General features: G+C 41.6%; 1 protein-coding gene across 2 annotated transcripts; it reads right to left on the minus strand.

Moving 5' to 3' along the window:
- Positions 1-35,653: 35,653 nt before the first annotated feature.
- LOC110538266 (ubiquitin carboxyl-terminal hydrolase 31) lies at positions 35,654-57,938 on the minus strand. 2 transcript variants are annotated; one of them, XM_021624982.2, is made up of 16 exons: positions 56,581-57,938; positions 56,267-56,398; positions 54,979-55,073; positions 54,782-54,874; positions 52,845-52,980; positions 51,942-52,089; positions 51,600-51,780; positions 51,303-51,414; positions 48,594-48,688; positions 47,607-47,684; positions 42,973-43,102; positions 42,267-42,386; positions 41,757-41,982; positions 41,469-41,627; positions 41,118-41,273; positions 35,654-40,924 (listed from the first exon to the last, which is right to left on the minus strand). In XM_021624982.2, the coding sequence occupies exons 1-16, from the start codon at positions 57,142-57,144 to the stop codon at positions 39,450-39,452; spliced, it is 3,900 nt and encodes a 1,299-aa protein (XP_021480657.2). In that variant the 5' UTR covers positions 57,145-57,938; the 3' UTR covers positions 35,654-39,449. The 2 variants fall into 2 exon arrangements, with proteins under 2 accessions (XP_021480657.2, XP_021480656.2); XM_021624981.2 differs by having other exon boundaries at positions 48,594-48,684; positions 51,299-51,414.
- Between the last annotated feature and the right edge of the window lie 14,151 nt (positions 57,939-72,089).

The raw sequence follows: 72,089 nt of genomic DNA on the forward strand, positions 1-72,089 counted from the left end.
GGGACATGCTGATGCTTAATACTGTCTGTTGCTGCTGTTTCTTGCAATGGTTGCTGTAGATTGTGATGATGATGATGGTGAAAATTGAGTTCAATGTATCCTCATCATCGACATTAGAGTGGAAGTACTGGGCAAAGAAATATTGCCACAATTTACAGGCGTTTTTATCGTACTAGGATGATTGGTTACATTCAGGGTCGCTTTTTCATTTTATCAAAAGAAAGTGCTTTGGGGGAAATATTATCTAACTTAGATTTAACCTACTTAAAATGTATTGAAACAATTTCATACCACTAAACGTTTGGAGCTGGAATGGAGTGCTTTGCTTTCCTGTGAAATCTACGTCACGAGAGACTGACTGAACTCAATCAAGCAGGCACATGACTCCCAGTGACGCATTTATAACCATTACCAACTGTATCCCAAGCACAACGGGACTATAAATAGCATGTTAACTTTCCCATTATTCACTCCTATTGAGACATCCATCAAACAAACAGGCTTTTACACACCAATGTACCATGACCAGCAGACACACTCTACATTCAAACATGTTAAGAGAAATATGATAAACTTTAACAATAGATTGCAGGATGGATTTATGTTAGGATGGATATAAAATACAGTGCCTTGCGAAAGTATTCGCCCCCCTTGAACTTTGCGATTTATTGCCACATTTCAGGCTTCAAACATAAAGATATAAAACTGTATTTTTTTGTGAAGAATCAACAACAAGTGGGACACGATCATGAAGTGGAACGACATTTATTGGATATTTCAAACTTTTTTAACAAATCAAAAACTTGAAAAATTGGGCGTGCAAAATTATAAAATTATAAATAAATGTCGTTCCACTTCATGATTGTGTCCCACTTGTTGTTGATTCTTCACAAAAAAATACAGTTTTATATCTTTATGTTTGAAGCCTGAAATGTGGCAAAAGGTCGCAAAGTTCAAGGGGGCCGAATACTTTCGCAAGGCACTGTATATGTTAGTAGAAAACTATTCCATTTAAAAACAGTTATTAATGCTTTTGTACAAACTATTTGATTCTCTGTGAGAATCTCAACTATTTCCCACAGAAAGGCAAGTGTATTGACTGTTTTTCTATTGGAGCCGTTTGAGAGTTATGCACAATACAGCAATCTGTAAATCATACAGATCTAAATCATATTGCCTGATACGAATGCTCCGAGGTGGTCTTCCAACACATGACTATGAATAATACAGTACAGCTAACCACAACATATTACTCATTCTGTCTTCATCTGAATCTTGTGGCCCAAAGCATCCACTGTCACTCAAGCATGGGATGTGACATTCTTATTCATTTGTTAATGGTCACAGTTACTCTTAGATGTCGTAGTGCTTCCTGTCTCAAAGCATAAGTACTCTGTATGTGCACATTACATGTTCTTACGGAAAAGACGATTTAGACAGATGTGTTCTTGCTCTTGTAAGAGCATGATACTCATTAGTTCCAAGTGTGATGACATTGTGATAGTTGATCATAGAAAAGAGGGAGCACATGGAAGTGAACCCAGATGGAGCGGTCCCATTTCTCCCTGTTGTATTTGTGATACAGACACCTAAATGCATGTTTATTATTCTCCTACCCAGGGCACTGAGACACTGTTACAGCTGTGGCATTGTAAATCTCCCAGCCCCCACCTCCAAAAACGTCATAATTGAAACTCCCTTTGAATTTCATTTGTAGCTTTGGTGTTTCAGAAAAAAAGGTCAAACCCAATTACTGATATTGTCCTGCAGGCAGTGTGCGACTCGTTGAACAATGATGCTTCAGCGCCCCAAATTAAAGGTTGAGACAGAAACAAGGCCAGGAAATGAAACCTTGACACGTGGGCCAATTTCAGTAATGCAAAAAAATCTCAGCTGTTCCTGTGCATGTCACAGAGCCCTCATTTAGGTGGGATCGTTAGGCCATGAGATATGTCACTCTGAGCAAAGAATTATTACCACTTTCCCTCCACTAAGTCTCATGGCAGAGGGGACATACCACAGTTGGGCCAGTCACTTTACACTGCCTATACCTGCATCTTAAGAATGGATAAAATGCTGTATGACTGAATGTGTTTTAAACTGGATGAAGAACGCAGCCTGTGAGGAGTACAGGAGATGAGGAAACAGTGCTGGTGGGAAAACTGTAGTGTTCCTGCCACGTCACTGACACAGTGGGAGTCCTGCACTACATGGTGCGTTTAAGAGTCGGTAATAGTCCAGTACATAACGTGTTTCTCATGGCACTGCCTCAGGTGAAAGAGCCAAGTCAGTGACGTCTTACTAACTCAAACATGTACCCTACTCCTCCACCCTTTCCCCTCTGTCACATTGGGTACAGTGAGGAACACGGCGGGGCTTTGTATAGGTGCTCTATGCAGAGGGGGGAAAAATGCAAATAGTACTATTCTATGATGGTTGTCTTCACAAACAGTGAAAAACAGTAAGGTTTCCCACTTGAAAATCCAGGATTTGACATTCTCTGGAGAAAGCGCCCTTGCCTCCCTTCCTGACCATCTATGTTTCTGTGTGATCCAGCAGTCTATTTGTTTATCTAGTCATGGTGTGGGGGTGGGTGAATAGGAAATGAAGTGAAGATGTAGTATATGCCGCAATATTGTTGTTGAAGACTTGCTGAAAGAGATATCTCAAAAAGGAAACAGTCATGTAACTTGTTGCCGGCTATTACAAAGAACAAACATGCTAGCTTGACGTTCAGAAGGTCATCTCCTGTATCTGAAGAGACGTAAAAACGTCTGCACGTGTCTATGAGACATGTTCAATTACTGGATGTAAGTGGCAAGGTTTTAGAAGGACTCGATACAAACCATTAATTTACAAAGTGTGTTGGTGACTGAAAATTGGTAGATTGACGATGCTGGTAATGGTCGTGTTCTATAACTTTTACGAGGCCAGAGATAGAAGTTGCTCTCAGCACGACAAATGGAACGGAAACATTGTTTGCGCTAGACTAGCTAGTGGCTGCCAAAAACAGTCCCACCCACCCACCCACCCACCCACACACACACACACACACACACACACACACACACACACACACACACACACACACACACACACACACACACACACACACACACACACACACACACACACACACACACACGCACGCACGCAAAACAAGCACACACTAGCTCTGCCCAGTGAGCCAAGAGCCCTTGTTGGCTGGAATCATTTCATTCAAAATGCGCAGGCTGTTTAGGTGTCAGCATAAATCCAGAGAGAAGAGCTAAAGTAAATGCCTTAAACAGAATTACCTCAATAATTACAGCACAGCTCATGTGGACTGCACACATACGGTATATACAGTTGAAGTCGGAAGATTACATACACCTTAGCCAAATACATTTAAACTCAGTTTTTCACAGTTCCTGACATTTAATCCTAGTAAGAATTCCATGTCTTCTATGGGATTGAGGTCAGGGCTTTGTGATGGCCACTCCAATACCTTGACTTTGATGTCCATAAGCCATTTTTCCACAACTTTGGAAGTATGGTTGGGGTCATTGTCCATTGGAAGACCCATTTGCGACCAAGCTTTAACTTCCTGACTGATGTCTTGAGATGTTGCTTCAATATATCCACATAAATTTCCATCCTCATGATGCCATCTATTTTGCGAAGTGCACCAGTCCCTCCTGCAGCAATGCACCCCCACAACATGATGCTGTCACCCCCGTGTTTCACGGTTGGAATGGTGTTCTTCGAGTTGCAAGCCTTCCCCTTTTTCCTCCAAACATAACAATGGTCATTATGGCCAAACAGTTCTATTTTTGTTTCATCAGACCAGAGGACATTTCTCAAAAAAATAAGATCTTTGTCCCCATGTGCAGTTGCAAACCATAGTCTGGCTTTTTTATGGTGGTTTTGAAGCCGTGGCTTCTTCCTTGCTGAGCGGCCTTTCAGGTTATGTCAATATAGGACTCGTTTTACTAAGGATATAGATACTTTTGTGCCTGTTTCCTCCAGAATCTCCACAAGGTCCTTTGCTGTTGTTCTGGGATTGATTTGCACTTATCACACCAAAGTACGTTCATCTCTAGGAGACAGAACGCGTCTCCTTCCTGAGTGGTATGACAGCTGCGTGGTCCCATGGTGTTTGTACTTGCGTACTATTGTTCGTACAGATGGACGTGGTACTTCAGGCGTTTGGAAATTGCTCCCAAGGATGAACCAGACTTGTGGAGGTCTACAATGTTTTTCTGAGGTCTTGGCTGATTCCTTTTGATTTTCCCATGATGTCAAGCAAACATGCACTGAGTGTGAAGGTAGGCCTTGAAATACATCCACAGGTATGTCATTTTATGGAATTTTCCAAGCTATTTAAAGGCACAGTCATCTTAGTGTATGTACATTTCTGACCCACTGGAATTGTGATACAGTGAATTATAAGTGAAATAATCTGTCTGTAAACAATTGTTGAAACATTACATTAAGTGCATGTCCTAACTGACTTGCCAAAACTATAGTTTGTTAACAAGCTTGTTTGTTAACATTTGTGGAGTGGTGAAAAATAAGTTAGAATTAATGACTTAAGTGTATGTAAACCTAATTGTATGTAAACTTCCGACTTCAACTGTATATATTCCATTTCCCTGCTGAAAAAAACAGCATAGACCAGCATATTGTCACACCCTGATCTGTTTCACCTGTCTTTGTGCTCGTCTCCACCCCCCTCCAGGTGTCGCCCATCTTCCCCATTATCGCCAGTGTATATATACCTGTGTTCTCTGTTTGTCTGTTGCCAGTTCGTATTGTTTGTCAAGCCTACCAGTGTTTTTCCCCTTACTCCTGTCTGTTTCTAGTTCGTGTTTTCTAGTTTTCCCAGTTTTGACCATTCTGCCTGACCTGACCCTGAGACTGCCTGCCGTTCTGTACCTTTCAGACTCTGATCTGGATTACTGACCTCTGCCTGCCCTTGACCTGTCGTTTTGGCTGCCCCTTGTTCTGGTAATAAACTCTTGTTACTTCAACACTGTCTGCATCTGGGTCTTCTCTGAAACATGATACATATGCTGGTCCAGCATAGGTGATGTTTTTTCTGGTGACCAGTATTTTCTGTGTTTTTGCTGTTGCCTTTGCTGTGTTTTTGCTGGTGACCAACCTTCACTGTGTTTTGGACACTGGTGACCAGCATCAAGTCATAATGCTGGCTTTGAAAGGGACATTTAATTCCTATTGGAATCCAGCCAGAGTGGGGATACCCAACAATTCTAACTTTTCTTCATCCACAATATGCATTTAGAATGACTGCTAAGGTTAGAAAGATGAATAAATGAGACTACCTAAGCCATCTAAACTGGAACAACCATTTCAGTAACAGGTGCAGTAAGTCCAACTAACAAATTGGATTAGTTTAGAGAAAGATATGTTAATTGGCATACGATTATTTCATCAATCAAGCAATGTACATGCAACAACACAGCAAACAAAAAAGATATTGAAATAAATGTTTTTTTAAATCAACTGCAGTAGAGTATGCTAAGAAATATGATAATGATGGGTGTGGTCAGATCAGCTTGACAAGCTAGACCATGTTGGACCAGCATAGACCAACATCTTCCAGCTTGGTCACCAGAATATCAGCATAAGCTGGTTTGTGTCCAAAACAGTGAATGCTGGTCACCAGTGTCCTAAACTCAGACCCATGCTGGTCAGACCAGCTAGACCAGGGATGGGCAACTTGAGGCCCGCCCTTTTGTAGGCCCGTCGAGACCCCACTCAGTTACTGTTGAGTTAGAATAGTTGAATAGACAAAGTGCAATTTCAACATGTGGTTGTGCATCAGCAGTTTTTCTTGTTATCTCAGTCACTGACAGTCACTCAATTAGCCCATGCCAGCTAAAATGTTTTAGATTGGTAAGTCTAGCATCCAGCTACAGTATCTAAACTTGTAGTAATCATGGTAGAATTACCGACCGGGGAGCCCCCATTGATTTTGTTAGTCACTCTCACTCAGATATATTAAAAACGGCATACATTTCTCTCTGCCCCATGGAAAAATGAGTAGAATTGCATAAAATTAATTACACAATTGCAAAATGTGTATAATTGCAGCAAACTTGCTTTTAAAACTGCTACATGTTCTGTACAACCCACCTGCACTCACCAGCATAGACCAGTGTAAACCAGCCTGAACCAGCTTGAAATGTATGCTGGTCTTGTCACGTTCTGACCTTAGTTCTGTTATTATATCTTTGTTTTAGTATGGTCAGGGCGTGAGTTGGGGTGGGCAGTCTATGTTTGTTTTTCTATGTTGGTTTTTGAGTTCGGCCTAGTATGGTTCTCAATCAGAGGCAGCTGTCAATTGTTATCCCTGATTGAAAATCATACTTAGGCAGCCTGTTTTCCCACTATGGGTTGTGGGTAGTTATTTTCTGTTCTGTGTTTTGTTGCACCGTTCAGCACCCTTCGTTTGCCGTGTATTGTTTTTGTTTAAGTATTCATTCTTTATTAAATTACAATGAATACTTACCACGCTGCACCTTGGTCCTCTCTTTCTCCCGACGACAGCCGTTACAGGTCTTCAGCAGGGTTAGTTTCAGTAAGGGTAGCGTTCACTAATCAGGCAGATGAGATCAATTAATATGATATTATTAATCATGACATCAAACACGAGTCAAAGAGTATTTCAGTTTGAAACTAACTTGTGCATCACAATGCATGGTGCCCATCTAAATAACACTTAAGCTCCCTACCCTAAAAGGCCTCATGAAAATTAGAGCTCTTTTCCATTATTTTAAACAATAGGCCAGTGCATAAAACAGTTATTAAACTTTGATGATACTGCAGAGCGAGGCTCATTCACCAGGGCAGATGAAAAGACTAGAGGCACCTCTAATTCATCTCACAACCTCATGGGTCCCAGCCCCACTCCTTATTCATTATTGAGCGTGATGATCTTCATCATTTCAATAAATAACAGAGGCAACCCATGGTTAATGTCTCATCTGGCTCTCATAAAACACATCAAAGCTGATTTGATTTTCTCTCCCGCAACACAAACCAGTGAGGAGGCCAATTACATTTTATAAGCCACTTTATAGCTACAGACTGTTGCCACTTTGAACAGAGTGTAATCGAAAATACTTAAATATGTCACACTTTTGCTATAGAAAACACTGTTGTCACTCAAGCCAAAAAGGAAACCATAAAGATTACAGGGAAAGCTTCATGGAAATGTTTTTGTTCTGCTGTAATTTATGTATTTATGCTCTATATGCTTTTGAATACAAAAACAACTACCAGCATGTAAATGTAAGTTTCCCCAAGTTCTACATAAGTAGCCTACTAAGTAAGAAGTAAACAACAACACATTAACAGTAACTTGTTACTGAGAGGTCATCTGTGTGGAGTATATTATCCTTCATACATTATTCACATCATCTAAGTATGTGTTTATCTTGGTAAAAAAAAAAAAAGCCTGTCATCAACCATAACTATCTCTGTCTCTGGTTGTTTACATTATTAATGAAATATACGGTTTCGCCTCATGAACCTCTCAAGTCTCTTTGGAGAGAATATCAATATCAAATCGAATCAAATACAGCAGTGAGTAAGCATTTACAGTGAAATGCTTACTTACAAGCCCTTAACCAACAATGCAGTTAAGAAAAATGCGTAGCCATTTGATTAGATGTTATGGCTTGGGGGTAGAAGCTGTTTAGAAGCATCTTGGATCTAGACTTGGCGCTCCGGTACCGCTTGCCGTGCGGTAGCAGAGAGAACAGTCTATGACAAGGATGGCTGGAGTCTTTGACACTTTTAAGGGCATTCCTCTGACACCGCCTGGTATAGAGGTCCTGGATGGCAGGATGTACTGGGCCGTACGCACCGCACTGTAGTGCCTTGCGGTCGGAGGCCGAGTAGTTTCCATACCAGGCAGTGATGCAACCCATCAGGATGCTCTCGATGGTGCAGCTGGGAATAGGTTTATGTCTTACCCTATTCACGACTGTCTTGGTGTGCTTGGACAATGTTTTTTTGTTGGTGATGTGGACGCCAAGGAACTTGAAGCTCTCAACCTGCTCCACTACAGCCCCGTCGAGGAGAATGGGGGCGTGCTCGGTCCTCCATTTCCTGTAGTCCACAATCATCTCCTTTGTCTTGATCACATTGAGGGAGAGGTTGATGTCCTGGCACCACATGGTCAGGTCTCTGACCTCCTTTCTATAGGCTGTCTCGTCGTTGATCAGGCCTACCACTGTTGTGTCATCGGCAAACTTAATGATGGTGTTGGAGTCGTGTCTGGCCGTGCAGTCATCAGTGAACAGGGAGTACAGGAGGAGACTGAGCACACACCCCTGATGGTCATACGTGTTGAGGATTAGCATGGCGGATGTGTTGTTACCTACCCTTAACACCTGTGAGCGGCCCGTCAGGAAGTCCAGGATCCTGTTGCAGAGGGAGGTGTTTAGTCCCAGGGTGCTTGGCTTAGTGATGAGCTTTGAGGGCACTATGGTGCTTCGACTTCGGTGTATCCACTTCAAACACCTACACATACTGTAGGCATATTGGCCTTTACATTGCCACAGTTTGAGTAAATCGGAGAGAAGTGTTAGCTCTCATCCAATTATAGAAGAAACCTTAAAACTTGACAGTTGGCCCCAATATAAGAACCCAGAGGATAAACCAACCTCCATTGCCTTTCCTTATCAAGTTGTTGCCAAAAACAAATGTTCTAATAGGCTATGGGTTAACAGTGGGACAGACGGGTAGGAAGTCTGGATGCTCTCAATGTATAACTTTTAATGTATCATTCATACTGATGCTCAGCCCGGGCCTAGCCTTCCCTAGTCTCTACAAAGCAGACACAGCGAGGGGAACTTAGCTTCTCGTGTTGGTGGGATGCTCTCAGAAATGTATAGCCACTTCAAAGGTGTCGAGAGATAGTCAGCCAAGAACAGCGAAAGAGAGATTGAGAGTGAGTAAGAATGCATAGAACCTTGCTGGCAGAGACGAGGATAAAATAAATATTCATAAGCCATGTCTCTTGCATCTTAATCCTGTATACTCCATCAATATACATCAGGGACATTAACTGTAAAATATTGGACTTTTGTCCTTTTTAACATTTAATCCATTTTGTTCCTTTATGTTTCTCACTCTCTCTCTCTCTCTTAACGGCTGAGTTACAGTTACATTTGAACTTGAGGCATCTGGTTATTCATTGGTAGAAAAGGAGAAGCGATGACAGATGTTTGTTATCTAGCTATACTCTTACTAAAAAGGGTTCTAAAAGGGTTCTTCACCTGTCCCCATAGGAGATCCCGTTTTGGTTCCAGGACGAACCCTTTTGAGTTCCATGTAGAACCCTGTGTGGAAAGGGTTCTACATGAAGCATAAGCTGGAGACATATATTCCTCACTAACTTTAAACATCAGCAATCTGAGCAGCTAACTGATCGCTGCAGCTGCACATAGCCCATCTGTAAATAGCCCACCTCCTCCCCATAATGTTTTTATTTACTTTTCTGCTCTTTTGCTCACCAGTATTTCTATTTGCACATCACCATCTGCTCATCTATCACTCCAGTGTTAATTTGGTAAATTGTAATTACTTCGCTACTATGGCCTACTATGCCTTACCTCCTCACTCCATTTGCACACACTGTATATAGACTTTCTATTTTTTTCTATTGTGTTATTGACTGTACGCTTGTTTATTCCATGTGTAACTCTGTGTTGTTGTTTGGGTTGCACTGCTTTGCTTTATCTTGGCCAGGTCGCAGTTGTAAATGAGAACTTGTTCTCAACTAGCTTACCTGGTTAAATAAAGGTGAAATAAAATATAAAAATAAACCTGGAGCCCAAAAGGGTTCTACCCGGAGACAAACAGGGTTATTCAAAGGGTTCTAACATGGGGACAGTCGAAGAACCCTTAAAGGTTTTAGATAGCACCTTTTCTCAATCAGCACATCTGGAATATTTCATTGCAAATCACTATTGTACCATAAGGAGCAATTGGTGACATGATGTGAGATGGGCATACATGTTGATTGGCCAATAGACTGATAAAGTGGGGCTCGCTTCTCTCTTACTGAACACAGTGAAAGTAAAGCTTTATGAAACAAATCAAATCAAAGTTTATTTGTCAAGTGCGCCGAATACAACAGGTGTAGACCTTACAGTGAAATGCTTACTTACAGGCTCTAACCAATGGTGCCAAAAAAAAGTGTGTGTGTGTGTTGGTAAGTAAAGAAATAAAACAACAGTAGAAAGACATTTGAAAAAAGAGTAGCAAGGCTATATACAAACACCTGTTAGTCAGGCTGATTGAGGTAGTATGTACATGTAGGTATTGTTAAAATGACTATGCATATATGATGAACAGAGAGTAGCAGAAGCGTAAAAAGAGGGATTGGCGGGTGGTGGGACACAATGCAGATAGCCCGGTTAGCCAATGTGTTGGAGCACTGGTTGGTCGGACCAATTTAGGTAGTTTGTACATGAATGTATAGTTAAAGTGACTAAGCATTTAAGATAAACAGAGAGTAGCAGCAGCGTAATAGAAAAGAGGGGTTGGGGGGGCACACAATGCAAATAGTCCGGGTAAACATTGGTTACCTGTTCAGGAGTCTTATGGCTTGGGGGTAAAAACTGTTGAGAAGCCTTTTTGTCCTAGACTTGGCATTCCGGTACCGCTTGCCATGCGGTAGTAGAGAGAACAGTCTATGACTGGGGTGGCTGGGGTCTTTGACAATTTTTAGGGCCTTCCTCTGACACCGCCTTGTGTAGAGATCAGCATGGCAGATGTGTTGCTACCTACCCTCACCACCTGGGGGCGGCCTGTCAGGAAGTCCAGGATCCAGTTGCAGAGGGAGGTGTTTAAGTCCCAGGATCCATAGCTTGGTGATGAGCTTTGAGGGTACTATGGTGTTGAACGCTGAGCTGTAGTCAATGAACAGCATTCTCACATAGGTGTTCCTTTTGTCCAGGTGGGAAAGGGCAGTGTGGAGTGCAATAGAGATTGCATCATCTGTGGATCTGTTTGGGCGGTATGCAAATTGAAGTCGGTCTAGGGTGTCTGGGATAATGGTGTTGATAACACTAGATTTAACTGTGTTTACCACACTGCATGTATTAGCATTCCTTTCTCCTCCTCATGCTGTGGGACATTTAAATGCTTGACTTTCAATCTTTTGTATATGGATTCTGTAGAACGGATTTAAATCAATACATGTCTGCAATTAAACTTAAGCACTAGCTCCAGTCGATTTTGCTCTTCCCGCTCAGGGCCATATTTCATGCCACATTCATCCCATTTGGGTTTAATGTTGGCAACAACAGAAAATACCTTCCGCTTCCATTCTTGGTTGTAAATGCTGTCTGCAACACATTGACTAACAGCAGGCCTTATCACTTTACATCAATACATATTTCATGTCTGAAACATTGTGGGCTTGTAATTCATGTTCCAATATTTATGGGGATTCACAACAATCTGATTACAATTTGCACAAGCGATGTATGATATGCCATAAAAACTGAAAAGCTTACACATACTAAGTGACACAAGCATCTGCTATCCTATGGAAAATCCAACTTGGAACCCCTTCAGTCAGGACTATGGAAACCTGGCAGATAAGAGTCTGTTTGGGTTCTGAAACTCTTATTTCTTTCAACTCGACAACATCCCTCATGGGGAATACATCCTGACCATATTGTGGTTGAACCGTGCTGAACCATGCATTTATCACCAATAACCAGCATCTCATGACGGAGACGTGTCACACATCATCCGCAACAGAGTGATAGTCCTTCTCTAACAAGGTGGTTGGTGTGTTTCATGAGGCTAAACTTATCACAGTGACTAACTCCTCTCTTCAACAGATCTGCCACAATGGGAAGACACAGCCTTCGACACTACCTTTGACAATAGCAAACATAACATAAGTTTTGTGAATAACCATGACAGTCCTCGGGTGTCATGATCATTTAAGCAATGGCATACGAATATACTGTACAAGTGAATTGTCACTGTACACCCTAAATCCCCAAAATCACGCCATTGCGGCTTTGTGATATGTCATTTCCCCTGACCTCATTCCTTGTCCTGTGTGCAAAAATCAGGTTGATGACACAATTTCCCAGTTTGCCTGCCGGGAGCTCTGCTGTCCTTGCACAGCTCCTTTTCCCTTTGAGAGAGGAGAGAGACTATACAGCACAGGTCCAACGTGTGACTGACGCCCTGCTAGTCCCAACACATCTCAGCCTGACCCTGATAGACCCATATAGACTCCATTTCAACAAGCTTCATCTCTATCCGCTGTCCCCTTGCCATAAATCATCATTAATTACACATCAGGCAAATATGTGGAGCTCTAGAGTTACTGGCTCCAGAAACTGGAGCCCGGAGGTGCTCTGTCACAGTTAGCCAAGCAGCTTTTTAGATTGCCACGCAATATCCCCTGACGTTTAGCACAGCAGCAGCCACCGGATTGACAGTCCACCAGCCATACTTCATACTTCATACTAAGTACCAATATACCAATTTGCAACATCAACGCTGACTTTACCCAGCCCACTAATAAGCATCTTCAACTTGGAAGGAGGAAAAAAAACAAGCCACTTCACAACACATTAGAGAGAAGGGTAACTGGACATGAAGAAAGCTGATTCCTGGCATACAGATGGAGGATCTTAATTTGAGCTGGTTTGCCTTGCTCAGCAGGAAAATAATCCTACAGCAATAAGAAATGTGAATTATTTTGTGGATTATAATCCATGGACATTTTCTTACGGGTTGATAAATTTTTCGTAAGTGAAAATCAAGTCTGAAATTTCAAATGGAAATTACAAACTTCAGAAGCCTTTTAAAATTCTAATACAAGTTTTACATTTCCTGCATTGCAGGAATGTTCTCTGGTAACAGGGTGATCAAATAAAAATCCTACATCTGTAGTGTACTGTAGTTGATGGTGAAAAGGCAGCAGATAGGCCCTTTGATTCCTGTTGATGTGCATCTCCTCTCAGCCACTACAGCTCACCTATCTCCCACTGAGAGAGAGAGAGTACTCATGGGTTGCCTGGCTAGCCAGAGGTGTAGTGGACCTTTTCTACTCTTATCTCAATAGATTCACATCAACGAGTGGCTGGGCAAAACAATGGGTGGCAAATTCCATTCCTGCATGAGCCAACTTGTTTTACCAGTGTAATATCTGGATGTTGCGTTGCAGCATAATTAATAAGTTGCAACAAAAAAATACATAGTTAGTCACTTATTACTTGTACGTTGCATATGTGATGTATTAGGGGAACTGACATAGTCAGTTGCATAACTGATCGCATTCAATCAAAATGAGTCTTCCACATTTAACCCAAATCCTCTGAATCAGAGAGGTGCGGGGTGGGCTGCCTTAATCGAAGTCCATGTCATCAGTGCCCAGGGAGCAGTTGTTGGGGGTTAACTGCCTTGCTCAAGGGCAAAACAGCAGATTTTTCCACCTTGCCAGCTCAGGGATTCGAACGAGCAACCTTTTGGTTACTGGCCCAATACTCTTAATCGCTAGGCTACCTGCCAAGGAACAGGAACCTAACATGGAACTAAAGTAATCCATACTGTTCCGGAAGTTGTTCTTAACTGACTTGCCTAGTTAAATAAAGGTAAAATTTTTTTTTTTTTAAATTTAAAAAAGAAAACGTTATTTTAAAAGCATGGGAAGCGGTTAATAACGTTCTAGGCATTTATTCGTGTCCCACAAAAAACATGCAACAAAGTGCCTGTGCAAAGCCCTCACTCTGTCACTCAGAAACCTATTCCATTGTCTGCCTGCCAGCTGTGAATCTTTGCTAGTGTGTGAGCGTGTTTAGGCTATCTGCCCCTCTCACCTTTGAAGCACAGGCTACTGTACTGACGTTAGCACATTCTACTGTACTGACGTTAGCACAGGCTACTGTACTGACGTTAGCACATTCTACTGTACTGACGTTAGCACATTCTACTGTACTGACGTTAGCACATTCTACTGTACTGACGTTAGCACAGGCTACTGTACTGATGTTAGCACAGGCTACTGTACTGACGTTAGCACATTCTACTGTACTGACGTTAGCACAAGCTACTGTACTGGCTTTACAATCGTGATTCAGAAGATAGGGAGAGAGATTTTCAATTAGCTAGAGAAGAATGGATGAACTTTTTCAAATCTAGTTAAGTGTAACGGATGTGAAACGGCTAGCTTAGTTAGCGTGGGCGCTAAATAGCGTTTCAATCAGTGACGTCACTTGCTCTGAGACCTTGAAGTAGTAGTTCCCCTTGCTCTGCAAGGGCCGCGGCTTTTGTGGAGCGATGGGTAACGATGCTTCGAGGGTGACTGTTGATGTGTGCAGAAGGTCCCTAGTTCGCGCCCGGGTATGGGCGAGGGGACGGTCTAAAATTATACTGTTACATTGATGCTGTTGACCCGGATTACTGGTTGCTGCGAAAAAAGGAGGAAGGTCAAAAGGGGGGTGAGTGTAACGGATGTGAAACGGCTAGCTTAGTTAGCGTGGGCGCTAAATAGCGTTTCAATCAGTGACGTCACTTGCTCTGAGACCTTGAAGTAGTAGTTCCCCTTGCTCTGCAAGGGCCGCGGCTTTTGTGGCGCGATGGGTAACGATGCTTCGAGGGTGACTGTTGATGTGTGCAGAAGGTCCCTAGTTCGCGCCCGGGTATGGGCGAGGGGACGGTTTAAATTTGTACTGTTACATAAGGATACCATAGGCCAACTATATGTCAGTTACATCTTGCACCATAGGCTACACTTGTCTGTCAATCATAATGTAATGATGAACTATATGTAAAACACAGTTGATTTCACAGATTTAAAAAAGGAACAGAAATGAATTATATAAACTGTACTATATTTCTTTATTTTTTACCCGTTAGGGTTAGGGTTATTTTGCTGGTTGGGAAACAGTAGAATGGAATGAAAAAAATGAAACAATTGGAAAATAATTTTGGTACCTACCCCTGCTTATTACTTATAAAAACATCCTCCTGTAGCATATCCCTCGTCCTTCCCCTGAATGTCAGAGTGAACCTGTCTAAGAGACAAGAGTATGAGGTGATTAAATTCCTCCCTTCAGTCACACAGCCTCAACACACAGGGGAGATCACAAGTCAAGGTCAACACACACTCCAAAGCCCAGCTCTGCTCTAGGGCGTGTGTGTGTGTGTGTGTGTGTGTGTGTGTGTGTGTGTGTGTGTGTGTGTATGAAGTTTGACATGTGGTGGTGGGAAAAGAAAGGAGAAGGAAGGATAGGTTGGAGAACATCAGCATGTCAGCCTGTAGTCTATTTCAATGACACTCGGTAGGATGAAAAGCAATGAGCTGCTGACTGCTTAATAAACTGGGAGCTTACACTGCAGTATGGTCTTAACTATGATTCATTACTGTCTCTGGGATCCTCTATGAAAATAAAAGAGGAGCCTGAGGAGGCGTCTGCTGGATTCCAGCCCTGCTAAATTGCTGTAAATTGCCTCTGCATTACATGTCAAGACTTTGTGTGGAGTTCACTTTCTGTCTCTCTTTTGTTTTACTACCAATTAAAAATATATGAAACGAAGAACTTTAAAATCGTCCTGGGTAGCTGTAGGATTTTCAAGTTTACATATCGGCGATATAGACAGATTTGTATTAATCGGTTAATTGGATTTTATTAATTAATTTATTTGTTTATTTTCTTCACAGACATAATTAGAAAGGTAGATATCAATGGCTTATCTCAAAGTCACGGTAGGTAAATGTCATTTTACGACACATCTGCTGTTGAAAATGTGCTCTTCCTCTGGAACACTACACATACACATACAAAGGAGTCAATGGAACGTACAGATTGGGCACATTCAACAAATATGATCTAACAAAGTGGATATTTGTCAAATCCTTAATGATTTATGCATTGTCTCTTTTTTCGCTGCATAACATGTGGGAGTTCAGAAGAAGTGACTGCTAAATGCTCACTCCCGTTTGTATTAGCTGGGTAGCATAGCTAGCGTACAAAAATCGGGGGTGGTAGTCCAACTAGTTTTTAACTGTAATGCAGTTGATTGGTAATGATTACATGAACATGTGTTGAGGTTGACATCCATGCAATCATTGTACTCTGATGTATACCTCTACATAGTGTGAAATACACACATAAATCATACCCTAAATCAGGGATGGGCATCTCCAGTTTCCAGGGGCCTGTTTAGAATGCAATTATACTGAGCACAAATATAAACTCAACATATAACAATTTCAAGGATTTGACTGTTACAGTTCATGAGGAAATCAGTCAATTTAAATAAATAAATAAGGCCCTAATCTATGGATTTCATATGACTGGGAATACAGATATGCACCTGCTGGTTACAGATACCTTAAAAAATGGGCCTCACAATGGGTCTCAGAATCTAGTTGTGATAGTTTTGTACATTCAAATTGCCAATCAATAAAATACAATTGTGTTTGTAGTCCATAGGTTATGCTTGCCCATACCACAACCCCACCGCCACCATGGGGCACTCTGTTCACAATGTTGACATCAGCAAACCGCTTGCCCGCATGACATCATACACATGATCTGCGGTTGTGAGGCCGTTTGGACGTACTGCCAAATTCTCTAAAATGACACTGGAGGCGGCTTATGGTAGAGAAATTAACAATCAATTCTCTGCCAACAGCTCTGGTGGACATTCCTGCAGTCAGCATGCCAATAGTGCGCTCCCTCAAAACTTCTATGGCATCTATGGCATTGTGTTCTGTAACAAAACTGCACATTTTAGATAGGCCTTTTATTGTCCCCAGCACAAGGTGCTCCTGTGTAAAGCTGTTTAATCAGCTTCTTGATATGCCACACCTGTCCGGTGGATGGATTATCTTGGCAAAGGAGAAATGCTCACTAACAGGGATATTAACAACATTTGAGATAAATAAACTTTTTGTGCATATGGAAAATCTCTGGGATCTTTTATTTCAGCTCATGAAACATGGGACCAACACTACATGTTGCATTTATATTTTTTGTTCAGTGTAGTTTAATCACCTAGTTATTGGGAAAGAGTGTGATACCACTCTGGCCCCTGAGGACTGGAGTGCCCATCCCTGCCCTAACAACCCATAATATCACACGCCATTTAATTTCTGAGAGCCTTTATGAGCCACATATCCATGGCATCTTCTAGAATGTCTCAAGCATTTCTAATTATCACAAAGAGGAAGTTGCCGCTATATTTGCACTTTAATTGGTAACATTAAAAAGCAAAGGGCGGTGCATATCAACCGAGGAAAGCCAGCTGGGGAGGCAAGCTGGGGAATTGTGAGGAGAATGAAGGAGAAAGCTTGATACATATAGGACATACTACACTACTGCACCATGATTAGGGCATTGGGGCGGGAATAATTAGGGAGGAATTGTTGGGTAACTCCTTGTCTTACAGTAGTGCGTCCCTTCATTACACCCTATTAGATCAGAGGTAAATGCTCACAGAAATGGACCTCGCAATAAAGCTCTCACATTATTCCTCTGAGTATATATGAGATGATCTATTATTCTTTCTGCTGGCTGGCCTGAATATTATTCTCATTTTTGTTAGCTAAAGGAGCAGAACAGAGTCTGGGGGTAGTGATAGGGCTTCCTCTCACTGTTAATTAGTGAGGGAATGTTGGAGGGGAGGAGGGATATTTAACTTGTCATGGACATGCCCCAAGGCCATCATATAGGTGAAGAGAAAACATGACTTCCTTGCTGATCTTGTAGTTATGGTACGAGCAACCAAGGCTAGAAACAATAACATGACCGTGGTAATAGCTACTGCAAATGAACAACACACAATCATATCAAAACAACCCTGAACCTTGTTTTAAAATCTAAGATAAAATACCCTTGCTTTACTTTCTCCTTTTACAGCCTAACCTTGCAAACATAAGCTAATGGCCACAGTCTGACTATAACAGTATACAATTTTTTTAAAAACGGGTAATTCCCGGATGAAAGGCAAACACACCAATTAAAAGTGTTACTTTTTCCTTGAATCAGACTGAGAGCCTCTCAGTGGAGAGGGTCAAAAGATTCAAGTTCCTTGGCATGCACATCACCAAGGACCAAGGACCTGAAGCAACAGCGCCTCTTCACCCTCAGAAGGCTGAAGAAATTCATCATGGCCCATAAGACCCTCACAAACTTCTACAGAAGCACCATCGAGCGCATTCTATCAGGCTACATCACCGACTGGTATGGCAACTGCACCGCCCTCAACCGCATGGCTCTCCAGAGAATGGTTTGTTCAGCCCAACGCATCACCAGGGGCACATTGCCTGGCCTCCAGGACATCTTCAGCACCAGGAGTCATAGGAAGGCCAAGGAGATCGTCAAGGGCCTCAGCCACCAGAGCCATGGCCTGTTCACCTTGCTGCCATCTACCAGGCGGAGACAGTACAGGTGTTTCAAAGCCGGGACCAAGACACTTAAAAACAGCTTCTATCTCCAGATTATCAGACTGTTCAACAGCCATCACTTGCCAGCCAGCTAGTGACACTGTCCGTAACCGGCTAACGCTTGGGACTCCGCCATGCACCTTAGAGACCTCTGCCCCATGTATAGAGAGACATTGCACCCTTGTCACTTTAACAATGTTTACATACTTTTTTTTACCCACTTTTAATGTATATACTTTTTTCTAGTCATGGCTCATCCTGTGTAAATACTGCTGTACACACTTTTTCGATTCATATACTGTACTGTCCAAACTGTCTATACAAGTGGTTCTCAAACCTCTCCTCTGGCACCCCCATCAATTCCATGTATGTGATATATTCAAGCGCTAGTACACATGATTCATGTGGTCTACTAATCATCAAGCCCTTGGCTAGTTGAATCAGGTGAGATAGTTCAGGGTTACAAGAAAATTGTGAAACGTCTGGCGGTCCAAGAGGAGAGGTTTGAGAACCACTGGTCTAAACACACCATTTATATACACCAGGGGTGTCAAACTCATTCCATGGAGGGCCTAGTGTCTGCAGGTTTTAGTTTGTTATTTGCAATTAAGCCCTAGAAAACCAAGTGTGGGGAGTTCCTTATTAATTAGAGATTTTAATTTATCATTCAAGTACAATGGAGGAGCGAAAACCTGCAGACACTGTGCCCTCCGTGGATATCTAAGTCTTGAGACAATTGAGACAGGTATTGTGTATGTGTGCCATTCAAAGAGTGAAGACAAAGACAAAATATTTAAGTGCCTTTGAACAGGGTATGGTAGTAGGTGCCAGATGCATCGGTTTGAGTGTGTCAAGAACTGCAATGCTGCTGGGTTTTTCATGCTCAACAGTTTCCCAGGTGTATCAAGAATCGTCCTCACCCCAAAGGACATCCAGCCAATGGCAGCCAGCAGTCGAAAACATGTAATTGATGAAAGAGGACAAAGGAGGCTGACAAATTGTGCAGAGCAACAGATGGGCTACAGTTAGTCAACTGACAGTCCAGTACAACATTGGTGCCCAAAGACCAATAAAAGAATGCACAACTTCACGTACCTTGAAACGAATGGGGTATGGCAGCCGACGATCTTACAGATTTCCTCTTCATTCAGAAAGAAACTAGATACTGTGGTTGCAGTGGGCTAAGGAACAAAAACACTGGACACTGGAGAATTGGAAAAACATTGCCTGGTCTGATGAATCCCGGTTCCTGACGTTTCATGCTGATGGGAGGACTAGGGTATGGAGAAAACCACATGAGTATATGCATCCATCATGTCACGTGTCAACATTGCAGCCTGGTGGTGGTGGTATGATGGTGTGATGGTGTGTTTTTTTTTTTTTCATGACTCACATTGGGCTCCTTGATAAAAGTGGAGCAATGTCTGAATGCCACAGAATATCTGAACATCATTACCAATCAGGTGCATCCCTTTATGGCAGCAGTGTATCCACCTGCTATTGGATTTTTTCAGCAGTATAATGACCCATGCCACAAGGCTAGGTTTGTCCAGGAATGGTTCAATGAACATGACTGTGAACAAACCTTACTACAGTGGCCTGCCCAGTCACTAGATCTCAATCCAATTGAGCATCTGTGGTATGAGATGGAAAAAGCTATTCGGAGTAGAGATTCACTACTGGCCAACTTGACACAGCTGTGGGAAGCATTGGAGTCAACATGAACAAGTATCCCTGTGGAATGTTTTCAAAACCCTGTAGAGTCCATGTCCCTGATGAATTGAGGCTGTTCTGAGCGCAAAAGGGGGTGCAACTCAATATTAGGAAGGTGTTCCTTCTTGTTTTGTACACTCAGTGTATATATACAGTTGAAGTCAGAAGTTTACATACACCTTAGCCAAATACATTTAAACTCAGTTTCACAATTCCTGACATTTAATCCTAGTAAAAATTCCCTGTTTTGGTCAGTTAGGATCACCACTTTATTTTAAGAATGTGAAATGTTCGAAAAATAGTTGAGAGAAAGATTTATTTCAGCTTATTTATTTATTTCATCACATTCACAGTGCGTCAGACGTTTACATACACTCAATTAGTATTTGGTAGCATTGCCTTTTAATTGTTTAACTTGGGTCAAATGTTTTGGGTAGCCTTCCACAAGCTTCACCCAAGTTGGGGGAATTTTGTCCCATTCCTCCTGACAGAGTTGGTGTCCTTAATTTTTGCCACAACTTTGGAAGTATGCTTGGGGTCATTGTTCATTTGGAAGAGCCATTTGCAACCAAGCATTAACTTCCTGACTGATGTTTTGAGATGTTGCTTCAATATATCCACATAATTTTTCTCACTCATGATGCCATCTATTTTGTGAAGTGCACCAGTCCCTCGTGTGTCACATCACACCCAAAACATGATGCTGCCACCCCTGTGTTTCATGGTTGGGATGGTGTTCTTCGGCTTGCTTCGGGAGGCTTTCCCCCTTTTTCCTCCAAACATAACAATGGTCCAACAAAAAAAAAATTGTCATAAATATCTATTTTTGTTTCATCAGACCAGAGGACATTTCTCCAAAAAGTACGATTTTTGTCCCCATGTGCAGTTGCAAACCATAGTCTGGCTGTAATGACGTTCGTCTGTACGAGAGGCGGACCAAAGCGCAGCGTGGTTGTTTTGATTCATGTTTTTAATAAATAACTTCACATGAACAAACTAACAAAAACAAGAAATGTGAAAACGCAAAACAGTCCTATCCTGTGACAACAAACACAGTGACAGGAACAATCACCCACAAACACACAGTGACACCCAGGCTACCTAAGTATGATTCTCAATCAGAGACAACTAATGACACCTGCCTCTGATTGAGAACCATACTAGGCCGAAACATAGAAATACCCAAATCATAGAAAAACAAACATAGACTGCCCACCCAACTCACTCCCTGACCATACTAACTACATACAAAACAAAGGAAATAGAGGTCAGAACGTGACACTGGCTTTTTTATGGTGGTTTTGGAGCAGTGGCTTCTTCCTTGCTAAGCGGCCTTTCAGGTTATGTCGATATATGACTCGATCCACTGTGGATATAGATACTTTTGTACCTGTTTCCTTCCTCCAGCATCTTCACAAGGTCCTTTGCTGTTGTTCTGGGATTGATTTGCACTTTTCCCACCAAAGTATGGTCATCTCTAGGAGACAGAACGTTTCTCCATCCTGAGCGGTATGACGGCTGCGTGGTCCCATGGTGTTTATACTTGCATACTGTTGTTTGTACAGATGAACATGGTACCTTCAGGCCTTTGGAAATTCCTCCCAAGTATGTACTAGATTTGTGGAGGTCTACAATTTTTTTCTAAGGTCTTGGAAGATTTATTTTCATTTTCCCATGAAGTCAAGCAAAGAGGCACCGAGTTTGAAGGTAGGCCTTGAAATACATCCACAGGTACACCTCCAATTGACTCAAAGGATGTCAATTAGCCTATCAGAAGCTTCTTAAGCCATGACATAATTTTCAGGAATTTTCCAAGCTGTTTAAAGGCACAGTCAACTTAGTGTATGTAAACTTCTGACCCACTGGAATTGTGATACAGTAAATTACAAGTGAAATAATCTGTCTGTAAATAATTGTTAGAAAAATTACTTGTGTCATGCACAAAGTACATGTCCTAACCGACTTGCCAAAACTATAGTTTGTTAACAAGAAATTTGTGGAGTGGTTGAAAAACGAGTTATAATGACTCCAACCTAAGTGTATGTAAACTTCCGACTTCAACTGTATACTCTGGACTCTAGACATAGCTTTTTCTGATATTGCTCGTTCTGATATGTTTAAACTTTTTGGATCAAATCAAATCCAAATCAAATTGTATTTGTCACATACACATGATTAGCAGATGTTAATGCGAGTGTAGCCAAATGCTTGTGCTTCTAGTTCCAACAATGCAGTAATAACCAACGAGTAATCTAACCTAATAATTTCACAACAACTACCTTATACACACAAGTGTAAAGGGATGAAGACTATGTACATAAAAATATATGAATGAGTGATGGTACAGAACGGCATAGACAAGATGCAGTAGATGGTATCGAGTACAGTATATACATATGAGATTAGTAATGTAGGGTATGTAAACATACTAAGTAGCATTGTTTAAAGTGGCTAGTGATACATGATACAGCCCGACAGGATGCTCTCGATTGTGCATCTGTAAAAGTTTGTGAGTGCTTTTGGTGACAAGCTGAATTTCTTCAGCCTCCTGAGGTTGAAGAGGCGCTGCTGCGCCTTCTTCACCACGCTGTCTGTGTGGGTGGACCAATTCAGTTTGTCCGTGATGTGTACGCCGAGAAACTTAAAACGTACTACCCTCTCCACTACTGACCCGTTGTTGTGGATAGGGGGGTGCTCCCTCTGCTGCTTCCTGAAGTCCACAATCATCTCCTTTGTTTTGTTGACGTTGAAGTTGTTTTCCTGACACCACACTCCGAGGGTCCTCACCTCCTCCCTGTAGGCCGTCTCGTCTTTGTTGGTAATCAAGCCTACCACTGTAGTGTCGTCTGCAAACTTGATGATTGAGTTGGGGGCGTGCATGGCCACGCAGTCGTGGGTGAATAGGGAGTGCAGGAGAGGGCTCAGAACGCTCCCTTGTGGGGCCCCAGTGTTGAGGATCAGTGGGGTGGAGATGTTGTTTCCTACCCTCACCACCTGCGTGTGGCCCGTCAGGAAGTCCAGTACCCAGTTGCACAGGGTGGGGTCGAGACCCAGGGTCTCGAGCTTGATGACGAGTTTGGAGGGTACTATGGTGTTAAATGCTGAGCTGTAGTCGATGAACAGCATTCTCACATAGGTATTCCTCTTGTCCAGATGGGTTAGGGCAGTGTGCAGTGTGGTTGTGATTGCGTCATCTGTGGACCTATTGGGACGGTAAGCAAATTGGAGTGGGTCTAGGGTGTCAGGTAGGGTGGAGGTGATATGGTCCTTGACTAGTCTCTCAAAGCATTTCATGATGACGGAAGTGAGTGCTACGGGGCGGTAGTCATTTAGCTCAGTTACCTTAGCTTTCTTGGGAACAGGAACAATGGTGGCCCTCTTGAAGCATGTGGGAATAGCAGACTGGGATAAGGATTGATTGAATGTGTCCGTAAACACACCAGCCAGCTGGTCTGCGTATGCTCTGAGGACGCGGCTGGGGATGCAGTCTGGGCCTGCAGCCTTGCGAGGGTTAACACGTTTAAATGTTTTACTCAGTCGGCTGCAGTGAAGAAGAGTCCGCAGGTTTTGGTAGCGGGCCGTATCAGTGGCACTGTATTGTCTTCAAAGCGAGCAAATAAGTTGTTTAGTTTGTCTGGGAGCAAGACGTCCTGGTCCACGACGGGGCTGGTTTTCTTTTTGTAATCCGTGATTGACTGTAGACCCTGCCACATACCTCTTGTGTCTGAGCCATTGAATTGCGACTATTATTTTTCTCTATACTGACACCTAGCTTGTTTGATTGCCTTGCGGAGGGAATAGCGACACTGTTTGTATTCGGTCATGTTGCCGGTCACCTTGCCCTGGTTAAAAGCAATGTTTCGCTCTTTCAGTTTCGCGCGAATGCTGCCATCAATCTACGGTTTCTGGTTTGGGAATGTTTTAATAGTTGCTGTGAGTACGACATCGCTGAAGCACTTGCTAATAAACTTGCTCACCGAATCAGCGTATTCGTCAATGTTGTTGTTTGACGCAATGCGGAACATATCCCAATCCACGTGATCGAAGCAATCTTGAAAGCGTGGAATCAGATTGGTCGGACCAGCATGTATTGTATTACTGCACTAGAAACATAAGCATTTCACTGCATCTACGAAAACTTCTGCAAATCTATGAATGCAACCAATAAACTTTGATTTGTTTTCAGTGAGAGGTTACTTTGACAGTATTAATATATTCTGATTGATCACAACTTCCTGCGGGTCACTTCCTCTTGTTCCTCCTTGTTGTGCTGCAGTGAGCAAGCAGCTGCATCTTCATAAAAGTAATGAGAAAATGCCTCTTACTGACAAATGTATTGAAGTACCAATTTACTGGCCAAGCCTGCTGCAGGTTATGTTTAAGATGCAAATGTGTGAGGGGGAGTTAGTGTTTACGACTGGGTCATTAACAAGGAGCACATTGTGCATTTGCATTTTGAGTGTCTCTGTTTATGGAGGCTGGATGACAAACTGAACATCTTCTTACCATCAACGTCCTCCACCTCTGACACAGAGCTCTATCTTCCCATGACAACATCAACATCATCTGGCTCAGTCTGGTTTCAGGTAACAACAAGATTGAAACAGGTGGCTGTTACACTATATATACAAAAGTATGTGGACATCTCTTCAAATTAGTGGATTTGGCTATTTCAGCCACACCTGTTGCTGACAGGTGTATAAAATCGAGCACACAGCCATAGACAAACATTGGCAGTAGAATGGCCTTGCTGAAGAGATCAGTGACTTTCAACGTGGAACCGTCATTGGATGCCACCTTTCCAACAAGTCAAATTTCTGCCCTGCTAGTGCTGCCCTGGTCAACTGTAAGTGCTGTTATTGTGATGTGGAAACATCTAGAAGCATCAACGGCTCAGTTGCAAAGTGGTAGGCCACACAAGCTCACAGAACGGGACCACTGAGTGCTTAAGTGCGTAGCACATGCAAATAGTCTGCCCTTGGTTGCAACACTCACCACTGAGTTCCAAACTGCCACTGGAAGCAACGTCAAACGAGAACTGTTCGTCAGGAGCTTCTTGAAATGGGTTTCCGTGCCCGAGCAGCCGCACACAAGCCTAAGATCAATGCCAAGCGTCAGCTGGAGTGATGTGAAGCTCACTGCCATTGAACTCTGGAGCAGTGGAAACTCTTTCTCTGGAGTGATTAATCACACTTCACCATCTGGGTTTGGCGAATGCCAAGAGAACGCTACCTGCCCCAATGCATAGTGCCAACTGTCAAGTTTGGTGGAGGAGGAATAACGGTCTGGGGCTGTTTTCATGGTTCGGCCTAGGACCCTTAGTTCCAGTGAAGGGAAATCCACATAATTTTGATCATTCGGTGTATATAATCCACATATTCAACAAACATAAAAGCAGTTGGTTTCAGTTGCTCTGTGACCTAACATAGGACAAAACATGTTGCAACAAAACATGTTGGTAGCAGATAGAATATACAAAATGCTAATTGCATAGGCTAACAATAGAGCAGTAAAACATTAAAAGTAAGGTTCCAACAGATCATCTGATAAATAAGTCGACTATGAAAGAAATCAAATACACAGTGAACAAAATGTATATATTTGTATAATATAAGCAAATAAGAACTCACTTTTGGTCAAAGACCAAGAAATGTCTTCAGGTGAATTGTTTGGTGTGTGCATGGTGTGTGTTGCCCATCTTGGTTACCTTATGCCTGCCTGACCTGCCAGCTTATTTGTCAGCATTCTTGCGTAGGCCCCTGGCCAGTTTGATAGTTTAATTGATTTTATATTGGATAATTAACAACATTGAGTCCCAGATCTGTTTCTGCTGTCTTACCAGTTCCTATTCTCATTGTCACGATTTTAGAAAACTGTAATCTTATGATGGTGTTTTTCTCTATCTCCTTTGGTGTATCCATAGTACTGAACCTTAACAAGGACACCTTGAGAATCCAACTTTGAACCACATTTAGAAACACACAGTGTGCAGAATTCAATAACCGAACAGCTCCGGGTAATGAGAAATGGAATCACTTTATTCGGGGTTCCTGTGCCTCCAAAGACTTAACAATCTAGCCCAGGGGTTTCAATCCGGACCGTGGGTGGTTTGAGTAAAAATATAAATGTATATTTATTTTTTTGAGGGGTGGGACAAACTACTAATATACTTTAAAATGACTAAAACCAAATGGAAACAGTGTAGTAATGATAATGGACCTACATTCATACAGTTTCTTGACTGTTTCCAGCTCGCCAATAATCACCCAAATGAAAGCTAGACAGTCAGGGAGCATCGGAAATTCCTAAACTATGGATAGAGGAATTTTTGGGCAGATTTTGACAGCGAGGAAATATAAGCAATTTTCAGTGAGGACATTCAAACCTCGTTGAAGACTGAATACGGCCCCTGGGGCGTAAGTTTGACACCTCTACTCTAACCAGTGAGGAAATCTGCTGCTCATATTTAGGGGAAATTCTCCAATTACAGTAGTCATGGGGGAATGGGAAAGACAGAAATAAAAGTATGACTTAGTAACACCTTTCTTCGTTTGACACGTAATAATAAAGCAACCGAGACAAGGAAAATACAAACACATTAGCTCATTCTCCTAAGCCCTGAGAAATATTAGCACAGTTGGAGAACATTCATTTATGAATAAATAATGGTGGAACAGTTTATGAGGAGGGCATCTGGCTTCATATTTGTATTAGCTGCTGCACTCCTACAGCAATGTATCATGATAAAAAGGATTCATGGAGGCAATATGGCACAGCAGTTATTCTAAAATATGGTTTTCCATTCCTCTGGAACAACAATGGAGAAGGAGGGTAGAGGTATGAGCCTTGAGACCATGATCAGAGAACTTAGAACTGACATCATTCATTCGGCATTGGTTGATCACATCAATGGCTGCTTCATTCTATTCGTTTTTCATTAGCCTCAGTCTATATTTGCAGTGCAGCGACAGTGGTTGTCAGGGTACATACTGTATAGTGCTATCCTTTCATACTGTAGATAAGGATTGTTCTCTTGCTCTACCCTTGCCTTGCATACTAACCTTTCAGTGAACACACAAGTATTTTGGTCTGTGCTAAATGTTGATTTGTTTTTACAATGCAATACTAATGCATCAAGACAGTGCATTTGTTGTGAATCTCAAAGACAGACTTGCCTGCAAATGCACAAAGAAAAAACATCCTCATACAGGTAGTATAATGTGCAAAAAAAGCCTCAAACGATGTGACAGAGTAGGAAAGTTGCCAAGCCAACAGCATCATTGTTTGTGCTGTTAGATTGTTTGCAGAACATAAACTCTGTTGTCATAAACAAATCTCACACAGAGGCGCTGACCTCGCCTCGTCTGATTGGCAGGTCCAGGTAATTCTTATCGCCCTGAGTGAGAGCTTCTCACACGGCTGTCAAAGTCGTTGAAACCTGAGGTCTGAGCAATTGAAAACCTATTGAGTATCCCATCTGTGGAGATCTGCATCCTCTGACCTGTGTTATTGAGGGTTATCATACCTGTTTGATCGCTCAGCAGCACACGCAGCATGCTCACTACCAACACAGCAGGAACAGAAACATGGAACGTTAATCACACGTTGTGTGTACCCAGCAGCAGAACCAATACAATATATTTACGGTGTATGACTGTAGTTGGTGTTGTTGTTGGTGGTGGTAGGGAACACCAGAAATAACCTCTGAAGCGCTATCTACCGCACCACTTTTTGCTCCACTAGACTGGGGAGGCCTGGTAGGTATCCAGACAGATCTCCCTGATTGATCACCATACAGCAGACATGTGTGCAGGAGAGTAGGTGGGGTGAGCCTTAGCAATACACTGACAAAATACAAACCTGGTCTCAGAACATTTTGTGTTATTCTGTAGGTAAATCCGAGACCCTCCATTTAGTATGTTACGATTTAGCAAAATGTACAATATGTTACAAATTTGCAAAACGTACAATACATTACAAATTTGAAAAAAGTGATATGTTACAAATTCAAATTTGTTGTGGCTAACGTTAGCTAGGTGGCTAGGTCGCTAATGCTAACATTAGCTAGCTGGCTAACATTAGCTAGGCTAGGGGTTAGAGTTAAGGTTAGTTGTTAGGTTACAGAGTTAACTTTAATACAGGAAAATCTATCCTGATTGTCTCGTCACTTTTACCCCTAGCTACATGTACATATTACGTAAACTATCTCGTTCCCCTGCCCATTGACTAGATACCGGTACTCCTTGTTATTTATTCAGTTACTATTTTCTATATTTGAATATATAAGATATATACTGGCTGAAATGCAATCTTACTCTTTTAGAAATATAAATTTAAGTGACATTTGGGATTATTGCAAATTACTCCAAAGATCATTCTATAATTGTGGGGAACCGATTGTGTGAACATTTATTTTTCTATCTCAAAGAAAACAAACCTCTTGAAAGTAGAACACCATGGCATTGCTATTTGGCCTGTTCATGTGCCAGCAAATCTATATTAAAATCAGTCCATGGTTTGGATGGTAAAGATAGCAATCAGTAACAAACAGTCTGTCTATGTCTCTACGCTGGGTTAATCTTTGTGTATCTGTTTCTTCAGATAACACCAGATAGACTTGTGAAGGAAATTGTAACAAGGCATTATCAAAATGATAATGTTACATGTTGTTTTTGCTAGTGTGGTAGCTCTTTTTCAGGTGGTATACAGCTTCTGAGACTAGACGTAGAAGTAACATGGTAAATGAGAATCTCACGAGACACTCAAATTGGCATGATATGTTACGTTTGGTATGGTTACATAAGACAGAACGTTACTTATGCCAAAAACAAAAGGAGGGTGGTTGGGTGGGTGGGCGCATAACGCGAACATCTAGCAACCCAAAGGTTGCATGTTCAAACTGCATTATGGACAGCTTTAGCTAATTTGCAACTTTGCAACTACTTACTACTTTTTAGATACTTTGCAACTACTTAGCATGTTAGCTAACCCTTCTCCTAAACAAAACCTTAACACTTTAACCTAACCATAACCCTTTAACCTAACTCCTAACCTTAACCCTAAATTTAATCCCTAGCTAGCTAATGTTAGCCACCTAGCTAAAGTTGCATTAGTCACCTAGCTAAAGGTAGCCACAACAAATTGTAATTCGTAACATATAAGAATTGTAATTTGTAACATATCATAATCATTGTAATTCACAACATATCATATTCATTGTAATTAGTTACATATCATACAAAATGGATAATGGACATCCACAAATTAATTCATACCATAAGTACAATTTTATCCTAATTTGAGAATCCTGGATTTTCGTTTACTATGTTACGTATACCCCTGAGTCCAGGTTGGAGGTTTAGATGAGGGCCTCACCATGCTGAGTGCCATTCAGTGGTCATAATTAGGGATATCACATGGCCTTCAGCCAGGGGTTCCACACCACCCCTGGGAATAGTTTTCCAACACACACACACACACACACAACCAGCAGCAGCAAGGAGGATGTCAGCCATCAATCTGGGAGCTGTCAGCTGTGACCCGCTGGACCCCATCACAGCAGAGAAATCTTCCAAATGAAATCAAACAGTCCCTCTCTCCATGGTGACGTTTTCAATGGCCAGTGTCTGCAGCTATCTTGCTCTGAGTGTCAGCCTGTGAAGGGTTGATTGACTAGAGTTGGGGAAGAGAGGCTAACAAACAAGTAGTGTGAGAAAGTACAAGAGGAGAAAGAAAGAATATCCTGACATTGATGTGGCAGATTGATGTGGACTAACTAGCAATGACAAGCACTGTTATGGATAGTGGAGATGAGGGAGGAAACAATAAAATACTCCTTAGAGAGAAATTACCAGAGAGTTCAAGACTGCAGAAAAACATTGATTGTACCCAGGGTGGCACATGCTTCCTAAAATCATACATTTTTGTTCAAACTACATTCACTACAGTAGGTCATCTCTATAGATAATCTGCTTTACAATGTTTTACTGTATTTCAGACCAGCTATGAGCAAGACACTTGGGAATCCAATAAAATTGTGACATGATTGCTACTGTTTCTCAGAGTTGTGTGCTGCCCCCCTCGACCACCCTACGTCACATAAGATGAGCCAGTAGTGTAACTTGGCTTATCGCTGGGCCCTTAGTAACTGTGCGCCCGGTGCGGTGACCGTCTTTAATAATCTGTAGCTACAGACAGGTTCATGTTGCTGACCTTTAGCTGAGCTGCCACATGCATATTCAGCCCAGGTTCCTGCACTCCTTCACTACTGCCTCTCTGTCTACGTTTTCCCAGAGCTCTTACCGTGAATTCCTACCTGCTACTCCAGCCCTCAAGAATCAATTACTATCGATTTTCTTACAAAGTTCCCCACACTCTCTAGAGCAGAGTCAAAAGACGGGACAAAGGAGATAAAACCGCATGTGAATTACTAAAGTAACTCGCCCTTTACTGTGGGAGACTGATATTATTGAGTGTGAAGAGGACGACGTCGGTTCCACTCTGCTTCAAAGCACGGAGAATGTGAGTAAATGGCATCCTCTGCTAAGAGTGGGGACATTTTAAAATGGCTTGCCTTCTGGACCTCTGCCAAGACACGAATCCCTTATTATGGCATGGTATGACATGGCATACAAAAATGCCTGTGCAAAGACAACCAGGAAGGGCTCTTCTTATACTCATCTGGCTTCACTCTGGCATGGTTTTGGCAACCCACACGTTGTTTATTGCAAAATGCTAATGAAACTAGTGTGCCATTTCTCTTCCAGCAATCTCAGCTAGAGGGCAACAAGTACCCTGGGGAGGGCCTCCATTGATCAATATTCAACTCATTTTCCTGAGTTTCAACGTTAGTCCGCCATTGGATAAAAAACCCAGCATGACAGATTATTTTTTGGTCAGCACAGTGATTAGATTACTGGGCTTTTATTTTGATGAGGTCTGGCACTGGTGGGAGTGGGACTCGTTCACAACACTTATTGTTCAAACAACATTTCCATTCACACTTCTATTTTTTTTCCCCTGGCGTCACCGTTAAAGAACATCCATCCTGATTCTCTTTCATGCCTACAGCTGGAATCTTAGACACTGACATCAGTTTAAATGCATCCTCACAACCTGGACTGGCTGACAATAGAAGTGGTGGTGGATGTGTTGTGGGGGGAAATTGAGTAATATCTCTACAGGTACTCCCAGTACATGAAAGGGACGTGGTTTTGTGTTCCAGGGGCATGTAGAGCGGAGAGGAGAGGAGAGGAGAGGAACACAGCGGGGTCATGGGAGGAGGATGACAGATCATCTGGCCTGCTAGGCTCAGCCCTAATGGTCTGCAGATTACTTCAACAGAAGCTCTGGCCATTGGTCTTCATCATTAACTACAGGTTTATACTGGCTGAAAGGTAGAGAAGGCTGGCATCTGACTGCCCTGTAGGGAGAAGTCTCAGTGAGCAGAGCTGGTGAGAAGAAGGGGGCCGGCCTACATAAAGATCCACCACCATATTTTACACTAGGTATGGGGTTATTTTCTGAATATGCATATTTCTTTTGATGTAAAACCCACCACTGGTGTGCGTGGCCAATGAGTTCTATTTTCATGTCATATGAACCAAAGCACCGGTTCCAATCCAAGTGCCAATGCCTTTTAGCAAACTCCAGAGGGGTATACTACGAATCAGGTTTGAGTTAGCGAGGTCAACTCTGATAACCGGTCATGCGAAAGTGGCTCACCTTTTAGCCAGACATTTCTATGGCAACGCATGCTTCAGAACTAACCTTCTCCAGGGTTCAGGCTAACTAACTTACCCTCAATGAGATGACTGAGCTGCGTATTGTGCACCAATGGAATCAGATTCCCTCACTCACCATCTCCTTCATTTGAGAAAGATGACTGGTTAAATATTATATTCATCAAGTGTTTTGTAAAAAAAAATAATGTCATATTAAAATGCCTATCACATTACACATTGAGTACCGACAGGATACATTTGAAAGATCATGACAGTAAAACTTTTATTTTATTAAAATTATTGGTCACACTTTATTTGGATAGTCCGGATTTTCCATCTGTACGTGCTCTACAGATGATCACAATATCAACAAACTATCTGTTGATAAGCAACTGCTTGCTAAGGTACAGTTAGGGTTATAATAAGGATGTTGGTAAGAGTTATGGTTTGGATAAGGGTTAAGGTTAGATACTTCGTTGAAATGTTACTGTACTATCCAAATAGGAGCGTGAAAAAAGGTTATCGTGTGTATCGATTAGCATGCCAAAGCACAAAGACAGCATTAACAATACACAAATAAAACAAACTTCTAGACCATTTCACATGATAGCCTGCTGAATTTGCAAGATACTGTAACTTATCTTTCATGTTGATTTCGGCAACAATTTAAATGTGAAACGGCCACTCCCATGGTTTGATGGTTGCAGCATTGTCTGGTCTTCGAGCAGCCACTTGCAACAGTTTACAGTAGTGCTACAGTTACAAGCCTGCTAGAGTTAGAGGCAGGTAGGCGAGCAATTTCCACCCTCATAGTACTAATGAAGCCTGAGCTGGAATGTGCAGCTAACTGAAGCTGGCTAGCTTTCTAAAAGCCTGAGTAGATCTAGTTTCATTCGTAGTATACCCCTCAGGCGTTTAGATTTGTTGGATGACGTGAAAATAGGTCTTTAGCCTCGATATGGGTTTTGCATCTAAAGAAAGATGCAAATGCAGAAAAGAACGTCATAACTACTGTAAAATATGTTGGTGGATCTTTGATGTTATAAGGCTATTTTGCTTACACTGGTCCTGGGATCCTCTTAGGGCGCATGAACCGCTAGCGGGACACTTACGACAACATCCGGTGAAATTGCAGAGCGCGAAATTCAAAATACAAAAAACGTCATATTAAACATTCATGAAAATACAAGTGTCTTACATCATTTAAAATCTTAACTTCTTGTTAATCCAACCACGTTGTCAGATTTCAATAAGGCTTTACAGCGAACGCATACCATGCGATTAGCTGAGGACAGCGCCCCTCATCAAAATACTTTTCAACCAGCACAGGTGTCACAAAATCACAAATTGCGATTAAATAAATCACTTTCCTTTGAAGATCTTCCTCTATTTGCAATCCCAAGGGTCCCAGCTACACAATGCATGGTTGTGTTGTTTGATAAAGTCCTTTATATCCAAAAAAAGTCTGTTTAGTTGGCGCCAATGATTCATTAATCCACACGTTCAATATGCATACAAACGAATCCAAAACGTTACCAGTAAAGTTTGTCCAAACAAGTCAAACAATGTTTCTAATTAATCCTCAGGTACTCTAATATCTACATAAACAATAATATTTAAGACGGAGAATAGTGTGTTCAATAGGGAAGATAAATAACGAAGAGTGCGCACCTCACTCACGCGCCAACAGGACTACTTTTCTAATGAGAGACACCTTGGAAAAACTACAACTACTTGCTCATTTTTCAAGAAACAAGCCTGAAACCCTGTCTAGACTGTTGACATCTAGTGGAAGCCATAGGAACTGCAATCTGGGTCCTATCCATTTGTATATCCTATAGGCTAGCATTGAAATGGCCTGTGACCTCAAAAACAAAAACTAATTCCGCTGGTTTTTGCCTGCCATATCAGTTTTGTTATACTCACAGACATTATTTTAACAGTTATAGAAACTTCAGAGTGTTTTCTACCCAATGCTACCAATTATATGCATATCCTAACTTCTGGGCCTGAGTAACAGGCAGTTTACTTGGGGCACGTCACAGTGTTTAACTAAGTCATTCGAAATTCCAAACATTTCCCTGTATGCCGAAGAAGTTTTAAGGTCAACAGCATCATGAACTTCACCCAGTACCAAGACATTTTAACAAAAAACTTGGTTGCCTCTGCCAGGAGGCTGAAACTTGGCCGCAAGTGGATCTTCCAGCAAGACAATGACCCCAAGCGCATATCAAAATCCCCAAATGAATTATTAACCACAAAATAAACATTTTGCAATGGCCATTTCAGTCTTCGGACTTGTAGTTTGAATTGAAGAGCGCGGACGAAGGATATGGATAAAGATTATGTATGGAGGAATAGTCTACGATCTCTCCCAATGTGTTTCCAATCTCAAAACATTATTCAAAAAGGCTCAGTGCCATTATCATTGGAAGGTGAGGTATTGAAAGGTATGGAAAATAGGGGTACCAATAATTTTGACAACCATCTTGAGAAAAAAATATTTTACTTGTCAAATATATTAATTATAATCTTTCTCTGAGCAATTGTATTAGTATAAAGTCTCATTTTCAAATGTTTTTGAGCATACAATATAGCTCAGTATGTATTATTTATTTTATAGTATTTTTTGCTCATCTTTATCAAGGGTGCCAATAATTTAGGACCCAACTGGAGATTAACACATACACACTGGACTTGAAATGTCAGTCCGGTTTGGAGTGGAGGACCTATTGCAAAACAATGAACAGAAGAGATGAAGTCATCAAATTATGAACTTCTGAAATCTATTCAGTAAAAAAGTGTTTAACTAAGATGGCAAACATTCTCTGAGCAGAGAATATCTGTGAGAAAACATCCTCCCAAGACTCAATAAAACACACGTGTTAATGTGTGATGAGATGAATGCGGTACCATTTTCTGCAATGTGCAAATCGATTAGACATGCAAAACACTAATAAAAACACATTTACAAGCCCCTCAAGCCCTGACACTTCCCTGTTCGCTGCTTGCGATAATAAGCTTCAGAAATAGCTGCTCCAGACTTGGTACATAGCACCATCTTGTATCCATCTGTAAAAGCATGTGGCATTGACTTGTGATCTCATACACACTCACCAAGTCCATACACCACCACCACCAACATAATCTATAATGGAAGGGGGAGGATGGGAGATACGTATTTTTTTTTTTACACCATCAAATGCCGTTCATGCTGTCAATGTTGACTGTTGGGTTCTGAGTAACAAAAGGCTCTGCATAGGCTCTGGATTGCTGCAGGAGGAGTGTGGACAATCCTGACGATCTGGTTGGAAATTTAACTCCGTGCCAACATCAAGCACTACTGTAAATATTTAGCAGTCAGCACCCTGCTAAAGGCTCAGGTTTCTTCTGACTGAATGGAATCAGCACTTTCAAATGAATTGCGGTACATGCATTTGATTTGTCCTAACGCAATGTAAGGCAGGGTCAGGGGTGGAGGAAGGAACCAGGAATACCCTCACAATGAGAAAAAAAACAATTATGTAAATAATCCCACAATTAAGTAGTAGGCTAATTACATGACACTGTAGAATTATACCAAATGAATTTGACCCGTTTTAGGATTTTCAGTTGGACAACTGATGTCCAATGAACTGGCTTTACAGTGCAAAGCAAAAAACATTCACAGGAGACAAGCTCCCTCTAGTGGGTCACAGTGGACAACATTATTTCATAATACTGGAGATATGTAAAAGATTTGTATTAAAAGGGACCATGTACAATAGAACACTGCTTTACATTTTTTTTTATTATTACATTTGACATGTTGTTTTTGCATTGGTAAACCAACATTATGTCTCTCTTTCAAAGAAATGCATTCTTTTTTAAAAAAAAAAAGAGAAAAAAAAAATGCATATTAAAAGTGCATATCCGTCATAAACAAAACATACAAATCAATTAACATAAAGTCTCATGCACTTTCCAAAACTTATTTCATCGTCAAATATTTTCCCGGACTCTTTTTGAACAACTTCCAGAAGACTACAACTGTACAGATAACCACTAAGAGAGTGTTATTGTAGTATTGTAGACATGTGGGCTGCTGCCTGGTACTATTAGGTAGTCAGTATCTACAGTCCAGTGTGTCAATCAAGGAGAGAAGAATGAATCAAATTCCATATGACTGATTAATGACATGGTCTTTACACGATCTAATTAGCTACCACTAACTACGTCAGATGTCCAAGACCAGGGCTCTCCAACCCTGTTCCCGGAGAGCTACCATCCTGTAGGTTTTCCCTCCAACCCTCATCTAGCACACCTAGCTGGTTGATAAGCTGAATCAGGTTACAACTGGGGTTGAAGCAGAAACCTACATGGAGGTTAGCTCTCCAGGAACAGGGTTTGAGAGCCCTGCCCGAGTAGTAGTCTATGCCACAACAGGTGTCTTTATGGCAACTACAACAAGACCAAAAGTGTTCTTTAAAAACAAAATGGAAAACATTCCCATTGCTTAATAATGACATTCATCCATTAACTGACATGCCTTTCATACCTAAATCTAACAGTCAACCAGTTTATAGAAAAGTGAAATGAGAGCAGAGTGCAGAGGCAACACATGAAATGACTGGGCTAAAGATGGAGTCCATCTGTAGTTTCTGTAGTGTTAATAATAAAGTCCTTGCTGGTGAACAAGAGGAAGACTGATAACCTGCTCTTTAAAAAGAGAGCACCCTTTGAACACGTACTCCAGCATAGTGGAAAACAATGAACATATATTGACATAATGAACATGAATGTAAAAAAAAAAGGTAGAGACAATCCCTTAAAACAATCTTAAGACTAAATCCATTTAGTGTAAACTTAAGTTAGAAAACAAGACAAATACAAAATGTTCAGCATCTTAAAGATTTTGGGTTACATCCGTTTCGCAATGTGGTAACATTCTCACATGTAGTAAAAAATAAAAAAAATTAAAAAATGAAAACCCTAAAACATAAGTGTGCAATTAAAGCAATGGAAGTCACTAACCATGCTCTCCATTGCTGGCATTTGGAAGATAGGATATATTGTACATTTACTCTCTGGTTCACATAGCAACAATCTATTGCATAGTTAAGGACATGCATGCGTTAGAGTTATCATGCAATACTGCTTTCCACAGTGTTGAAATGGTTGTTTCCATCGATTGACATCACAGTGGCACAACCATCTACTTAAAAGCCGAAAAGGATAATATTGTTGCAGGCAGCTGATTTCTCTGTGAAAGCTGATTTCACAAATAAAATATATTCAAAGATGAGGATGGGCCATAAAATAAAGCTTTTCATCACCTAAACGTTGCGAATATTTTTTATGTCCATTTTGTGAAAGATGTGGTAAAATGTATTCGTAACATGGCAACAGGAGAATGTAACCGAACAGGTTTGGAACCCGGGTCATCAGTGAGACTCAAGATCATGATAAACTAGAGTCTAGGCCAAGACATTAAATCTGGAAGTCAACACAAGTCTTCAGAAGGGTAAAATACAAAGCAGGATCATGGAGTTAGCCAGCTAACTTGCATAAATATTCTGAAATCTTTCTACAAAATAAAAAGTTACGTTTGAAATGGGTATGCTCTAACTAACCATAAAATCAAGTTATTTCTGGTTGCTTATCAAAGTTAGCTGGCTAATTCATTGATTCTGTTTTGTAGTATACCCCTCAGGTCAAGGCAAAGTAATTCAGTGAGCTAGCGCTGTTATTGGATCAAAAGCCCACCATTTCACCAGTGTTTGCAGCAGCAGCTCACTTAATGACAGTGTAGCCATGGGCAACAATAACAAGTGACAGGTTGTCAGGCTGTTGCTGAGCCCCTACACAATCATTAATATGTTAATAGTTCACATGTAACAGTGGGGGTTTCATTTTCAGACAGACTGTAGCTTTTGGCAGCAAAATGTCTGCTGTGGGGTTTAATATTAAACTTGGTGCAGTAGGTTAGAGATAACAAATCTCAAGACCCTGGAGAAACTGGGTCTCTTACATTGTCAGCAAGCAAAATATTACAAAATGTGTTAAATGCCATTTCAGTAGAAGGGTATCTGAAGATTTCAATATGTTACAAGCAGACCACCAAAAATGTTTACCCTGGTATCTTAAAATCATAATTAAAGTTATCATATTTAACATAGAAGGTAAGACTGATGAACAGTCTTGAGAACTATTGCACTGAAAGGCTTGGGCATGGTAGATTACCAAACGGGTTACAGCAAGACACAGGGAGAGTTCAGTAACAGGTCAAAGCTACAGCTAGAAAAGCTTTGCAGATATGGGGGTGGCACCAGATCTGACTGAAATGACTCGTCAAACTATCATTCAACTAAGGAGAACATCCCATGCAGGGCCTGACAGTGGTACAGTTACGTAGGTACGCTTCAAGTAACAGCAAATAGCAAAACGTTCAGTGCAGTGTGCATTATTTAGATTGAATTGACTTCATCCGAAGACAGGACAAAGGCAAATAAGCACAAATGTTCAACTTAAATGAGCGGTGTTGGATTTTATCAGTACTATACAGCAGCCTCTGGCTGCTATTCCATACATGACAGAAATGTTCATCTCTCATGAGGTACCACAGGTTGAGAGGTGCTACCAGGACTGGTAACTGAACACATAGATCAGGGGTAGGCAACTAGATTCAGCCGCGGATGGTCGGGGGCCGGAACATATTTAGAATAATTTGTACACTGCAAACTGACCATAACTAAGCCCAAAAACAGATTGTATTTGAGAACAATCATTTCAGACCTTGATTACATTGAGACACGATCACGTCTCTTTTTTTTTTATTCAAGAGAATACTTGGAAACAGAGTTCCTAAACTAAACACATTTTTTGACCAAAAACAATTCCCAAAATATATACATATATTTGTTTATACTAAAAACTTTGGGTAGTCCCCCAACCCCCCCCAAAAAATAACTTCCTGGTCGGTTTCGCGCCACAGGACGCCTGTTGCTGACCCGACATAGATATATATTTTTTTTTTTTCAGAACCTCAGCATTTTAAATATTTCAAACAGTGCCAGTATTGCCCTTTGAACAGCACCAGGTGTAGAAAAGGAGTAACATTTTAGACTACTCCACAAAATATCTTAAGACTAGTGTACCCTTACAGCCTTAATAAATGTCAAGTCCTAGCTAGACCCGTTACTCTAGTTTCACGTGACCTTTTTAAACCAAGTAAAAGTAATACATAAAAATTGACAGTAATAGATTTTTTATTAACTATGTTACTGTATAGTGTTGTTCTGGGGAAAAAATATTCCATACTCTATTTACAAAGTGCTATCTTAAAACATTCCTATTGAGTTTTGTGTACAGTAGTAGACTAATACCATACTTTGCCGAAGGCAATGATTTGTTTCCATGACAGGATAGAAAGGCGCTTTTGATCATTTACATCTTGCTTATGAAAAGAAAAATACAAGTACATATATATATATATTATATACTCTCTCAATCTATATATATTTATATCTTAGGCACACGGAAAAGAAAATGCTGCATACATAAAACAACGAGACTGCTATCGATATATGATGTCATTGAGGCTTCTGTGTTGGGCGTGCAGAAGACTGCATGCTGGCAGAAAGATTTCTGGAGGACGCCTGCTTCTCAAGAGGCTTTTTCCCATTGGGGGGAGAATTAAGACTGGATTCAGAAGTGGAAGACTTGGATTTACCTATAACAGGCAACAGAGAGCGTCTGACTGGGGTGGAGGGCTTGGAGGACTCCTTTACCTCAATGACAACCTTGTTCACATGATGCTCTGAGGCACAGGCCGACCCATCCCCCTCCTGAACGCTCCGCCTGGCTGTCCTCTCAGATGCCTTTTTGGCCAGGATGCTGGTCTTACCCAGATCGGCCGACCGACGGGACTCTCTCTGGCGCAGGGCATTCTTGAAGAACGACAGGCCCTTGTCCTCTGACTTGCTGCTGTGCCTAGGGTCCCTGCAGGAGACACTGGGGGAGCGCAGGCTGGTGACAGAGGAGCTGCTGATGGAACTCCGCAAAAACCTCCTCTCTGGACGGACCCCCTCCGCAGTAGTCTTGGTGGGGGTCCTGGCTGCAGCGTTGCTGCCCCAGCGTGGTCTATCAACCAGAGGGCTTACCAAGCCCGAGTCCCGACTGCAGCTCCTCTCCAGCAGCTTCTTCCGACCAGAGGTGGTCTTCTCAAGGCCAGAGGCACTCTTCTTTATGGTGGGGGAGGGGGAAGCAGAGGACAGAGGTGTGGAGATGCGCTGCTTGCGCTGGGGGGTTCCATCTGCCGAGTCAGGACCCTTGGAAGACAAAGACTCTTTCTTTTTGGATGGGGTCCTGGCAGGCGTAGCACTGCCGCTGCTGGTGGTCTTGTCTTTAGAGGTGGTCGCCTTGGGGCCCTTTACCACAGGGCTGGAAGACATTTGGGATGTAGAGGATTTGGGGGTGGAGGACGAACACTGGCGCTTCTTGGAGTTTTTCTCTGGCTCAGACTTGATGGAACTCTTTTTGGACCTGGCGCTCTCTAACTTTGGGGCAGATCCGGCGGTGCTGCTCTTGCGTTTCTGCTCTTTCGACAGGGGGGCTTGTGCGTTTTGGTCCAGAGCTGTTATCTGGTTGTTGTTGTCCGTCGGGTCACTCTTGGAGCTCTTCTTATCGGCCGGCGTGGGGGCCCTGCAGTAGACTTCGTCTAGGATCCTCCTGCCATGGTCCTGGTCGTTGCTGTTCCCCTCCATCATGGCCAAGGGGGCCCTGCCACCAGGGTAGCGCTCATGCCGGCTGTAGCTACCGAAGCAAGACGTGGATACCTTGTCATCACAAGCCTCTCCCCTTTCTCCTATCCTCTCCAAGGGGGGAGAGGAGCGTGAGTCCAGGGAGAAGCGTGAGGGGGAGTTGGACCTCATATGGAGCTTGGCAGAGAGGGACCAGGAGGGCTTCATGCTGTTCTCACTGAAGGCCAGAGGACTGGCGATGGATGACCTGGAAGACCAGCTCTGACGCTGGATGCTCCGAACAAAGGGACGGGTCGAAAATCCACCTAAATAGATACAAATAAATGAGTTTACACTAATGCACTAGACTCAATGAAAGGATAATTTAATGCCCCTTTCTCTCAACTGGGCATAGTAACAGATCCTGTAAGGTTAGAAATAACTAGCTAAAGGAGGGAGAGAGGAGGGCAAAAGAGGTGAAGATGGAGAAAGAAGACAGAGAAACCCAGTGTATCTGACCGTCATCTTCGCTGCGGTCCCCTGTGGTGAACTCCACCGACTCGCCCAGGGAGGCCAGAGAGGTGCGTCTGGAGGAGGCCCCGGAAGCCAGGCTGGCCGGCCTGCTGCCTTGGAGACGGTTCACCCAGTGGTCACACAGAGATGAGCTGGTGGAGCCTGGCACAGATAGACACGACAGTCAAACCCTCAGATCTCTCAAAGATAAACAAGATGTTGATGCTACTGTCCAACTAAGAGTGGACAAACAGTTTTAATGTCACTTAATGGCATTTCTCCTGTAGCACCACGTAATACACCATCTTAACGAAACATTAGTGTCAGGAAAATCCCACACTCCAAGTCACCACTGACCTGCTACGGAGCTGTTGGCGGACCAGGAGGGGATCGTGTTCCTCCTCTGGTAGAACAAGATGTAGGCCGTCTGCTGACACACATCATCATCAGCAACGGGCTGGACCTCACTGTCGTCAAAGCAGTACCACTGTCCGTCAACAGAGTTCTTACAGTAAGCTGGGGGTTAGAAGAACAAGAGATTTAAGGTGATGGTGAAGAAACTGTCAGAATGTAGTGTTATTTTCCTATCCATCTACCTCCAGTCAGTGACTACTACCACCTTACTGCTAAAACCATCGGTCTTACCTGTGTAGTGGCCTCCATGCATGTTTCCGTGGTGATTGCAGACGGCGTACAGGTCGTACAGGTAGTCGTCAGGGTTACGCCCCAGGCCGTAGGGTCGTCTCCATGGTGACCAGTGAGAGGGCAGGCTCCAGCTGCTCTGGGACCTCTTCACCATGTGAGGAGCCATGTCCATGCCAAGCAGAGGGAACCGCACCATGTTCTGCATCTTCACCCTCCTGTCAGCTTCCTTCAGGACACAGCAGTAAACACAGTACCCAGTCAACTGAACTGTTGCTACACCTGCCTCAGACAGGCAGGTGACAGGTCACCGGGTAAGACTGAGTGGTAGTGACTGAACATGGACAAGACAGAACAAGCGACACTGACTGAAGGCAAACCAAGAATAGGAACCAGTCGGGCCACCCAAAGCATGAGCAACTACTGTTACAAAAACAAAACAGGAATGATTGGACACAATTCTCAGTGGGGGAATTGGAAGGGGTGCTGAATGCTTTGTTGTTGGTGCAGTACCTGTCTGAACCTCTTGAGGTGCAGTATGAGCACATCAGGCAGGGTCCACAGGCTGAGCTTGATGCGGCCTTGCTGCAGCTGCTTGCAATGTGGGCAGCGCCAGGCATCATCCGGGGCCAGCTGGAACAGAGACAGCCCACCCATGCGCACACACACACACACACACACGCAGCCATCAAGGAAAAGCTCCCCACCGCAGTGCTTTTAAATCAGTCTCACTCACAGAGGGAGTTCCTGACTGATCTACTCCATGTTTTCACAGCACCCTCATTTCTGTGACCAGTGCCAGTTCTTAAACTGACCAAATCCAGCCTCTGCTAACCACAGTGTATATTCAGTCTATCTGGTGTCCTTCCAGACAGAGAGAAGCCATTATAAAAATGCTGTATTTCAAACATAGAATTAGGGGCAGAATATCCAGCACCCTCAGCATTTCAACAAAATGAAAGGCTATTGGATATTCAGCTGTGGAATAATAAACAAACCCTCTGGTAAGAAGAGAATGTTCCTTTTTCCTGGTCTCTTTTCTTGTTTAAATACATACAACAGCATATAAATGCATCGACAGCCATTGTGTGTGGCCTTGTGATACCAACACAATGTGTGTGTGTGTGTGTGTGTGTGTGTGTGTGTGTGTGTGTGTGTGTGTGTGTGTGTGTGTGTGGCCTTGTGATACCAACACAATGTGTGTGTACTCCAGTGTTACCTGCTCCTCTTTGGTGTAGAGCTGGAGGCACTGAGCGAGGGTGCAGGCCTGGGGCTGATGGTGTTGCTCTCTGTGCAGATACACACTCTCAGCATCAGGGATGTACTCTTCCTCAGTGAGCCCAAACAGACTGCATGGAAGGAAAATCACAGTCAGCCAATCAAATCACTCAACACACTGCCTCCTATCCTAACACACAATACTAAATCTGACACTTCCCAATATGTGGGTATTGCTTAGGTAGTCTAATACTTAAGGATTTCATTCCTTTATGTTATCCTGTCTCCAAATGTCTAAAGACACCCGCATGCTTCCCAGCCGAAACAGTTCCTAAGAGTTTGTGCATATATTATGATGGCATTATGTGACGTTTCTGTTAGTTTTGGAGTTCGGTAAGGGTTTTTTTCGAATGTACGGGCACAGTAGCCGAACTGACCCGATGACGGTAGGCGAACGGAGCCGAAGTCGGTATGCGAAGTCTACACCCCTTCATCGGTGATTGGTCAATAGTAGGGATTCTTCAACAAAGCGTTTGTCATTCAACGAGAGACGGCTTGTTTTCATGCACATTTTTTTTTATTCAGAAATAAATACTGCACCAGATATCTTAGTTAAATGTAAAATTGCTTGACTATGAACTCCTCGGCAAAAACGTCAAAATGAATTACAGATTTCTTGTGTTATCTTCGATTCTTTCTGACTATTTTGTGGAAGTGTATACTAGCTTCGGCATCTCAAAATGGACAAGCAGTACTATTGCTGTTTTTTTTTCTTATTTATCAAGCGAAGGTATTTAAGAGAGTATGCAAGCACACTCGTTCAGGTTTGCCAAGCCGAGTTCGGCAAGGCGCCTGCCAAACTGAAGCATGCAGACTTTTGCCTTAAAAAAGCAAAAACAAACATCAAAGTGCCTCGTCTGCTATACTCGCTCACCCCTGTCTTTAGACAAACAATATATTTTGTTGAAATTAATATTTGTTGGCTTTAAGGGATGGGCATTTGACATGTTTTCACTATTTGAATATCTGGATAATCAAAATACATACGTTTAAAAAAAAATGCAACATGTGACAATTTCAACGATTTTACAACATTATAGTTCATATAAGGAAATCAGAAAGCCGTATGTGGAGGTCCCGGGCTGGCATGGGTCTGTGGTCTGTGGTTGTGAGGCCGTTTGGACGTACTGACAAATCCTCTAAAACGACAATGCGGAGAAATTAACATTAAACTCTCTGGCAACAGCTCTTGTGGACATTCCTGCAGTCTGTATGCAAATTGCACACTCCCTCAAAACTTGAGACATTTGTGACATTGTCTTGTGTGACAAAACTGCAAAGTTTAGAGTGGTCTTTTATTTTCCCCAGCACAAGGTGCACCTGTGTAATGATCACTCTGGGCACAACATTTGAGAGAAATAAGCTTTTTGTGCATATAGAACATTTCTGGGATATTTCATTTCCTCTCTTGGGTAGGGGATGAAAAGCGTGCCCAAAGTAAACTGCCTGTTACTCAGGCCCAGAAGCTAGGATATGCACATAATTGGTAGATGTGGATAGAAAACACTCAAGTTTCTAAAACTGTTAAAATAATGTCTGAGTATAACAGAACTGATTTGGCAGGCGAAACCCAGAGGGCAAACTATCCAGGGGAAGAAAATAATTGAGGTCATAGGATCTTCCAATGGTTTTCTATGGGATACCCTTATTTTTAGGAACCTGGTTGCAGATCCTATGGCTTCCACTAGATGTCAACAGTCTTTAGAAATTGTTCAATGTTTTTCTTTTGAGAATTGAAGAAGTAGTCCTATTCATTGTAAGTGTCACTCCAGGTGGACTCAACTGTTTTGGTGCGCGTAAACTGGAGCGCGCTTCACATTGTTTTTATCCGGTATTAGAAACAGTTTATTCAGTCTAAAATTGTATCAATTATTTATGTTTTAGGGTACCTGAGGTTGGATTAGGAACGTTGTTTGAAATGTTTGGACCAAGTTTACAGGTAACTTATTAGATACTTTGTAGGCATGTTGGGCGAGTTATACCGGGGTATTTCTGAATCAAACGCGCCAAATAAATTGACATTTTTGGGACATAAAGAAGGACATTATCGAACAAAAGCACCATTTGTGATGTTTCTGGGATAGTTTGGAGTTCCAACAGAAGAAGATCTTCAGGAGGTAAGGCATAAATTATATTGCTATTTCTGACTTTTGTGGCGCACCTACCTGGTTGAAATATGATTTTCATGTGTTGGTATGCGGGACGCTATCCTCAGATAATCGCATGGTTTACTTTCGCTGTAAAGCCTTTTTGAAATCTTACACAGCAGCTGGATTAACAAGAAGTTAACCTTTATTTTGATGTATAACATATTTTCAAGAATGTTAAATATTTGAATTTTGTGTTTTTGAATTTCGCGCTCTGCAATTTCACCGGATGTTGGCCAGGCTACCGTCCCACCTGCCCATAAGAAATTAAACATGCGACCAACAATTTACATGTTGTGTTTATATTTTTGTTCAGTATAGATTTTTTCCAAAAGTTATGAGGTTCAAAATGTACCGTTCCAACTTCACTTGGTACACATGGAGCCTTTGATGGTAGTGCTGCTTTGATTGACCGACAATAACAAGCTATACTCGTGAAAAGTGTGTAGGCTAATGGTACGGATTATTTTTTTTAAAATGGAGTGCACACATAAAAGCTCATTAAAAACTGTTGTTTTATTCAAATGTCTAATGTCATGGTCTATCCTTGCATGTAGCAATGTCGCGTAGATAATTACATTATAGACAGTCTTTTCATTAAAATAGGCCTCGCCTATATACAGTGCCTTGCGAAAGTATTCGGCCCCCTTGAACTTTGCGACCTTTTGCCACATTTCAGGCTTCAAACATAAAGATATAAAACTGTATTTTTTTGTGAAGAATCAACAACAAGTGGGACACAATCATGAAGTGGAACGACATTTATTGGATATTTCAAACTTTTTTAACAAATCAAAAACTGAAAAATTGGGCGTGCAAAATTATTCAGCCCCCTTAAGTTAATACTTTGTAGAGCCACCTTTTGCTGCGATTATAGCTGTAAGTCGCTTGGGGTATGTCTCTATCAGTTTTGCACATCGAGAGACTGACATTTTTTCCCATTCCTCCTTGCAAAACAGCTCGAGCTCAGTAAGGTTGGATGGAGAGCATTTTCCACAGATTCTCGATTGGATTCAGGTCTGGACTTTGACTTGGCCATTCTAACACCTGGATATGTTTATTTTTGAACCATTCCATTGTAGATTTTGCTTTATGTTTTGGATCATTGTCTTGTTGGAAGACAAATCTCCGTCCCAGTCTCAGGTCTTTTGCAGACTCCATCAGGTTTTCTTCCAGAATGGTCCTGTATTTGGCTCCATCCATCTTCCCATCAATTTTAACCATCTTCCCTGTCCCTGCTGAAGAAAAGCAGGCCCAAACCATGATGCTGCCACCACCATGTTTGACAGTGGGGATGGTGTGTTCAGCTGTGTTGCTTTTACGCCAAACATAACATTTTGCATTGTTGCCAAAAAGTTTAATTTTGGTTTCATCTGACCAGAGCACCTTCTTCCACATGTTTGGTGTGTCTCCCAGGTGGCTTGTGGCAAACTTTAAACAACACTTTTTATGGATATCTTTAAGAAATGGCTTTCTTCTTGCCACTCTTCCATAAAGGCCAGATTTGTGCAATATACGACTGATTGTTGTCCTATGGACAGAGTCTCCCACCTCAGCTGTAGATCTCTGCAGTTCATCCAGAGTGATCATGGGCCTCTTGGCTGCATCTCTGATCAGTCTTCTCCTTGTATGAGCTGAAAGTTTAGAGGGACGGCCAGGTCTTGGTAGATTTGCAGTGGTCTGATACTCCTTCCATTTCAATATTATCGCTTGCACAGTGCTCCTTGGGATGTTTAAAGCTTGGGAAATCTTTTTGTATCCAAATCCGGCTTTAAACTTCTTCACAACAGTATCTCGGACCTGCCTGGTGTGTTCCTTGTTCTTCATGATGCTCTCTGCGCTTTTGACGGACCTCTGAGACTATCACAGTGCAGGTGCATTTATACGGAGACTTGATTACACACAGGTGGATTGTATTTATCATCATTAGTCATTTAGGTCAACATTGGATCATTCAGAGATCCTCACTGAACTTCTGGAGAGTTTGCTGCACTGAAAGTAAAGGGGCTGAATAATTTTGCACGCCCAATTTTTCAGTTTTTGATTTGTTAAAAAAGTTTGAAATATCCAATAAATGTAATTCCACTTCATGATTGTGTCCCACTTGTTGTTGATTCTTCACAAAAAAATACAGTTTTATATCTTTATGTTTGAAGACTGAAATGTGGCAAAAGGTCGCAAAGTTCAAGGGGGCCGAATACTTTCGCAAGGCACTGTATACATTTTTTTAAATGAATACCCTCGCAAGTAATTGAGTACTAACGTCTGTTTGGATATTATAATAACCGTCCCCATCCCTAGTGGCTTTATGGGAATAATTGGTCATGTATTTCCCTGCAGGATAAATCTCACCACAAACCCCCAGAAACATGGCCTTTATCAAAGAAATGCAGAGCACCAGCAATATTGTTGTGCAGCGTTCACTCACTAATCCTTGGTCTCTTTGTCCCACTCCACCACTATCTTGACGTGCGGCGGTCCCCCCTGGCCACAGGACTTGTACGCTCTGCCAAGGAAAGATTATGTTGAGGAAAAACGAGAACAAGACAGTTTCACAACTTAAACACATATCAACCAACAAGCTGTATTCCTCTTATCTTCAAAACACTACAAATCTAAGTGAATTGGATTTACATTACCCGTGGGGCTGTCTTTTTGTATGCTGTACACATATCTACCCAGCTTTTTAGTGTGTGTGCTGTGTGACAAACTCCCATTCTATTCAATTGAATCAGCAACTGGGACAAACTATAAACCAAACCTGCTGAGCAAGCAGTGTGTGAAGAAACAGATACCAAAACATGTAAAGGCACGACATTTAACAGTTCTGGTGACAAAAGAGCATCTGATCTGGCATTCAAGTGTGGTTAAAGGATTACAAGGAGGCAGTAAACTGTAAACAAAATTGTGAATTGGTGAGAGGAGGTGGTGTTCAGTAGGAAGATAACATTTTGAAAAGGGGAGATAATACCTGAACACAAATGTCCTTTTTCTGGTGAGAAACGTTTTGCTATGTGCCCCCGACTGAACATGACCCTGGTTGAGAGCTACAGTTGAATAATAATATAACATATTCCATTTAGCAGACACTTTTATCCAAAGCGACTTACTGTCATGAGTGCATACATTTTTTTACGTACAGATGTGCTTTCTTAATTTGATCACTGTTGCTACAGAGAATTTTCCGGTGCGTCAGGAAATGCAAACTTATTGCATTTGAGGTTTAATGAAAAATGTATCAACCCCTACAAAAATGTCCATTAATTAATAAGATCCACATAATATAGAAACTGGTCAAATTAAGATATCACATCTGTATTGGTGGTCCCGGGAATCGAACACACTATCCTGGAGTTGCAAGCACCATGCTCTACCAACTGAGCTACAGAGGACCAGGAATAACAAGGAGACTGACCTTTCCACTGTTGGGTGACAGAGAGGCTGCTCCTCTTGGGGCAGGAGGTACGTGATGCCAACCACACCAACCACTCGTAGGCTGAAGGGCCCTACCTGCAGATAATACCAGGACTTTAGTTACTCACTATCCCTATTCCCACCACCTGACTGCTACGTATAGACATGTTGCACGGCCGCGCTTTTTAAACCAGACCAACAACATTCTAGCCAATGAGGCAACTTAAACGTCTAACATGCCGTTACATGGGAATCAACTGTTTATTTCTTTAGAGTCTAAGACATAGGATAGTGGGTACTAAACTGACATATGAAATTGTTTTAAGATGGTCATACTATGGATCATTTAGCTAGTTGATTTTGAATTTTAGGACCCTTTTAGGTATAAAAAAATATATAAAAAATGTATTTGATAAAATTATGATTTTGGCCTTTACTACTAAAACCCATAGAAATGCATTGAATAACACATTTAAGAATGGCAAAAAGGAGAGTCAAAAAATGAATTGGAAGAAACAAGGTTTTGAAGTGTCTGTCCTAAATCTAGGACATAAAAAAACTCAGGAAACATAAACTACCGTTCAAAGGTTTAGGGTTATTTAGAAATGTCCTTGTTTTTGAAAAAAAAAAAACATTTTTGGTCCATTAAAAATAACATCAAATTGATCAGAAATACAGTGTAGACATTGTTAATGTTGTAAATGACTATTGTAGCTGGAAACGGCTGATTTTTAACGGAATATCTACATAGGTGTACATAGGCCCATTATGAGCAACCATCTCTCCTGTGTTGGCATGTGTTAGCTAATCCAAGTTTCATTTTAAAAAGGTTAATTGATCATTAGAAAACCCTTTTGCAATTATGTTAGCACAGCTGAAAACTGTTGTTCTGATTAAAGAAGCAATACAACTGTCCTTCTTTAGACTAGTTGAGTATCTGGAGCATCAGCATTTGTGGGTTCAATTACAGGCTCAAAATCACCAGAAAGAAATAACTTTCTTCTGAAACTCATCAGTCTATTCTTGTTCTGAGAAATGAAGGCTATTCCATGTGAGAAATTGCCGAGAAACTGAAGATCTCGTACAACGCTGTGTACTACTCCCTTCACAGAACAGTGCAAACTGGCTCTAACCAGAATAGAAAGAGGAGTGGGAGGCACCGGTGCACAACTGAGCAAGAGGACAAGTACATAAGTGTCTAGTTTGAGAAACAGACGCCTTGCAAGTCCCCAACTGGCAGCTTCATTAAAAAGTACCCGCAAAACACCAGTCTCAACGTCAATAGTGAAGAGGCGACTCCGGGATAGTGGCCTTCTAGGCAGAGTTGCAAAGAAAAAGCCATATCTCAGACTGGCCAATAAAAATAAAAGATTAAGATGGGCAAAATAACTGACACTGGAAGATTGGAAAAAAGGAAGATTGGAAAAAAAGTGTTATTTACAGACGAATCTAAGTTTGAGGTGTTCGGATCACAAAGAAGAACATTTGTGTGACGCAGAAAAATGAAGATGCTGGAAGAGTGCTTGACGCCATCTGTCCGGCATGGTGTAGGCAATGTGATGGTCTGGAGGTGATTTGGTGGTGGTAAAGTTGGATATTTGTACAGGGTAAAAGGGATCTTGAAGAAGGAAGGCTATCACTCCATTTTGCAACACCATGGCATACCCTGTGGATGGAGCTTAATTGGAGCCAATTTCCTCCTACAACAGGACAATGACCCAAAGCACAGCTCCAAACTATGCAAGAACTATTTAGGGAAGAAGCAGTCAGCTGGTATTCTGTCTATAATGGAGTGGCCAGCACAGTCACCGGATCTCAACCCTATTGAGTGCCCAGCAACCCAATCCAACTTGTGGGAGGTGCTTCAGGAAGCATGGGATGAAATCTCTTCAGATTACCTCAACAAATTGACAACTAGAATATCAAAGGTCTGCAAGGCTATGATTGCTGCAAATTGAGGATTATTGGACGAAAGCAAAGTTTGAAGGACAATTATTATTTCAATTAAAAATCATTAATTATAACCTTGTCAACATCTTGACTATATTTCCTATTAATTTTGCAACTCATTTCATTTATGTTTTCATGGAAAACAAGGAAAAGTGACCCTAAGTGAGCCAAACTTTTGAACGGTAGTGTATATATATATATATATTTTTTTTTTTTACACATATTTAACCGCTTTTTTGTGTAGGCTCAAAACTACCTTCATACTTCCATTCGTTTTTTTGAACTAGTACCTGGTTATCTTCAGACGAGTCCTGAGACATTTGTGGGGGGTCATAGAGCAAAACAGTTTGTGGGAGTCTTACTTTGCATAGAGTGGTCATAATAGTTTCTAGGTCAAACTGTTCAGATGCTACAGACCTTTTCGTGAGAAGAACCATTTTCGTGATGTCTCATGGTCTGACAAACACCGCTCTAGCTCTGCCGCCTTTAACCTCAGATGCGGAAGTGCGACACTGGTGGATACAGTGGACTGAGAGGCATCCAATGCAAAAAAACATCTCTAGCTTAAACTGACGGATTTTGATGGGGATTTTTTGTTTTGTAATTGATCAACTCTAGGGGGTTAAATGCAGTAAACCACAGTGCCTACTAGTGAAAGCCTACACAGGTTGTAATTCAGACTCTTTTGCCATATCATCATTTTTTTTTAGTTGACCTGCATTCTGTGGGGTTGTGTTTCCATTCACTATCCTCCACCCACCTGAATGTAAACTCCTGGCCTGAGCAGGTGATGCATCTTCTCCAGGATCTCCTTCTGCAGGATATCCCAGGTCACAGTGCGATCCATGTACAGAACAAATGGAAGACCAAACCTGGAACAGAGGGAATGATATTCTCCTGTTAACAGAGTCCCAAGTATATTTTAATATAACAAATATCATATGACCTGCATGGTGTACGGTTTCAGAGGACAGTTGAAAACACTGGGCAGTAGTACCCATAGAAATACAATTCCAACATCGCAGTCAATATTATTAATATTTCATCTCTATAGTACCTCCTCCCTTGGTGACCGGTGCAGGCTCGGTTACAGATCAGCAGGACCATCTTGTCGGCCCCTGTGTTCTTATTGGCCGATGCAGTGGCAGGAATCACGGCTCCTTGCATGAAAGATGGAGTCCTGCTCATCTCATTCCCAAACTTTAAGTTGTTCTGGTTCAGGTTGGCAAGGAGACTCCCTGGATTTCAAATCCCAATCGGTCATTGATACTCAGTCAATAGTTCAATATACATTAGAGAATGCATGACAAGTACACTACCAAAAAAAACATCCATTGAGAAATGCCCAAAACGTATTGAATAATGTGATATCAACAGTAGATGAATAGTGAAGAGGTACCTCTCTTGGTTCGAATGTTCTCTAGTCTGAACATCTCAGGCGTCTCAAAGGCAAAGATGGAATCGCTCTCCTGAATGATATTGAGATTGTCGTCGTCATCACAGAAGGAGCGATGGAAACCGTCGTAGTACATCTCCGTCAAAACAAACTGAATCAGAGGCAAGCGGAGAAGGCCAAAACAAGTCAATACGCTGCTGCCATTTAGTCAACACTGAAACCTTTTATTCAGATAAGATGGTGAAACAGATTAGAGTTAGGCCATGCTCATTTCAGTGAATGAATTACAGAACATAAATAAACAACATCAATATTCTCTACAGTGTATAGGCCTACCTCTTCTGCAAATACAGAACAATGGTAAATATGGAAGACTACACACCATGATTGAAAACCTCCTCCCTTTCTCCTGGAGTCCTTGCCATATCCCTCAATCATGACAACTTTTCTTATTCAGACCAGGATTTCACACACACTAGTGTTCTGCTTAATGTAATCCAATGACAGCACTGTATGAACGTTTCAGCCACATCAAACCCAAGGCATCAGTTCTGTTGATCTTCGATAAAATGGGCTCTGTTCCAGTGATCCCTTCATCCTGATTAAAGAGACGATGATGCACTAGCCTAATAGTACTTACGACAACACTGTAAAGCAGTTATTAATACTGAAATGGGCACACCTGCTGGTACAATCAGACTATTACCCAGGGATGAATCATTAAAGGTAAAAGAAAGCCTAAATAGGGTGCTCCTTTACTGTTCTTTTCAGATAACATTCCTTTGAAATCCTTAGTAGCGAGGTAGCACCAGAAAATAAAGCAATCAAGTTAACTTCTGTGTGTGTGTAACCTAGTAAGACAGAGCTGAGGCTGCTAGTGATAAGAGAGCAGGAAGGAAGCAGCACCTGGTCCAGGGGGATCTTGGTCTCACGTGACACAGCATCTCGGAGTCTGGACACGGTGCTGTTCAGGGGCACGGCCACACCGATCCTCATACAGTGAGAGTACTTCCCCTGGTAGACCACTGTCACATACAGAGGCCTGGGAAGAGAGAGGAAACATGGGAATGACAGGGATAAAATATTGGCACCATATAAGGAATTACAAAACACCAGATAAAAACCACTGACAAAGGCCAGGAAATAACAGAACGGACAAACTCAACTTTCGCCAAATTAAACACAATTATGTCCAATAATCAACCTCCTAGGAGAGGACACGTTTCCACCTCCTCTAGTAATGCTGCTACAACACTGTCTGGAGACTGCTAATTTGTAATTACTCTGTGAGAGCACTGAGCAGGATTCCTCTAGTGACTGTGTGGATCAGTGCTACTCTAAGCTGACACTAAGAATTTAGCCAGCAGGCACAGCAACGCAGCTTTTTCAGGAGTTCAGTTTGAGACACCCCACATTCTGGAGAACCCTCATTTTTAAGATGGTTGCCATTCAGTTATGTGGGATCGGTCTTCACATCAGCTCAACTATGGCCAGAAACAGTGGCATAAGAGGCTTAGCAGAATCTTTTTATTCAGAGAAATAACCTAGATGCTTCAGACCAGTGATAACTGATAACCCAAAGTTGAGTAACAGAATTGTGTTTCTGGGAGAAGGAAGAAGTAGTAGTGAAGCCAGAGTGGTGAGCCATTGAGCCTTGGTCTGGAGGACCATTATTCTGTCATCAATCAGATTACAGCCGGAGGACATCACTGTATCATGAGGACAAAAAAGGCCATGCGTGTCCCAGGTACCTCAGTTTAGGAGCATTATGAATCCTCAGCTGAGTGAGCATAAAGGTGGTTTTGACTGCTAGGCACAAATAATGAAACTCAAAATACTAAAATGATGACAGAAAAGAACCTAACATATTCCTAAAAAGTCATAGGCCTACATCTTCATTTCAGATTTAAAAGTAAGTCTATTTCCCTTTTTGCTTTAGCCATTGAGTGTTTGTCTGGGCATGTAGCCCTTAAATTGACTTTAGAAATAGAAGAGTCCCATAATTACTGGCTTGGTTTGGTCTGCAGATGGGCCAAATATGCCATTTTGGAGACAAAAACGACATTCCTTCTTATTTACTTTGCTTCCGCAACCCTGGGAAATTGAAATGAACCGCAGTCTCAAGTAGTCTCATCTACAAGTTCATGCTAGGTAAAGCTCCGCCTTATCTCAGATCACTGGTCACGATGGCAACACCCACCCGTAGCACGCGCTCCAGCAGGTGTATCTCACTGATCATCCCTAAAGCCAACACCTCATTTGTCCGCCTTTCCTTACAGTTCTCGGCTGCCCGTGACTGGAACGAATTGCAAAAATCACTGAAGTTGGACACTTGTCTCCCTCACCAACTTTAAACATCTGCTATCTGAGCAGCTAACGGATCACTGCAGCTGTACATAGTCCATCGGTAAATAGCCCACCCAATTTACCTACCGCATCCCCATACTGTTTTTATTGATTTACTTTTCTGCTCTTTTGCGCACCAGTATCTCTACCTGCACATGACCATCTGATCATTTATTACTCCAGTGTTAATCTGCAAAATTGTAATTATTTGCCTACCTCCTCATGCCTTTTGCACACAATGTATATAGACACATTTTTTCTACTCTGTTATTGACTTGTTTATTGTTTACTCCATGTGTAACTCTGTGTTGTTGTCTGTTCACACTGCTATGCTTTATCTTGGCCAGGTCACAGTTGTAAATGAGAACTTGTTCTCAACTAGCCTACCTGGTTAAATAAAGGTAAAATAAAAATAAAATGTACATTTCAACACTTGTCAACAGTCTTGTTCCTCCCACCAGACCGAATGATGGAACACAGCAGAGGTGTGTACTCACCTTGTGTGAGGTAAGAGGATGGGAAGGGAGATGCAGAGGAAAGGATCAAAGGTGTTGCTCTGTTTTTGGCAATGCGGGCAGGTGAGCGACGACCTGTTGGTAAGAAAGGGAACTCATTTGTCTCAAAAGAAGTCATGAGGAATAAACAGAATGGAGATGATAAAACTCCTCAGGGGTAAGCATCAAATAAGACCTACCTGTACTGGGCCTGAAATAGCTCTTGCACAAATGAACCGGTAGAGAGTGGAAGAGAAGGCCCCTCTAGACCCCCATCATCCTCTTCCACTGGTGGCTAATAGGACAAAACAGAGTGGATGAGCTCTTAGACGATTTAGGATATTGAGGCTGTATTCTATTCACTAGGTCAATGAGCATCCAAAGCTGTCTGAAAAACATCGAAAGGATAAGAGACCAAAATACAAACAAAACTGCCTGTGACGGTGCAGCTCCTCTGACTTATCCTCAAGGAACTATGAGCATTTGACTAGGCAGACTAATCAACAAAAGCTCTGTGGGGTCTATTCAGGTCACGTCTCTCACTCTGCATGTCTAAAGTCTTCTTCATGCTTCGGTTCAGGATAGGCGCCTAAGGTGATCCAAACGAATGCACTCGCATACTCCCTTAAAAGACCTTTGCTTTTAAAACGAGAAAGTGACAATAGTACCGTTTGTCCATCTTAAGACACCGTAGCCAGTATAAACTTCCTCAACATAGTCAGAATTCATCTAAGATAACTGAAGAAATCTGTCATTACATTTTGACGGTTTTGCTGAGATCTAAGTTGGATAATTTTACTTTTCAAGTGAACAAAATTTGAATGAAGAGGATTTGTGATGACAAACTCTTCATTGAAGAATCCCTACTGTTGATCAATCACCGACAAAGGGGCGTAGACTTCGGCTACACATTTTGGCTTGCCTCGAGATAAAACGTCAGCACGAACAGCTGAAAACTCCTTGCCTATGACCAAAACAAATAAAATGTCACCATAATATATGCACTAACTGTTCCAAACTGTTTCAGATGGGAAGCAATCCAGGAAAGGGACACAGAACACCATCACTTCCTGTTCATTCTCCCATTAGGAGGTGAATCAGTCAGTACTCCGTAAAGTAAGGAAGTGAGCTCTCTCTCCTAACTTGGTTGTTCCAGTGCTCTGGAAGATTGATGCCTGATATGGGGCTCTGCGTTCAGAAATGGGTTAGGTCTGTAAATCTGTCCTGCAGGATGCCAGGCCCTTACCCTTGCTCAAATGTTAATCCGTTTGGAATGTCTGAATGAGGCTTCAAAGGACATCACAATTAGCCAGCCACCTCCTGTCACCTCGTCCACTCAGACTGCTGACTCACCTCAGGTACAGCTCTATTCGCTGCTAGCTCGGGGTCACATCACTAGCTGTCTCGTTGTGCTAACCTGGCCACTACCACCGTTCCTGAAGTTGCATTAGTAGGCCCTAACTCTATGATGCGCAAACAAAAGTTTACCTTAATGGAAGGCCTGTTGTTGGGATGGTTGTTGAGGTCTTCATGTACCCTGTCCAGAAGCCAGAGCAGAAACTCCTGGGCATCATGCTGAGCATTGCCTTTATACTGCAAAGCACTCTTTGAGACAGCATTCTGCAACAAACAGCACAAGCAACACTGCTTGACAATTCTGGTGATAGCCTAGTCTCAGAAGTATGGTGTAGCCCAAATGTATTTGACCATTTCAAATATGTGTAGTATAGGCTGATTCTGCGGACCAAATGCAGTCCTGTGAGAGAAGCAGTCTTGCTTTATGATACATTGTACCAACTTACTTTGAACTCCCTGCTGTGCTGTGGGGTGTATTCAAATGTCCACAGGGCCCGGACCAGTCCAGACAGCTGCTCTGTCACCTCGCCTCTGTCATGAGGGCCCTTCCTTCCCAAATGCACACCGTTTGTCTTTGGTTTCTCCTTCTCCTCATCCGTTTCCTCGACTCCCCGGTATTGTTCCAGTGCCAAATACTCAGCAAAGAGTTCAGTGTTACTCAGGCACTGGAGGATGGCATTCATGAAACAAGTGTTACCATGGTTTTTGAGACCAGACACTCCAGGGACCTTCTCTCCGAGGAAACGGTCACTATCATCCAAAGCTGGTGAATCTTTGCCTCCAGTTTTGAATAATGTGAAACCCCCGTCGTCTTTGTCACCTTCAATAGCATGCCCATCTGATCCAAAATGGGACAGGGTTGACAGGGTCCTGAGGACTCTGCCCATAAAACTACCCACGGAGCGCACAGAGCCTCGTCTGAAGAGTTTCTTGCTGAAGCTACCAGATTTCTTCTCTTTAGTCGTGGCTTTACTAGACATGATTGCCTGACTTGTTGGGCACCCCCTCATGCAATAAATGTAAAAATACAATCTTTCCTGTGAGGAATGAGCTGAGCTAGCTAGCTAGCAAACTAGAATTAACTTTCAGCTGTCTCGTGCTACATCTTAATTGGGAAGTCAAGTTACATCTCAACCCATCAACTAGCTAGTTAGCTAACGTTAGCTAACAGTAGCTTGCTGGGATATATTTCCCATACTAGGGGTACAGTACTGACTACCATTAAATACGTGTCACCGCATTTTCAAAGACAAGTGTTATGTTGATTTAACTGGACAGCTAACCTTAGCGTGTCAGCTAACACAACAACAATCCATAGCTAGCTAATCAGCTAAATTGTCTAGCTAGCTTGTAAACTATCCATTGATCCATTTTAAGTGATTCGATTTAGTAAAATACACAAATTACAATAAGCTGACGGATTGCATTTGTATATGCTAAACGAGTCAACCTATCCACTGACGTTCATGCAAATCGTTTCTTGTAGCTAGCTGATTGTTTTTATAGTTAGCATTTGCACATTAGCTAGCTTTGCTAGCCAGAGATCTAACCACTGCATAAATGAGTCCCTTGCGCAGAAGTGTCCTTCCATCCCACCCGAAAATAGAAATGCAGTTACCAAGCAGAGACGTTTAATTCCGTATCCTTGGTTAACTTGAGTGGGATTGTAAGATTTCGTATGCTTTCCAAGCTGAGGTATCCTCCTAAATCCGAGTATCCATTGCAACGGAGCCAGTTTTTCACACTTTCAGCTACAAAAACACGGACACTGCAGGACAGCAGAGAAACAGCTGACGTAACAGAGTCAACGCCAAAATACAACTGGGGGAGAGAGGGGTTCCACTGTACCATTTTTCCATAAATCAAACGTTTTGTATCAAAGTATCAAAATGTGCACTATTGAATAATAAAGTAAATGTTTTATTTTATTTTTTAATGTAGGCCTATCCATAATCATGCAGTTGACAATTAAGGAAATACTTCCTGATGTAAGGACAGTCCAAAAAATATTGATTATAAGACTGACAAATATTTGCTTTTTTGTTTTGGGTTGCAAGTATGAGAGTGTTGGGTCTCCTATAGTACAGGGTGGGGCCCTATAATAATGGGGTTAATGAAATCTGAGAGGTGGTATTTTTCAGTTCCCACTGAGATCCAGACTGACATCAAGTTGGTCTTCTGGTATTTTAATGCACCACAACATACAAAATGTACAACAAGTAGGATGGTGGAATCAATCCGTGACTGCCACATCTTGGCTGAATGGCCTCACCATATAGCCTACATCATACAGTGATAGATTTAGCTTTATTGAATTTTATGTAACCTATCACATACACATATTAGCCTATCAAAATACAACATTTAGCTCCATGATCTACTAAAACGCAAAACAGAGAGACATAGTAAAACAATATATATTTTAGATCGGTGTTAGAGGAAAAGGAATCAGTCTGATGAGGGAATCAGCAGTCAAGGTCACCAGCATAAAACCAATTGTAATTTGAGTCTTCATTGTGCCCGCCTCCTATTCCTCTACCCACCAATCAGCATGTCTTCTGTCATATCACACAGGACAAAATTAGCCTAATGCAATTTGTCCTTTATATTCTCTAAATTTGAGATGGGAGGGAGAGTCACAGTGAGCTTTGTAATATATAACCTACTTTCAGACATCAGACACAAAGTCAAACATTCAATTATGTAGGCCTACTGGTTCATGCATTTCCCTTATTGTTTTACACTGAACATAGTACTGTTTTGACACCTACAAATGATGCTAACCTAAAGACGCAAGGATGTGATGAGTAAATGTGTGTATTTAATTCCCATGAGTCACTTTCCTCATCAATGTCTTTCTTGGACCTTTAGTTATTATTTTGCTGAAGCTATAGCTATTGGGTTGGTGGAACTTAGAAGTAAGGTAAAATTAGGTAACCTAGATACAGATCCTAGAGGTACAGATTAATCCATATGCTGCCTCCACATGCCCAGATCATTTAGTTCCCATATGCTTGGGACATGGCTTAATTTCCTGTTCTTTTAAGCTGACCTCAGCACACACAGTGACTAGATACTGTGCATCCCAGCAGCACCTCTCATCATTATGATATCTATCCAATTACATCTCTCCCAAGTAGCTCAGACTAGAGTGCAAACCATAGACTTTACATAAAAGAAGGGTGTGTAGACCATGCATTTTACTGGGAAACATTGTATGATGATACTATTACATCCATTTCATCTTATCCTGGTGTTCAGTGCCGCTGTATTGTAGTATACAGTACATGTTATAGCAAACTATTTAATGCAACATTTAATGCCAAGAAATAAGCTGTTATTTTCTACAAAATTATATAGCATTCAGCCATGTGACTATTGCCCTCTGCTGTTTGGAGAAAGGAAGTCAGTCACCAAGTATGATTTTGAAAATAATTAATTATTTTCACTGCAGTGTAGACTACATTTCTTGGAAATTAGCACCCCCTAATTTAGCTACAGACAGATGATTATTTAAAAATCCCCACATGTAGGCCTAATATAATCTACAGTGTGGTTTTATAGAATGGTTTGACTCATTTGATCATTTTGTGATGGCAAAATACATGCCTGTGCACACACTCGCGCCAATAGACTTACTTTTAGGCCTAGATCTTTTTTAAACATGTTGGCCCACACTGCTAAATACTCCCCTTATTGCTAGCAAGTGCCCCAGTTATCTGTGACTGAAATTGATTTAAAAAAAAGATATATTAAATCCTTCAGTTTGTGCAGTGATTTCAAGTGCTTACTTTGTGTTTGTCTTACCAAATCACACTTCTTGGTATACAGTCTGAAACAAAGCACTGCCAAATCTTGGAAATGTTCCTTACAAGCCAGAATGTTGAATAAAATTACATTTTAACTTACTCTACCGGTTGCCTGTGCAGTTCATCCTTTACCTGTGAGCCAAAACATCCACAGGAAAATAATCCACTGGGCATGGATGTCAATTCAAAGTCTATTCCACGTTGGTTCCATGTATTTCATTGAAATGTGGAAACAACATTGATTCAGTCAGTGTGTCCCCAGTGGGTATTTTTTTACCAAAGTTTTTAGAGTGCCAGTACTGAAGTTGAAATGCAGAAATTATTAAATATAAAAGCATTAGACCTCACTAAAAGGCGTCAGTCATACAAAAGTTATACTTAAATCCAAACTGGTTCTCTAGCAAATTAGTAAGAATGTCCCACCCCATGTTCAAGAATGGCCTTTTTCCCTTTTTCAGATCTCACTTTGTTTTTTTTATTTTTGATTAAATCATCTCCAAAATGTCACTATTTTTAAAACAAGCCATAGAAAGTTTGTTGCAATTTCAGTTTAATCAACCAAAAAAGACAGAACAAATAATACAACAAATTCAACTCAAATATAATAATTGATAAAAAAAACAATATATATATTAAAAAAGGTATAATCTTTGTAAATTATATCATAAATAGTACTGGTGGAGTTACAGTATATCAAACATGCAGCTAGCAAAACAATATGGACATTTTGAGCTCCATTAGTAAAAATAAGTAGTGTAGATTGCAAAATAGTTGTGAATAGATTTGATGTACCAATTCCATGGCACATGGTTTATAAACTGCTACGCAAAACAACGCCAGATTCAAAACTTGTATTTTTCTATTTAAAGAATTATACAAAATACAGTGCCTTGCGAAAGTATTCGGCCCCCTTGAACTTTGCGACCTTTTGACACATTTCAGGCTTCAAACATAAAGATATAAAACTGTATTTTTTTGTGAAGAATCAACAACAAGTGGGACACAATCATGAAGTGGAACGACATTTATTGGATATTTCAAACTTTTTTAACAAATCAAAAACTGAAAAATTGGGCGTGCAAAATTATTCAGCCCCTTTACTTTCAGTGCAGCAAACTCTCCAGAAGTTCAGTGAGGATCTCTGAATGATCCAATGTTGACCTAAATGACTAATGATGATAAATACAATCCACCTGTGTGTAATCAAGTCTCCGTATAAATGCACCTGCACTGTGATAGTCTCAGAGGTCTGTTAAAAGCGCAGAGAGCATCATGAAGAACAAGGAACACACCAGGCAGGTCCGAGATACTGTTGTGAAGAAGTTTAAAGCCGGATTTGGATACAAAAAGATTTCCCAAGCTTTAAACATCCCAAGGAGCACTGTGCAAGCGATAATATTGAAATGGAAGGAGTATCAGACCACTGCAAATCTACCAAGACCTGGCCGTCCCTCTAAACTTTCAGCTCATACAAGGAGAAGACTGATCAGAGATGCAGCCAAGAGGCCCATGATCACTCTGGATGAACTGCAGAGATCTACAGCTGAGGTGGGAGACTCTGTCCATAGGACAACAATCAGTCGTATATTGCACAAATCTGGCCTTTATGGAAGAGTGGCAAGAAGAAAGCCATTTCTTAAAGATATCCATAAAAAGTGTTGTTTAAAGTTTGCCACAAGCCACCTGGGAGACACACCAAACATGTGGAAGAAGGTGCTCTGGTCAGATGAAACCAAAATTGAACTTTTTGGCAACAATGCAAAACGTTATGTTTGGTGTAAAAGCAACACAGCTCATCACCCTGAACACACCATCCCCACTGTCAAACATGGTGGTGGCAGCATCATGGTTTGGGCCTGATTTTCTTCAGCAGGGACAGGGAAGATGGTTAAAATTGATGGGAAGATGGATGGAGTCAAATACAGGACCATTCTGGAAGAAAACCTGATGGAGTCTGCAAAAGACCTGAGACTGGGACGGAGATTTGTCTTCCAACAAAACAATGACAACAAAACATAAAGCAAAATCTACAATGGAATGGTTCAAAAATAAACATATCCAGGTGTTAGAATGGCCAAGTCAAAGTCCAGAACTGAATCCAATCGAGAATCTGTGGAAAGAACTGAAAACTGCTGTTCACAAATGCTCTCCATCCAACCTCACTGAGCTCGAGCTGTTTTGCAAGGGGGAATGGGAAAAAATGTCTGTCTCTCGATGTGCAAAACTGAGAGAGACATACCCCAAGCGACTTACAGCTGTAATCGCAGCAAAAGGTGGCGCTACAAAGTATTAACTTAAGGGGGCTGAATAATTTTGCACGCCCAATTTTTCAGTTTTTGATTTGTTAAAAAAGTTTGAAATATCCAATAAATGTCGTTCCACTTCATGATTGTGTCCCACTTGTTGTTGATTCTTCACAAAAAAATACAGTTTTATATCTTTGTTTGAAGCCTGAAATGTGGCAAAAGGTCGCAAAGTTCAAGGGGGCCGAATACTTTCGCAAGGCACTGTAACTAAAGTTACTATTGCTTGCTTCTGTTTGAGTATTAAACTATTGTTTCTTCGACGTGGTCTGCATCTGGGTCTTACCTTCATACCTGATAATTATGGTAAGATTTGCCAAGTGTAGGGCTTTGTACGTGTCTCCGTGTGTGGAGTAAAGGTGGTTTCGAATTTGTTTCACTCTGGTTTTGCATTTAACATGCTGATAGAAATTAAGTTAAAAAAAATTGCCCACACAGATGTGCCTTTGTTGCAACCAATTAAATTACTTCCTACAGCACATTTGCTACTTCTCCCTTAAAATCAAAGGAAAAGCTAATGTGTAAAAACATTAAGGTAACAGAAAAATGTACAGAATATCAAAGGCATGTTGGATTTTTCAAACTATTTTTACTCAGTACTTTGTCAATTATATACTTTTACTTGTAGGGTATTTTTTTATATAGTCAAATCTAATTAAAGTAACAGTACCCCGATAATTTCATACTATTGCAATACTGAACTGTATAGATGGGTTATGGTTAAGCTGGCATAAGCGAATGATAGTGGATTTCAGTTCACTTTTTTTTTTTTTTTTCAGTTAACTGACTGAAATTTACCTCTAGGTTCTTAGAGAAATGCAAATGCTCGTTTAATTTTGAATTTAAAAAACAACCTATGTGTTTTTTGTTTTTTTTGTGTGTGAAAATTGGTAGCCAGCAGGAAGCCTACGTAGCTACAGTACGTATTTTCCTTTCTGTAACTTCTACAGAGAACGTTAACCATTATATTGATGAAAAGGAATTGACACACAGTTGGTGTTTACCATCAGTGGCATTAAAAAGCCTTCACTACCATAATGGTATAAAGGCATTGACTCTTGATTAATGTATTGGAAGACTGTACTAAATATATTGGGTATGATGGGATAAGTTATACTATCCTGACTGTATTAGTCTCAACCTACCATTTCTGATTTTAACTATATGGTTAAAAAGTATATGGTTACTGTGCTTCGGGAAGTATTCAGACCCCTTGACTTGTTTGACATTTTGTTACGTTACAGCCTTCTACAATTGATTACATTGGTTTTCTCTTATCAATCTACACACAATAGCGGACAATGTCAAAGCAAAAGCAGGTTTAGTATAAGAGCACAAGGTGAGACCCAGATGCAGACATGGGAGGCAGATGGTTTGAGTCTTGATATTTATTAAACAATCCAAAAAGGCTAGGTAAGAAAATGGTCGTGGACAGGCAAAATGTCAACCAGTTCAGAGTCCAGGAGTACTCTGTACCAGAGTGGCAGGCAGGCTTGAGGTCAGGGCAGGCAGAATGGTCAGGCAGGCGGATACAGAGTCCAGAAAACAGGCAAGGCTAAAAAAAAAAAAATGTGAGGACTAGCAAAAGAGAATAGAAGCAGGAGCAAGAGAAAATGCTGGTTGCCTTGAAAAGCATACAAGACAAACTGGCACAGAGACAGGGATATATACACTAGGAATAATAAGTGACACCTGGATGGGGTGGAGACAATCACGAGAAAGGTGAAACCGATCAGGGTGTGACATTTAGAAAGGAACTCCAATTTATTAAATCAAAATGTGATTACATTTACATAGGTATTCAGACCCTTTACTCAATACTTTGTTGAAACAGCTTTGGCAGCTATTACAGCCTTGGGTCTGAGGCTACAAGCTTGCCACAGCTGTATTTGGGGAGTTTCTCCCATTCTTCTCTGTAGATCCTCTCAAGATCTGTCAAGTTCGATGGAGAGTTTTGCTGCACACCTATTTTCAGGTCTCTCCAGAAATGTTAGATTTGATTCAAGTCAGGGTTCTGGCTGGCCCACTCAAAGAAATTCAGAGACTTATCCTGAAGCGTCAATACAGGACTAAGATTGAATCCTACTACACCTGCTCTGATGCTTGTTGGATGTGGAAGGGCTTGGAACATATTCATGACTACAAAGGGACACCCAGCCACAAGCTGCTCAGTGACAGGGGCCTACCAGATGAGCTAAAAGCCTTTTATGCTCGCTTCGGGCAAAGCAACACTGAAGCATGCACGAGAGCACCAGCTGTTCCAGAAGAATGTGTGATCAGGCTCTCCATAGGCGATGTGCGCAAGACCTTTAAACAGGTAAACATTCCCAAAGCCGCGGGGCCAGACTGATCGGGGCCAGACTGACCCCAGTTGGTAAGGGTAGCCAACAACACATCTGCCACGCTGATCCTCAACACTAAGGCCACTCAGGGGTGGGTGCTTAGTCCCCTCCTGTACTCCCTGTTCACCCATGACTGCATTGCAAAGCACAACTCCAACACCATTAAGTTTGCTGATGACAACAGTGTTAGGCATGATCACCGACAACGATGAGACGGCCTATAGGGAGGAGGTAAGAGACCTGGCATTGTGGTGAAAAGACAGCCTCACCCTCAACGTGAGCAAGACAAAAGGAGCTGATTGTTGACTATAGGAGAAGGAGGGCAGAATAGAACCCCATTAATATGGACAGGTCTGAAGTGGAGAAGTTGAGAGTTTCAAGTTCCTTGATATCCATATCCCCAACGAACTATCATAGTCAAAAACACACCAACACAGTTGTGAAGAGGGAATGATAGCACCTTTTACCCCTCAGGAAACTGAAAACATGGGTCCCCAGATCCTCAGTTATACCGCTGCACCATCAAGAGCATCCTGACCGGTTGCATCCACTCCTGGTATGGAAACTGCTCGGCATCTGACTGTAAGGCACTACTGAGGGTGTATCGTCGGACGGGGCCACAGTATTTAGGTTGCAATAGTTTGTGTAGGGGGGTTAGGGTCAGTCAGTTAAACCTGGAGTATTTATCCTGTCTTATCTGGTGTCCCGTGTGAATTTAAGTATGCTCCCTCTAATTCACTCTCTCCCTCTCCCTTCTATCCCGGAGGACCTGAGCCCTGGGACCATGCCTCAGGACTGTCTGGCATGATCACTCCTTGCTGGCCCCAGTCCACCTGATCGTGCTGCTGCTCAAGTTTGAACTGTTCTGCCTGCAGCTATGGAACCCTGACGTGTTCACCGGACGTGCTACCTTGTCCCGGACCTGACATTTACTCTTGAGGTGCTGACCTGTTGCACACTCTAGAACCACTGTGATTATTATTATTTGAGCCTGCTGGTGATATGAACGTTTGGCCATGTACTGTTATAATCTCCACCCGGCACAGCCAGAAGAGGACTGGCCACCCCTCATAGCCTGGTTCCTCTCTAGGTTTCTTCCTAGGTTCCTGCCTTTCTAGGGAGTTTTTCCTAGCCACTGTGCATCTGCATTGCTTGCTGTTTTGGGGTTTTAGGCTGGGTTTCAACATCGGCTGATGTTGTAAGGGATTTATGAATAAAATTTGATTGCTGAAGGCCGAGTACGTCACTGGGTAGAAGCTTCCTACCATCGAGGACCTACTGTATATACTAGGCAGTGTCAGAGGAAGGGCCAAAAAATAGTCCAACACTCCAGTCACATTGTAAAGAAAGTAATTTCAATAGTATTGTGATGTCATGGAGTAACAAACTTGAATTTGGATAAATTACAAACCTTGTGTGCAGATGGCTACTTTGACCTGGGGGCATGCTTTGTAGACCATTCAAAAGCATTCTGATACCGCCTCCCGGGTGGCGCAGTGGTTAAGGGCGCTGTACTGCAGCGCCAGCTGTGCCATCAGAGTCCTGGGTTCGCGCCCAGGCTCTGTCGTAACCGGCCGCGACCGGGAGGTCCGTGGGGCGACGCACAATTGGCCTAGCGTCGCCCGGGTTAGGGAGGGCTTGGTCGGTAGGGGTGTCCTTGTCTCATCGTGCACCAGCGACTCCTGTGGCGGGCTGGGCGCAGTGTACGCTAGCCAAGGTGGCCAGGTGCACGGTGTTTCCTCTGGCGCATTGGTGCGGCTGGCTTCTGGGCGCTGTGTTAAAGAAGCAGTGGCTTGGTTGGTTGTGTATCGGAGGACGCGTGACTGATATGACAAGATAGTAGCTACTACACAATTGGATACTACGAAATTGGGGAGAAAAAGGGGTAAAATTCAAAAAAATTTAAAAAAGTGTTCTGATACCTTGTCCCCAAGAAAAAACCCATGTGTTATGATAGCTTATAGTAGGCAAATGAAGGGACAAAGTTCCAATATTAAGATTTTGGAATAACATTTCTAGGTAATTTGTTGGTAATTGGAAACACGCCTCTTTCGAATTTCGTCCCCCGTTCCTAAACATCCTATAGTGTAGGTTTTGAAGATTCATAATCTGTTTGTAGTCATCAAAAGAAGATTGAGGAACGGTTGGTGGACCCAAGAAGTACAAGCCCTCACACCATTCTCTAACCTCAAATGTTGTCTTTGATGTGTGCATTTTGAAGTACCCCTTAACAAGTAGTCGCTGTCTGTCTGGTAGAGTGTTGGTTATGGCATTTGCTCTCCAAACCAGAGTTTGAGAGTTCAAATCTGAAGAGAGCATTTTTTTAGAGCCATTTTTGATTCTGCCTTTTGTCATGATCCCAGAGAAACAGTTAATGTAGGAACTTCTTTCTTGTTGCCTTTGTGGGTCTGAAAGAGCAAACCAGAGGTATATAGGGGAAAAGGGGCTAGTTCCCATCAAAAAGTAAGAATGAAGTGACACCTTGTTTCAAATGTAATTTCAATAAGAGTTGTGATAGAATATATGCTGTGGAGTAACAATACAACCATACTCTGCAAAAGCCAACTTTTACCTGGGGCCATTCTTTGTCGACCATTCAAAGGTGTTCCTAGTCTTGGTCCCCCTGAAGAAAGCCACATGTTAAGATAGTTTAAAAATAGTAGTAGTAGATATGGTGGTGAATTCCCAAAGGAGAGGTTGTGAGTCATTTCAAGAGCATGCCAACTTGCTTTTGTTGCCTTGACAGAACAATGTTGAGGTGGGGTTCCGGAAGGACATAGACAGCAAGGGAAATTGAATTATAAAATGTTAGGGTACAGCAACTGGTGTTGAGAAGGAGTGCTGATCTACAAACAAACCCACCCCTGTCCATATAATCTTATTCCAGAGACAACTGATTCAGAATGATCTAGGCAAAGCTGATCGTAGAAAAGTACTCCTCTGTACGCATTTATGAAATGTCTCAGGCTAAGAATGCTGAACTGGAATCAGTACCCCCCCACCCCCCGTCAAAGTAATGTTATTCATTCTACTCACAAATGCTAAACAGATCCTAGTTCAGCACTCCTACTTCAAGCCACCAAGTGAATGTTGGGTATTGAGTGCTAAACGTCTTGAACAGTGGTTGAAAAAGTAAAGATATGTTAATAGAAAATGTCTCAAGTGAAAGTGAACCAGTAAAATACTAAGTAAACCTCATTGCTAAAAGATACTTAAGTGTCAGTGGTAAAAGTATCAATTATTTGACCTTCCATATATTAAGCAAACCAGACAGCACAATTCTCTTGTATTTTTAATTATGAAATAGCCATGGGAACACTCATAATTTACAAACGAAGCATGTGTTTAGTGAGTCCGCTAGATCAGAGGCAGTAGGGATGTTCTCTTGATAAGTGTGTGAATTGGACCATTTTCCTGTCCGGCTTAGCATTCAAATGCATAAAGTACTTTTGGGTGCCAGGGAAACTGTATGGAGTAAAAAAATACATTATTTTCTTTAAAAATGTGGCGAAGTAAAATTGAATGTTGTAAAGAAACAGAAAGAGTAAAAGTACAGATACAAAAAAAAAAAACATATATAAACAGAATGTAGTGGAGTAGTTTAAATACATTTTTGTTAAGTAATTTACACCACTGGATTTGAAAGGAACACCGGTACTCCACGTATATAGCCTTGCTATTTTTATTTTACTGCTGATCTTTAATTATTTGTTACTTTTATTTCCTATTTTTTACTTAACCAACAATTTAGTTGTAAGAAAAATGTGTTAAGGGCTTCATTTCAGCATTTAACTGTAAGGTAGTAGTAGTATTCGGCGCATGTGACAAATACAATTTTATTTGTTACATAAATTGGTAAATAGTATCTTCTCTTAAATCAGCTAATTCAGTGTTTTTACATTTGTTATCCTAATTTTATTTTTGCTGTCTCTTTCTCTTTTCACACACACAAAAACATGTGAACCTGGTGTGACATTATTGAAGCTGTGCTGACACCTAGTGGACATCAAGAAGACCTACACTACACACACACACACACACACACACACACACACACACACACACATAGGGAAATATATGTGTGTATATATGTGTGTGTGTGTAGTGTAGGTCTTCTTGATGTCCACTAGGTGTCAGCACAGCTTCAATAATGTCACACCAGGTTTTACACACACACACACACACTTTAACCTTAACACAGATGGGATGCTTTACATAAGTTGCTCTTTTTTATTAGACACTAATATATATGTCCAATAAACAGACGTTCAAAAATCGGAATGTAAAGCAAAAACGACTGGTAAGTTATTCAAAAGCAGGTGTAGTGAATCAAGCATCTTGGGGTTACCTGAAATAGGTCAAAGTATATATTTTAAATGTTCTAATTTATTTGATCTTTATTTAACTAGGCAAGATGAACTCAACAACATCGACATAGACACAAGTTACCTGCTATATTTGGGAAACAGGATAAACCGAGAGAACTTGGCAAAATACAATGCATGCTTCTGTAGTACGAGTAGGTATATACAGTATCATCGGTAACAATAGTGTACAAGCCACCTAACTAATAAAATACTGGGGCTTGCGGTCATTAGTTACATTTCAACCACAGCGATTCCCCAATTGAGGCGCAACAGAGTTCACCCGCAAATGCAGGAACGCCGGAAATAACTAAACCAACGAATGGGAAGTGGTGGAGGCTACCAGAACGAAGAGACATTTTTCCCGAATAAACGTGGTGAATGAAAAACGTAATTACATAGCTCACTCCCTACCAGGTATCTCATTATACTGTTATACGACTCTGTATGCGTTGTTTGTTGGCAACCTTGTTATTTACGAAGTTTTTTGAACGGATTCCTGTTGGAACGTTCCACAAATTATACCCACCCCAAAACATGTGCTGTTTTTGACTTGATTGTGAAGGATCCACAGACATTACATTAATATACGTGGAGTTTTGTACTGACACAATGTTTAGATTGTTTGTTTGCAATATGTGCTCTTTAGGCTAAGGGAGCTTCAAAAACATTTTATTCCATTGTGGGTTTGAATAGTGTGAAAAAACAACATATTTGGTCACAACATAGGGTACAAAATCAACGCTAGCTCTTAAAGGGGTAGTAGCCTACATTGGGTGTGCAATTTTCAATTACAGCATTATCTGCAGTTATTATGCTAATTATTCTGTTGTCAATAAATGTACATGTCAATATTATCTTCTGATTATAATTTATGGCTCATCTTTGAACTAAATGCAATCTATTAGCTTCCAAAATGTGAGTAGGTATATCTAGCTGTCCGATAACACCTTCTGACAGAGGAGGTAGTTGCATCCCAATATAGCGTCTGGAGTATAGGCGAGTGTGTGTGTCAAAAGGAAAGTATTGGGCGTGCGGAAAGGACTGGATGTGTCGAAAGCACTCTGCTTTAAGTTAGAATAAAGACAGAAAAACTCTGTGGTTAGACGGTTTTAATTGAGAAATGTCTGTCTTCCACGATTTCTTATCACGCAACGACCATACATTGAGATACAGTACCGCAAGAGTTTGGACTTCTGTTTTGAAGCCAGAGGATGAGTCTGAGTTGTATTTCACTGATAGTTTTACATTGTCAGTATTGATGATGGGTGGTGTTATATAAATATTCATACACATAGCTCATATAAACAAAGACATTCCGTCGTAAGAACACATACACCCAGCCATAAGACTGACCCCCTCTTCCTTATATAAACACACATCTCATCTCCCTCTAACTGGCCGGTCCCAAGAGCAAAGAACTTTTGCTGTGCACCAATGGGGCCCGCTCTGGCTAGAGCAAGGCCCGCCTCCAACCCTCCGACCAGTCAAGAAGACCGAAACGACAAGACTCCACCTACTTTATTCTATGTATAAAAATGAATGTAACCATTGTATAGGCCTCTTTTTCACCTGGCTCCTTGCCGAGTTATGTGAACTAGGTCCGTGCACGTAAAACTGCGGGACAAGATATCTCTGACTCATTAAAACTGTCTTTTGTTACAACTGAAATCCACTCTGTCCAGCGTCCGTGATTTGGTCTCAACTCTCCAGTATTTGAACACTAACAAAATTGGTAGCAGAGTTTGGTTGTTCTTGAATTCGATCTATTATAAGTTAGTGTGAGAGGACGAGACTGATCACGGCTAAAAAATCAGACGGAAGAGTGACTTCCCCAGCCATTCATCTTGCCTCAGGAAATCTGATCGGAGCGCTCTATATAAAGGTGAGCAGAGCCCGTTATATCGAAATCTGCATATTGTATTATAGCCTAAACCAAATTTTGATCAGAAAGTACTGGGCGTGAGTATGAATCGGTGCCCAAATTTTTTACATAAGAACCTAAGACATTGATTAAAGATATCTTGTTTTGTAAAAAAAAAAATATATATATATATATATATATATATATATTCTTATTAATGGGCCTATACTCAGTTATTTTAATAGGAATGTGTGAATTGTGATTGACCAATGTGTTAAATTCCTCCAGGGACCCTATTTGTTCTGAAATCTGCATAGAAAACTGTCCTAATTATATATGTATTGGGTTGTGTATAGAGGTGACGTTAAATAGTGGCTGTGTTTTAACACGTAAAGGACACAATTATGGATGTTGGAAATTCAATGAGAATTTCATACGAATGAATGAATGATAGATGAACCGAATCTGCAAGTAAAAATGGCCTATTTTGATATGTTCTGTACTATCGAATAAGGTCTTGTGGAGGTGTGGTTATAGATGAACCGAATCTGCAAGTAAAAATGTCCTATTTTGATACGTTCTGTACTATCGAATAAGGTCTTGTGGAGGTGTGGTTATAGTTGAATTATGGATGAACCGGATCTGCAAGTAAAATCTCCTGTTGATACATACAGTGCCTTGCGAAAGTATTCGGCCCCCTTGAACTTTGCGACCTTTTGCCACATTTCAGGCTTCAAACATAAAGATATAAAACTGTATTTTTTTGTGAAGAATCAACAACAAGTGGGACACAATCATGAAGTGGAACGACATTTATTGGATATTTCAAACTTTTTTAACAAATCAAAAACTGAAAAATTGGGCGTGCAAAATTATTCACCCCCTTAAGTTAATACTTTGTAGCGCCACCTTTTACTGCGATTACAGCTGTAAGTCGCTTGGGGTATGTCTCTATCAGTTTTGCACATCGAGAGACTGACATTTTTTCCCATTCCTCCTTGCAAAACAGCTCGAGCTCAGTGAGGTTGGATGGAGAGCATTTGTGAACAGCAGTTTTCAGTTCTTTCCACAGATTCTCGATTGGATTCAGGTCTGGACTTTGACTTGGCCATTCTAACACCTGGATATGTTTATTTTTGAACCATTCCATTGTAGATTTTGCTTTATGTTTTGTTGTCATTGTTTTGTTGGAAGACAAATCTCCATCCCAGTCTCAGGTCTTTTGCAGACACCATCAGGTTTTCTTCCAGAAGGTTCCTGTATTTGGCTCCAT

The sequence above is a fragment of the Oncorhynchus mykiss genome, chromosome 12 (assembly GCF_013265735.2).
Source record: "Oncorhynchus mykiss isolate Arlee chromosome 12, USDA_OmykA_1.1, whole genome shotgun sequence".
Lineage (NCBI taxonomy): Eukaryota > Metazoa > Chordata > Actinopteri > Salmoniformes > Salmonidae > Oncorhynchus > Oncorhynchus mykiss.

Coding starts and splice junctions, on each gene's coding strand:
- LOC110538266 (XM_021624982.2), bottom strand. CDS start 57,144: ATGAGGGGGTGCCCAACAAGTCAGGCAATCATGTCTAGTAAAGCCACG. Junction 54,875..54,978: donor CTATTTCAGGCCCAGTACAG/GTAGGTCTTATT, acceptor TCTTACCAACAG/GTCGTCGCTCACCTGCCCGC. Junction 48,689..51,302: donor GGCCAGGAGTTTACATTCAG/GTGGGTGGAGGA, acceptor TATTATCTGCAG/GTAGGGCCCTTCAGCCTACG.